General features: G+C 39.2%; 1 protein-coding gene, 1 long non-coding RNA gene and 1 pseudogene across 3 annotated transcripts; 2 read left to right on the top strand and 1 right to left on the bottom strand.

Moving 5' to 3' along the window:
- Positions 1-2,058: 2,058 nt before the first annotated feature.
- TMCO1 (transmembrane and coiled-coil domains 1) lies at positions 2,059-36,413 on the top strand. Its single transcript, XM_069479115.1, has 7 exons — positions 2,059-2,245; positions 2,664-2,741; positions 8,211-8,270; positions 13,701-13,747; positions 14,600-14,667; positions 20,823-20,967; positions 35,388-36,413. The coding sequence occupies exons 1-7, from the start codon at positions 2,176-2,178 to the stop codon at positions 35,484-35,486; spliced, it is 567 nt and encodes a 188-aa protein (XP_069335216.1). The 5' UTR covers positions 2,059-2,175; the 3' UTR covers positions 35,487-36,413.
- Positions 22,554-33,687, top strand: LOC138389138 (rab-like protein 3 pseudogene; annotated as a pseudogene).
- A 10,539-nt stretch (positions 36,414-46,952) lies between the features above and the next one.
- On the bottom strand, positions 46,953-54,995 carry LOC138390215 (uncharacterized). Of its 2 annotated transcripts, none has more exons than XR_011234535.1 (3): positions 54,964-54,995; positions 51,388-51,599; positions 46,953-47,272 (listed from the first exon to the last, which is right to left on the bottom strand). It is a non-coding gene; the product is annotated as an uncharacterized lncRNA (long non-coding RNA). The 2 variants fall into 2 exon arrangements; XR_011234534.1 differs by lacking the exon at positions 54,964-54,995 and adding an exon at positions 54,869-54,916.
- Positions 54,996-71,738: the final 16,743 nt, after the last annotated feature.

Raw genomic sequence — 71,738 nt, forward strand, 5'->3', positions numbered from 1 at the left:
AACTCTCCAGGAAGAACCAATCTTGTTCTCACCTGTGCTCCCATGACATTTTAAGAATACCTTTGTCATACCTTATTATAATGTATAATTTCCCTGGGGAAACTTGGAAGTCAGGAAAATTGTCTTAATCATTCTTTTGACCCTACAGTGAACGCTACTGTTTGTGACACTTAGTAGAAGCTCAGTGATGTCTGTTAAAAGGAGGCAGGGTCTCTCCTGCTAAGTCTAGGAGAGGGGACAAGAAATGCACATATAACTAAAAAATGTCAAAAGTAGTGCTATAGGAGAACTATTAATACAAATTAAATGCAGTGGAGTTTAAGATAAAAGAACCAATGATAGAAGGTATAAGTCAGCTGAGCACAGTGGCTCATGCCTGTAATCACACTACTCTGGGAGGCTGAGATAGGAGGATCACTTGAGCCCAGAAGTTTGAGGCCAGCCTAGGCAACATAGCCAGACCCTGCCTCTACAAAAAATTAAAAAAATCAATTGGGCATGGTGGTGCATGCCCATAGTTCTAGCTACTCAGGAGGCTGAGGCAGAAAGATCGTTTGAGCCCAGAAATTCAAACCTGCAGTGAGCTATGATCATGCCACTACGCTCCAGCCCAGGCAACAGAGCAAGACCCCATCTCTTTAAAAAAATAAAATAGTTCGTGACCAGCCTGAGCAAGAGTGAGACCCCGTCTCTACTAAAAATAGAAAGAAATTATATGGACAACTAAAAATATATATATACAAAAAATTAGCCGGGCATGGTGGCGCATGCCTGTAGTCCCAGCTACTCGGGAGGCTGAGGCAGTAGGATCGCTTGAGCCCAGGAGTTTGAGGTTGCTGTGAGCTAGACTGACGCCACGGCACTCACTCTAGCCCGGGCAACAGAGTGAGACTCTGTCTCAAAAAAAATAAAAAATAAAAAAAAAATAAAATAAAAGATCTGGCCATGTTTAACTTCCAAAAAAAAAAAAAAAAAAAGAGAAAAAAAAGAAAAAGTCAAGGGGAGACAGCTCAGCCAACTTTCATACACACACACACACACACACACACACACAATCTGAATACCTCTACGTAGCCTAAGACCGAGCTATTGAGGCAGTTTCTTTGACCTATTTTTAAACTTTTAAATTTTGATGAGTTACCAGCATTTGTAGGTTGAATTTTAACATAAAAATCAGGATTTCTGGAATTTATTGAAAAACGGAATGATCTCAAAAACTAGGTACTCATTCTCCCAGAGAAATTGGTTGGATCTGAGTATCAAATGCTCCTTTCAGGTGAAGTTTAACGCGCCCTTATCCATCATAGTACCTCCCACCATTTTCTTGGGCTCTGCTTGTATAATTTATATTTTCTCATCACTGTAGGCATCTGGCTTTATGACCCCTTCTCCAGACACACAACTCACTTCTCTATTACACACTCTGTAATTTCAAGCATCCGTGTCTTCGCCTTTCACTTTGCCTACAAAGTCCTTCGCTTTCTCCAAAAGCACGACTGCTCCTCCAAGCCACTGCTTCGGTTCCTTTCACTAGCTTTTCCTGACCACGCCTTCACCGTGTCACCGCGGCATTCGGGCCATATCTCTACTTACACCCTAATTACACGGTTTGTACCGGGTTCTCTCCTTCGCTCTGGCGTCAGCTCCTTGAAGCCGGCGGCCCACGACTAAGTTATTTTCGTGTCCCCAGCTCCATGTCCTCGGCCCGGCACCTAAACCCGGGCGTTCGGTTCGTGTTGGCGGAAGTCAGCCTTCTTACTTGACCGCAGACCTAAGCTGAACTCTCCGATATTACGGCCACAGACGCGGGGCTGGGGAGGAAACCCAGACGAGCCCCTCCAGCGGACCCCGGCCGGGGGAAGGCGCCCGCCGGCACCCCCGCAGGCAAACGCCGCCGGGCAGAGCTCGCCGCCACCGCCGCCGCGAGTCCCTCTCGCGAAATTTGGCCCGAGAACCAGCCCGTCAGCCCCAGAGACTCTGCGCGCGGCCACTCAGCTCTCCGGCCCGAGCCCTTCCGGTGCCGTGCCCCGGAAGCGGAAGTGCGATCTGTAGTCCGTCGGAGTCGGCGTGTTACTCGGTGGCCGCGGCATCTCGGGAAGTCGTTCTGGCTTCGCTTCTCCTGGCTCTAGAGCGCTTGCTCCCCGGCGGGTGGGAGCGCGGGGACGAAGGTGCGAGATGAGCACCATGTTCGCGGACACTCTGCTCATCGTGTTCATCTCTGTGTGCACGGCTCTGCTGGCCGAGGGTGAGCGCGCCTGTTTCTCAGACGTTTGATCGATGCCCGCGAAGTAGGGTCGCAGGGCCCCTCGCGCCCCCGGGGCAACGATCGCGAGACTTACTTGCTTGGGGGCCTTGTTTACTTCACTTCAGGAAATCGCTGGGCAACTCGTGAACGGAAGCGGGAGGGGGGGTGTGGAATTGATTGCTGAATTTTCTGTGGTCTAAGGTCGTTTTCATTCATTTGGGAATATGTGGAGACACCTTCACGTCGTGTTACAGTTATTTTGGCTGAAGCGTCAGTTGTATTAACATTTGAAAAAAGTTAACCACAGGTAAATACAAAGTAAGAAGTTGGATTTCTCCTTCTACAGTAACCACTATTGACAGTTTGTTGTTCTCTTTCCAGACTTTTCTCTGTTAGCATGTTGCTTTTAATGTTCTAGGTATAACCTGGGTCCTGGTTTACAGGACAGACAAATACAAGAGACTGAAGGCGGAAGTGGAAAAACAGAGTAAGAAATGTAAGTATGGCAACACGGGAGAAATAGTTGCAACACCTCAAGCTCATTGGGTGCAAGTTCACAGTAAATATTGCAGGAGCGCCACCTGATACAAAAACTTAGTAGGAATGCAAAGATGAATCCGACTTGAATTGAAGTCTATTTAGAAATAGAAGACTTTTATGCAAAATGTGTACTACCAGCTAGAGGGGAGTGAGGGACGTGCAGGTACACGTTATGGGCTGTGATGGTTCTAAAGAAGAGGTCCTGTTCAGTTGGGAGGGACCATGGAAGCTTTCATGATGCAGGTGGCCTTGCAGTCCCTTATGGGTAGTTAGAATTTGGATAGAGAATGAGTTGGGGAAAGGAAATTCCAGGTAAAAGAAATAGCATATGAACAAAAATACGTAAATTTTAACATGTAAGGTGGTTTGGAGAATGACAGATCCTTGTGACTGGTGCCACAGTAAGTGGTGTCTTCAGGGATAACCCAAGTTTCAGTGGGGTGAGGAAATTGAAGAAGTGTTTGAGGAAAAGATTAAAAACAAGTAGGGTTTGTTATCTTTGAAATAAAGGAGTATTTCCACAGGACACAGCTAAGGGTACAATGTGAATGGTTCCTTATAGGGCTGATTTAGCTTTCAATGTTCTTTTCTTCCTTTTAAGCATTAAATATAACTTTTGCTTCTTAGAATTCCTATAACTTTTTGTATTTTGTGACTTTTTATTATGTCTTCATAAGAGTTTGATGGGTTTTTTTTTGTGTTTTTTTTTTTTCTTAAATTATCTCACTTACTCCACACAGCAACCAGTTGTGGTGAGTTGTAAAAATATTACCTCCACATTATAGGAAAGGGGATTGAGACTTAGAAAGGTAAAGGCAATTTGCATCACAGAACAGAAAATTAGAGACCAAACTCAGGCTTTTGAAATTACAGTTTACTATTCCCTCACTTACTCAATGCTGATAATGCACGTCAACATATTTAAAACCGAACTCATTATCTTTACATTCACAAACATGATCCTCTTTCAGGATTTCCCTGTCTTGGTGACTGGCACCTCCATGCTTCCAGAGTACAAGCCAGAAACCTTACATTTTATGTATGTGGCTTCCAGGACACCATACTTTCTTGGTTTTGCTCTTATCTTACTGTTCTTCTGTTTGCAGTTTTGTTTCTTGACCTGCTATTGTTGGGAGGTGACACAAAATTTATTTTTTTAATTTACATTCACCTCTTTGGTGAGCTCATTTTTGTGCTGTATTTTCCAATGACCTCCAGGTTTATGTCTCCAGCCCTCTTTCCTTAGTGCAAGATTCATCTGTCCAACTATCAATTCGTCATCTCTGCCTGAATGATGAACAGACATCTCAATCCCAGAATATCCAAAATTAAACACTTACGTCTCACTTCTAAGCCTGCTTTATTTGTAGCCTTTATCTTGGTCAATGGCAAGTCTATCCTAGTTACTCAGGCCATAATCCTTGTGTAGTTATCTTTGACTCTTCTTGCAACCTATATCTAGTCTGTCTACAAATACTGTTGGGCTGCCTTCAAATATATCCAGAATCTGACCACTTTTCACTACTGCACTGTGGTCTAAGTGCCATGATCTTTTGTATAGATTATTGCAATGGTCTCCAACAACTGTTCCTTTCTCAAAATAATGGCCACAATAATTTTTTTAAAAGCCCATCAGATCATGTCCCTTCTTTGTAACCCTGTGATGGTATTTCTTTTCCATTCAGAGGAAAAACCAGTGTCTTTATAGTGGCCTGCAGAGCTTCCCTGTTACCACTGTGATATTCTTTCCTTCTGACTCTTGTCTACACTGGCTGCTTGCTGTTCCTCACACACCCTAGCCACACTCTTGTGCTGAGATCTTTCTAGTGGTTGTTCCATGTGCTTGGAAATGCTCTTCCCTGCAATATCTGCTTGGCTAATCCTCTTACCTTCTTCAAATCTTTGTTCAAATCTCACCTCCGAGTCTTAACTTGACCACCTTATTTAAAACTGCAACTTGTCCCCCTCCTCTACCACTACTATGCCTAATCTCCCTTCCCCTTCTCTATCTTTTTCCCATGGCTCTTATCACTTTCTAATATACTATATGATTTACTTATTTATCGTGTTGTTGCATATTGTTTATTTCTACCTGCTAGAGTAAAGCTCCACTAGGGCAGGGTTCTTTGTTTAAGGTATTCTCATACCTTAAATGCTTACGTGATATGGATTTGTCCTGTAGATTTTGTGCTGCATCGGTGTCTACAATATTGCATTGTCTTTAATTATTTGCATTGTGAAAATAAATAAAAAGTCTCTGTCACTTTACGCTTAAATTCAAAGTGTAATATAGTTGCCAGGCTATACTTCCATAGTTGTGATTTTGATGTAATTCTTTCATATGCTTGCATGGAAGATAAGTATGAGGTAGGTCAATAATTGGAATGACTCATGGCATTTCTTGTGGTCTTAAGTCCTCTACTTTGGATAATCTATCAAAAAGTAAACATGTATCATTTTCATTTATATCATCAATTGACATATTTGATTGTTTGCGATATGTTGAGTTTACCACAGTAAGTACAATATGAAATGAATGGGCATAGATTCTGTCTTATGGAATTTATAATCAAATAAATGCACAACTATTATATTTAACATGAGGGATATTTAAAAGGAAGAATATAAGGTAAATTCCCTCTTAGAACAGATGCCTTAATTGCAAATATATAATCCCTTTTGATACTTTGTATTCAGAATTTGGTATGGGTCCAGACAAAAGAAGTTTGTAGGGTTTTTGAAGAATATAAAAAAATTATCAATAGGTTTGAGTTAGAATTAGATGTAGATTTCTTTTCGTGTGCTGATCTGATCCTTGGCATTATTTGGCAAATACTGGTAATATCCAAAAAGCAGACCTACTGATGTGAGGCCATTGACAAAAGATATGTTTTCTTAAAGGTAGTGAATTGGTTGATTCAGATGGTCTCTGGGCTTATAGGGTTACCCTAAATATCAGTAGGTCTCCCTTCATTGTGTTACTGTTGTAATATAGACTAATAAGGTAATGGGAAAAATTAAAGTATAGTATATATAATTTGATTCTTGTAACAGAATTGTTTATTTGAGAGCATTTATTTTTTTATTTTTTTTATTTTTTTTTTTTTTGAGACAGAATCTCACTTTGTTGCCCAGGCTAGAGTGAGTGCTGTGGCATCAGCCTAGCTCACAGCAACCTCAGACTCCTGGGCTTAAGCAATCCTCCTGCCTCAGCTTCCCGAGTAGCTGGGACTACAGGCATGAGCCACCATGCCCAGCTAATTTTTTCTATATAGATTTTTAGTTGGCCATATAATTTCTTTCTATTTTTAGTAGAGACGGGGTCTCGCTCTTGAGAGCATTTATTAAGTATAAATTATTGTGAAGTATGAGATATTTCTGTTTACAGTGAAATAGGGTAAAGCTTTTAGAATGATTTTTCATCTGTTTGACAGAACTCTGGAATGCAGAATGCAGGAATACCAGGTCATGGACAAAAATGTATTTCATCGTAGACATCTTTTATTTTTGTCAACTCCGACACTTCCACTTCTTGTTATGGAGTAAGGTTCTGGTGAATAAAGAGCCACACACAAAGATATCTTTACGCCTTACGAAGTTTGAAAAACATTAGATTAATTTATCCCTAAGAAAGATTTGTCTAGTCTCAATCTGGTCTGTTGGAAGACTAGGTTAATGTTTATTATATCATTTTATGTTTCTATTCTCTGGCCTTCTTTTTTTTTCCCCCCTTGTTTTTATGCAGTCATGGTTAAATGCCAAGTAGTTGTGTTATAGTCCTTCTGGAGTGGGAAAGAAATACTTTTGTTTCTTTGTTCAATAGTAATGATAGGGAATAAAACATTTGATGTTTTCTGACCATTTTGTCTTTTAAAATGTTATTTCTATAACATCTTGTGGACTTTGACTAAATTTCCTTTTATGATCTCATACTAGTTCATTCTAAATCTCTCCGTCTATATGTTTTATCTTTATGTTATATAACTATATATATATATATATATATATTAGGTTCCCACCCCCACCCCCCCACATACCCACCCACCCCATACATATTTTATTTTGGTCAGCACTTTAAATTTTTTTGCAATATTGGAGTCAAATTGAATTTTACATGTCTTTGATAGAGCAGTACCAATTTTGCATTTATTTCTTAGAGGTAGGGTCTGGCTCTCTCAGTCAGGTTGGGGTGCAGTGGTGCACTCCAAGCTTACTACAGCCGTGAAAACCTGGGCTCAAATGATCCTGCTGCCTCACCAATTTGCTTTTAGAGTTCAGGAATAAGCAGTTTACTAACAGAAAGAGTTCTACCTGCTAATTCTCTTTAATGCAGCTTTTTTTTTTTTTTTTTTTTTAGACAGAGTCTCACTCTGTTGCTCTGAGTAGAGTGCTGTGGCATTAGCTTAGCTCACAACAAGCTCAAATTCCTGGGCTTTAGTGATCTCCTGCCTCAGCCTCGCTAGTAGCTGGGACTACAGGCACATGCCACGACACCTAGCTAATTTTTCTATTTTTAGTAGAGATGGGGTCTTGCTCTTGCTCAGGCTGGTCTCGAACTCCTGAGCTCAATCAAGTGATCCTCCCGCCTTGGCCTCCCAGAGTAATGCAGCTTTTAAGAATGATCCAGCCTAAACAGTACTGTTCACTATTAATGTACTAAGATAACATGGGGAACAGATAATGCAAATAACTAAGTAAAGGTAATTTTTGACATATCTCATCCTAGTTCATTCATAGGTGATTAAAGATAGTAAATATAAAATAATATATTACAACTATTCCTTTTTTAAAAGCTTACTGTTATTCTATCATCATATTAATTGAAATGCATCAAAAAATTCAGTTTTAGCTTTTTTGACCCTTGATTTTCATACACTGCATATGTCTGTATTGCCACCCTACTGTAATTGTCATGTGATTATCCCCGCCTCCCATTATTCTTTAGAAGGCAAGAATCGTATTTTCTCATCTACCTGGAATAGTGCCTGTTACTTAGGCAGCTAATAATTGAATGAATGAATGAATTTCTACTTTTATAGTAAGTACAAGAATGGATGGAGCTGCAATTAACCATAGGTAGCTGAGAGAGTAGAATTTGAAAACTGTGCTTTAATGCTAGCTAAGATAATCATCCTCACCTGATGTTCTGAAAATCATCTCAGTTTTGATTCTGATTGTGTCTTAATACAATCCTTTATGGGCATATTTGATTAATAATGCTGATAATTATTGTTTTATTCTTTAGAATATTGTGTCTACCTTTTACTGTCAGTAATTGTGTGAATGGGCCAGTCACAACCGTAATCAAAGTCAGTGTATAACTTTCTTGTAAGTTTCTTCCATTGGTTCAGCTATGATAAATTATCCTTTGTTTCTCTAGAATATTACATAGTTAATTTTTACTGTGTTACCCTGTTGTTTACAGTGGAAAAGAAGAAGGAAACAATAACAGAGTCAGCTGGTCGACAACAGAAAAAGAAAATAGGTAAGATGAGATATTAGTTTAAACAAAATTTGGATTTTCTTGGAAAAAATAAATTCTTAGATGAAAATATAATAAAGTCATTAATAGTGATAAGTCATGTTACTCATGTTTATATGATTTTATGATTTTTAAGGCACTTGCATACCTTGATTCTTAACTATTTTGTGAAGTAAATGGGACAAATTCAAGCAGTTGCTCTTTCTCTCCTAGTTTTGAAATTTGAGTTTTAGTAAAATGACAGTTGTGGCTTTTGAACTTGGCTGAGGGCTCCTGGCATAGGTTGTAAAAGTGTATTGTTTTTCATATCTGAGGTGATTATTGGCAGTGAATTCTGAGTTGCTTGTGTTTATTGTTTCCATGGCTTCCTTACTGAGAATTGACTAGTGATGGAAACCCACTAAGGGGTAGGAAATTTTCTGCTGAGTAATTTTTATCTACTCAGAAATAGCGGGTTTTGGTATTTTAGTGTAATTTAGAATTTAAGTAATTCTGTTTCCAAAAGTCAATTCATAAATTAATATACATGATTTGTGTCTATACTTTATGATGCTTTCTGATTCTGAAATCAGGAAAAAATTGTTGCCAAACAGTGTATTTGGTTCAGAAACTTTGTCTCTATACCTGGATCACTGCTCTTAGGGTCCCTGGGGAGAATTCTACCAGGCGGACTATGCCAATATCCTGTTCTGATTAACGTTTTTTCACGTAGTGTAGAGCTGCCAGACATTTTTCAGATGGCCTACTCATTGAATTCCATGGCAAGATCCTACGTATATCCACTCTGTCAGTGGCTCGATTAGGCATTGGAGAAACAAAGTAGAAAATTTGTAAATCTTTATAAATTCTGTTAAGGAAAGCAGTCAAGAAAATAAATGATTACTGTGTAGTATAGTAAGTACTTTTCATAGAGCTATATTTTAAGTGTTATAAAAATTAAAGAGAAGGGATATCCAAGTCAACCTAGGGGGTCAGGTTTTCTTGAAGATACAATACTTTAGCTGAATTTTAAAGCTTTAATATGAGTTAGCTAAATAAATATAAATATATTACACTATTTGTGTGTATTGAGCACTTCTGCAACACACTGTGGTAACTTTACACATTTTAAAATTCTCATAACCACGCATGTGGTAGGGAACAGTGTTACCTTATTTTTATAGATGAGAAAATTGAGACTTAAGTTAAATATCTTGCACTAGGTCTTTCAGTGGTATGATGGGATTTGAGTGTTAGAGAAGGGGTTTGAACCTGGTCATTTCTACCTTTAGACTCCACCTGTACATTTTAAAACCATGTACATTCTAGGCAGAAGATAGGCATATGCAAAAGCATGGAGGGCTAAAATAGCAAGGTATATGCCTGGAGCTACAAATTGTTTACTGTAACAAATAAAAGATATGTGTAAAGTACAGGCACATGAGGCTAGAGAAATAAACAGGGCCTACTTCGTAAAGGGCTTTATAAATTAAACTAAGGTAAAGAATTTAGTTTGTATCTAGAAGACTTTAGACAATCATTAAGGGATTTAAACAGAGGATTGACATCAGATTTTGTTTAAGGAAGACAACTCTGGTAATAGTTTGGAGAGGATAAGTTGGAAAGGAGATCATTTTGGAGGTAGGGAAATCGTGAGGCTTTTTAAGTATCCCAGGCATAAAAATGGTAAGAACCTGAACTTAGGCAGAGGCAGTGGGAATGGAGTAGATGGTACAAATTTAACAGGTTTAGAGAAGGTAGAAGCAACGGGACTCTGTGACTGTTTTTTTTTTTTTTTTTTCCCTTTTTAAGAGATGAAGTCTTCCTCTGTCACCCAGGCTGGAGTGCAGTGGCATGATCATAGCTCAATGAAGCCTTGAGCTCCTGGGCTCAAGTGATCCTCCTGCCTCAGCTTCCCAGGTAGCTAGGACTGCAGGTGCACACCACCACGCCTAATTTTTAAAAAAATTTTTTTGAGAGATGGGGTCTTGCTATGTTGTCCAGAGTAGTTTTGAGCTCTTGGCCTCAAGTGATCCTCCTGCCTTGACCTCCCAGAGTGCTGGGATTACAGGCATGAGCCACTGCTCCCAGCCCAGTGACGGTTTTAGATATAGGGCACGGAGAGAGGTATGAGTCTAGGAAGATGCCCAGATTTCTGATATGGATAGGAAGTATTGGAGGAATAGCAGATTGGGATGGGGAAGATAAAAAAGATGATTTCAGGTTTGAATATGTTGGATTTGAAGTGCCTGTGTGACAGGGTGGGAATGTTTGGTACACAGTTGTATATATGGTTTGGGAGCTGGCAGAGAGATAGGGCTACAAACAGATTTTAGAGCCATATGCTTATAAGTAGTAATTGAGTCCATAAGGTAAGTGAGATCATGCAGGGATAGAACGTAGGGCAAGAAGAGCAGAGGGCTGAGGGTGGAGAGTATCTTAAGGAAACAGAAATTTAAGGGGTAGCAGAAGTAGAGCTCTGAAAAAGTGTTATCAGATAAGTTGGAAAGGAGTAGTGTCACAGAAGTTGAGAGAATTTCAGGGAATAAGAAGGGTCTGAGGATACGTGTTAAATGTTTAAGAAATGGAGGTTATTAGTGATTTTAAGAATGATTTCATTGGCATGATGGGGGACAAAATCCAGATTGTGTAGATTAAGGAGATGATGTATAGTGAGGAAATGAAGACATTGAACATGGAGAACTCTTTCAAGTACCTTTGCTATAAAAAATAGGAAAGATATGAAAATGGAAGGCAGATTACCATCTGCCTTTAAATTGACAACACAAAGTATCGGAACTTAAATGATCTCAATATGGAATGCAGCCTTGAATTGTTTGCTTACCCAAAAAAGCTCATCAGAAGTTATAAGAAATAATATCTATGAAGAGTGGCTTAAAAGACAGCCTATCCATTCTCTAGACTTGTAAATCTTACTCTTAGATTATGCCAGACTATTAGAAATCTATAAACTTAAACTGCATTATTTTGAACTTCATAAAATTACTTTTACTCTATGACACCTTGACATTTACATTGTTAGGCATACTATGAAAAACCCAACCAGGTAGAATTTGTTGTAGTACTACTATGGAATATTTACGAGAACATTATCCACAACTTACACGATTGTCTTCTGATGACAAATTACGGAAATCGTTTCTACAGGTTTTCAATGTCAGGAAAAGCAGTGACTCTCATAAATAATTGATTTATTTTTTATCTTATGGACACTGTGCTTGGACTGAATTTTTTTTTTCCTTTGAATTGGCTACTAATAAGCCTAGAGTCAGATTTGCTATTCATGTCCAGCAACTTTATAGGACCAGTTAAATGTATTTTTATGTATTGATCCTATCTATAGTTTTGTTATCCAACCGTTATTTTTCCTTTGCTCGGATTCCCCACTTGAGCTTATTTACAAAAATATATGTAGTATTTGGGGAGTAAAGGGGTGCAAAGAGTGATGTTGCTGCACAGAAAGAAGGGAGTTTCCAGTAAGAGGGAAGTGACCAGCAATATTCAGTGTTTCAGAGAAGTGTTTCTTGTTTCAGATTTAATAAACCACTTCTGATTTGAAATTAGACATTTCATCTTTAATGACCTAATATAATTAATTGGCCTTGGTGTTTGATTGGATGAGAGAATAGAGTCAAGGATATTCCAGGATTTCTAGCATAGATGATTTTCTGTACTTTTTTTTTTTTATTTCTTTGTAATAATCCCTTTTCCCCACTTGTAGTCATCCCTTATCCCTGTCCTCAAACCTCCCCGCCCCCATTTAAAAAAGACTAGTTACATTGTGAGAGGACTGCTTAGGTATGAAAGGAGCTCCAGCCCCCAAGGTGGACTATAACTGCATTCCTTTTTATTTACTTTCTTCCATATGTCTTCAGCATCCCCACTCTCCCGCCTGTGTGCTCTCCTTCCAGGAAGAAGAAACTGGGTAGAAACAGTTCAGGGCAAGGAATCTTATGTTCGTCTGCCATTTACTGTTTAGAAACTTCAGTCTAGTCTGCAGGTTGATCTTTCTGTAGGCCTGTTCTTGTTCCTTTCTTTTACTTGCATGAGTTTTCCAGCTCTCAAGCCAGTTTGATGTAGCCTAATAGTATATTTTTTGTTTCAGAGGACAGTTTCCTGTTATTATTAATGTATTTTTACTTCATAATCTTTGTATGAGGATGGGAATTTTTGTTTTGTTTATCCTCAGTGCTCAGAAGAGTGCCTTGCGTATAGTTGATAATCATCTATAAGTATTTATAGAATGAATTATTCCTGGTGATAAAATACATGATCAAAGAAAGCAGTAGCATAGTGAATATAGACATCATTGGGTTGGGAGTCAGGCAACTTGGATTCCAGTCCTGGCTTTGCTGTAAAATACCTCTGTGGTCTCTGACGAGTTACTGTCCGTTTGCTGGGCCTCAGTTTTTTCATAGGTACAACGACAGGGTCCTTTATGTTGATGGCATTCAGTAAATACATAAAAATGTACAGCTGAGGCTTCTTTGGTAGTTTGGATTTTTTAGCAGTTTCTGTGTATATAACAATTTTGTTGATATATAGACCACAATTCCTAGCTTTATAAATGATTTAACTATAAGACTGTGCATAGTTTTGGATGGATTTGACTGTAGTATGAAAGAACCTGAATTCTAAAGTTATCAACTGGCTTATAATTTTTAGACTATATGCTCTTTCAGAGACATTGAAAAAGGGAATAAAATATAAGAGTGGCTATTTAATATTTGAGACACCTAAGTATAATCATTATGTTATACTTACGAATTAACCAATTGACAGTTTCCATAGATTTAATATAAGAGTGTATCTTGGCCGGGCGCGGTGGCTCACGCCTGTAATCCTAGCACTCTGGGAGGCTGAGGTGGGCGGATCGTTTGAGCTCAGGAGTTCGAGACCAGCCTGAGCAAGAGTGAGACCCCATCTCTACTAAAAATAGAAAGAAATTATATGGACAGCTAAAAATATATATAAAAAAAATTAGCCGGGCATGGTGGTGCATGCCTGTAGTCCCAGCTACTCGGGAGGCTGAGACAGGAGGATCCCTTGAGCTCAGGAGTTTGAGGTTGCTGTGAGCTAGACTGACGCCACGGCACTCACTCTAGCCTGGGCAACAGAGTGAGACTCTGTCTCAAAAAAAAAAAAAAAAAAGAGTGTATCTTAATGTACAGACTTAAGACTTTTAATATGAAAGGTAATTAAAAAAATTAAACTCTAAAGATTTTTATTTATTTAAATTGAAATATTTTGATGCTGTACTACATTTGAATTTTCTGTTAGTACAAAATATGCCATATTCCATATGTAATAATTACTTCATCTTATTAAATGATACTGAAACAGAGTGCTTTTTTAATTACCAATTAGTGACAGTTTAACAACTGCTTTGTGCTCAGCACTGTATGTATTAACCATGTCATTAATTCTTTTCAGAGAGGCAAGAAGAGAAACTGAAGAATAACAACAGAGACCTATCAATGGTAAGAATCTTAAATATAACTTCTTGCTAACCCACATGTTTTTAGCAAAAGATCCGGATTTGCATCAAGTGCATTGCATTTACTTTTCAGAAAGTTATCACCTATAAAGGCTATAGATAATGTCATGAGTGTTTCTGGACCAAATGGAAGTGAAAATATGCTACTGTTCTTAAACTTCATTTTAATAATATAAATAACTTTTAAAGGCTGTCTCGGAGGTCATAATTTGTCCTCTTCACACAGCTCTTACATAGTTTCCCTCTTATGTTTTCAAATGAGGTGGTTTATTTTCTTTTTCTTCCTTATGTTAGTGCTGCATCTTTGGTTTTATGGTGACTTATATAATCCCAGTGTAGGAGTTGGAACATTATAGTTGGCTTTTATTTTGTTCTTTAGGAGGCCTTTTGTTCTGAGTGTCAGGCATACCAGGAATTGTAAGGAAAAGTGATTTCATCACCTATTTACTCATTATTTATAAAGAATAGTCTTTGTTCAAGCATGTTTTCTTAAGGCATAGATAGGCTAATTATGTGGCTTGACTGGCTTTTCTACTTCTGTGTATTTAACACAGAACATGTGAAATGTGCAACAGTTTGTCTTCCACTTACTAAGAGACCTTTTACTTGTGCTTGTAACTCATTGGCCAGCATGGGGTCACATGGCCACCCCAACGTTATTCATCACGAGGTAGCAAGAAGAGGAATTGGAGATGGAGGGCAGGTTAGCCAACAAACAGCTTTTTGCTGAGGAGCGCTTTTTTAAAAAAATGATAGGAAACCAAAACTTTTGGGATATGCTTTAGAGGTGGGGTTTTCTTTAGTGTCAAATGACAATTTGTTGATCTCATTACAGGTTCGAATGAAATCCATGTTTGCGATTGGCTTTTGTTTTACTGCCCTAATGGGAATGTTCAATTCCATGTGAGTATCTTTTATGTGGTTTTGCCTAATAACTATTACTCTGTATTTGTATGTATGTTAACATGTACTTTTTTGGTAATATTTTATTTTGATATAATGTCAAACTTACAGAAGAGTTGCAAGAATAGTATATCCATTATCCAGATTCACAGTTGTTAGTTCTTTTCTTTTCTCTCTCTCTCTCTATATCATATGTATATTCATACATACATTACTTACTTTTCTTAATCATTTGAGAGTATGTTGTAGGCTTCTCGCCCCTTTACTCATAGTATGTATTTCCTAAGAACAAGGACAATTTTTCATTTATGTTCATGAGAACTTCTGGATTTTTTTTTTTTTTAACAAGGACATTTTTTAACATAACTTCAAGACAATTATCAAAATATAGGAAATTTAATTTTGATAAAATATAAATACACAATAACATTTTTATGCTCTTAATATTGAGGATGTTTTATGTACAAGACAAAAGTTTGGCATTATGAGGTCTCTAAAAAGAATTTAATGTGTTCCCTCTGTTTTTAAATTGCTGCTTCAAAGTGAATGTAGTCATATAAAGATGTTTTGACTCTTAAAATAGAGTCCTAACAACTATAATCTTGTTTAATGATAAGATAGGTTACTATTGTCTAAACTAGCATATAGCAGACCTCAGTAGTTATATAACTGCTTTTGACAGAAGTTAGGAAAATATCCAAAGAATGACAGTCACTTGTTAGCCTTTCAAAAGCTCCCCTGAATTATACCATATGTATTGGAATTTCCCTCACTCCTTCTTTTTCTTCCCTTCCTCTTAACTCTTTGTCCTCTGCTTCCTGTCTGTCTGTCTCTCCTTCTCCTTGCATCTTCTCCCCAAGCATATCCTTCCCTTCCTACCTATTAACTGTGTGCCTTGTGTCAGCACTGTGCTAGGTATTGGAATATAACAAGGAAGATGTGACTCCTCCTCTCAGTAGGTTAATTTTTCTTTAAGCAAACTTGTATATGCCTGTAAAGAATCAAAATTTTATAGGAAGAAAAAACAGATAAACAAATGAGTACATTGATGGGTACTATAATACTAGAAATATAGGTGAGGTACAGTAAGGGAGAAAGATGAGAGTGGTCATTTTTATCTGGATGAGAGACTAGAGAGGTTGTCCGAAATGATTTTAATACAGAATTTTCACTTAACTAACCCTTATTAGAATCATAGACCTTTAGAGCTGAAAGAGACCTTTGGAAGATTAAATAACTTGTGCAAGGTATCTAAAAGTCCTGTGATTTCTATCTTCATTCTAAATCCAGTGCTCTAACTCTGTCATGCTTTCTCTCATTTCTTGGGTACCTATCACCATGAATTACCAGGCAAACTGAACACTGAAAGGTTGGATAGTTAACTAGTAAGCCTCATTGGTACTACTCAAACTACTCAGGTACTCTTCTTAAATTTGTTACATTCTGTCCAGTATAGAGCTGGCTTAATATTCATTTATACTTTTTTTATTCAATGCTTAACTTCTTGTTTTTCTCATACTTCTGATTTGCCTAATAATATTTGTGTAGGTTAGTGTGTGTGTGTGTGTGTGTGTGTGTGTGTAGCTATTCTTATTGGCCTTGGCTTTACTGTGGATTACTGCAACAGATTTGAGTCCTCCTCAGCTTGAAGTTCAGCATGAAGTTTTATTCCTTAGTCCCGGGTACAGATGAATTCTAATGAAATAGCATGGGTAAGAAATAACTGTGACAGTTTTGACTGGTAGTAATGCTGCTTTGCATTCATGTGATTTCTTTCTTTTTTTTTTTTTTTTTTGAGACAGAGTCTCACTCTGTTGCCCAGCCTAGAGTGCCATGGCGTCAGCCTAGCTCACAGCAACCTCAAACTCCTGAACTCCTGGGCTCAAGCGATCCTCCTACCTCAGCCTCCCGAGTAGCTGGGACTACAGGCATGCGCCACCATGCCCGGCTAGTTTTTTCTATGTATGCTTTTTAGCTGTTTATATAATTTCTTTCTATTTTTAGTAGAGACAGAGTCTCGCTCTTGCTCAGGCTGGTCTCGAACTCCTGACCTGGAGCGATCCTCCCTCCTCGGCCTCCCAGAGTGCTAGGATTACAGGTGTGAGCCACCGTGCCTGGCCCATGTGATTTCTTTTTTCTTAATATTAGTTGTGAACATATTATGGTAAACAGTCTTTTAAATTTCCACTGACACACACTATTTCTGTGAAAGACTGCTTTATGGGAAGGGCATCTGCTTTAAAATATAAGTTTTTATCCTAATGCCATGTGTTTTCCCTAAGGTGGAACTTCCTTTATTACCTTTTTTCTCTAATTATTGAAGTAATATATTCTCATTAGAAAATTCTAATATACATAAATGCATAAAATATAAAGTAAAAAACCACTCTGCTTCCTTCAAATGTAGTATATATCCTTCAAGATTTGTACTTCTTTTTATATATAGACAGATATTTAGGTATTTGTATAGATAAATTTTTATACACAAGAATGATTGTTTTGTAACCTGCTATAATTTTTATATATACAAAAACCTGTGACAATTTTTAAAATACCATACGTATAGCTCTAACATACTCTTTTTGAAAAGAGTATGTTATAGTATTCCACTGAATGGATGTATCCTAATTTACCTAACTTTCTATTAATCTTCATACAGAATATTTTCAGGTAGTATCTATACAGGTGTATACTTATTATTTTCTTAGGGCATATCCTAGAAGTATTGCTTCAGTTAAATTTTGAGAAAAGTTGTTCTCTAGAAAGGTTTTATTAATTTATATTTTTAGATTCCCAACAGTACTTCTGAATCTTTCTCCATAATCAGACAATGTAGAATTACTTAGAATAAAAAGTGGAAGCGAACCCAAATCAGTTGAAAACTTAGGTCCATACAAAAACTGCATAGAGATGTTTATAGCAGTTTTATTAAAAATTGCCAGAACTTGGAGTTGGCCCTGGTGGCTCACACCTGTAATCCTAGCACTTTGGGAAGGCAAGGTGGGAGGATCACTTGAGGCCAGGAGTTCGAGACCAGCCTGAGCAGTGCACCTGTGGTCCCAGCTTGGGAGGCTGAGGCAGGAGGATTGTTGAGGCCAGGAGCTGGAGACTGCAGTGAGGTATAATCATGCTACTGTGTTCTAGCATGGGCAGCAGAGCAAGACCCTTGTCTCAGACAGACAGACTGAGGTTTTCAAAGCTATATGCTTCTTTCATACTTATTTTGTCAAAAATGCTGTGTGCAAAAACACGTGGAGAACGAAATCACTTTTTTTTTTTTTTATCAAAAGAGCCCTCAGGCCGGGCACGGTGGCTCACGCCTGTAATCCTAGCACTCTGGGAGGCCGAGGCGGGTGGATCGCTCGAGGTCGGGAGTTCGAGACCAGCCTGAGCAATGAGCGAGACCCCGTCTCTACTAAAAATAGAAAGAAATTATCTGGCCAACTAAAATATATATAGAAAAAATTAGCTGGGCATGGTGGCACATGCCTGTAGTCCCAGCTACTCGGGAGGCTGAGGCAGCAGGATCACTTGAACCCAGGAGTTTGAGGTTGCTGTGAGCTAGGCTGACGCCACGGCACTCACTCTAGCCCGAGCAACAGAGTGAGACTCTGTCTCAAAAAAAAAAAAAAAAAGAGCCCTCAAATTCATATTATTCTACATTTTTATTTTTATAGCATTGTGTTTTATTTTGTTTTGTTTTGTTTTTTGAGACAGAGTCTCACTCTTTTGCCTGGGCTAGAGTGCTGTGGCGTTAGTCTACCTCACAGCAACCTCAAATTCTTGGCTCAAGCAATCCTTCTGCCTCAGCCTCCCGAGTAGCTGGGACTACAGGCATGCACCACCATGCCCGGCTAATTTTTTCTATATAGTTTTAGTTGTCCGGCTAATTTCTTTCTATTTTTTTTTTTAGTAGAGATGGGGTCTTGCTCTTGCTCAGGCTGGTCTCAAACTCCTGAGTTCAAGCAATCCTCCTGCCATAGAAGCCATACAAGGCACTAGATATAGCTACTTACTTTTCTTTGGCTTTTCTTCCTGAATCATTTCTATAAAGCTGAAATAGTAGGATTTTGGAATTGGAAAAGATCTTAAAAGTCATTTAACAGTACAGAAATCCCATCAGTAATGTCTCTTGTGGATAATTTTTCATCCTTTTAAAAGTTATTTCTGACAATGAGGAGCTTGGTTTTTTTCTGAGATATGCTTTTATTGAGTAGTTTTTAGGGTTTGAAAATAATTCCTTTTACTGGCCAAAATGTGCCTTCTTGTACTTGTCCTCATGAGTAGTGGTCCTGCCCTCTAGAGTTGCAGAGAGTAAGTGTACTTAAAGAAATAATGTATCTCTTGAAACTCATTTCTCTCTTTGCACCTTCCCCGCTTCTCTCCCCAACTTTATTAGGCTAGACACCAGTTCATTTAGCTATTCCTTCTAGTCCCCTGAAAAACATTAGTTCATTAAAAATAAGAGTTCTTGAAAGTTTCTTTCATATTTTTGCTGGTTTACGGTCTCACGCATAGTAGATGTTCAGCTTCACACACTTTGACTAATTTATAGGACATAAAGGTTTTCAAATTGAAAATAACAATAAGGACTGCATGAGATGAATTTGTTGGGTGTGTATGTTAGCAATAAGAAGGATAACCATCATATCTGTTCCATTCCTTCATTTCACAGTTTAACTCTACAGAAGGATAATCAGAGTGGCACACCTAGAACAGCACACTGTATACAGCATGTGGTCAAAAAATAATGGGGTAATTGTATTTAGTACTTCTTGTGAGGGAATGGGAATATGTCCTCTTGGAAAAATTATTACTTTTGTTTTGCTTTTATGAGGTTAGTGGAAAAGAATGAAAATAATTACTTCAAGCAGATCTTTAAATATTTTTGTCAAATACAAGTAAAATCACCTCATGATTGAGCCCTTTCTCTGTTTAATATATACTAGGAAGGCAGCTGGAAGTATAGTATTAAGTAGTTAATCGTACATATAGAAGATATCAAATTTATTCTGTATTCTTTGGAGTACAGTTGTACGAGCCTTTTAGAACCACACAATAGTTGATCTAGATATTTAGGGTTTTTCCCCCCAAAGAAAAAGATATGTTACTACCTCTTTCTTCCCCAACAGAAACAGTCTAAAATACCAAGTGTTTTTCTAAAAGAGGATTTTCTAGCCAATTTATCTGGAATTAAAGACTATTGTGGTAATTTGACTGATACTGTCATTTTTTTGTTAATATAGTTTAAATAGGTATCACTATCCTTAATCACACTGATTTTTATAAGTTTCATTGTTGTCTCATTATACAGCTTATTAATATAAAAGCAGCTCATATCCCTAGCACCTTAACATAAATACTGATATGTATTTGCTTCTAGCTATTTTCCTGTGCTTTTCTCTTTTAGAAACACTTCTCTTTTCTATTTCAGAAAAAATAAAAGGAATTTCTTCCAAACTCTAAAAGCTATAATATTGTGTATCCAGTTTAGTAATCTACTTTTGTCATTCACCACTGTATGTTCTATAAACACCTGTTCAGACATGTTTATCCTGTTTCATGTGTGTGTCAGGTATCTTCGGGTCTTGGAAAAGATCTTATTGGTGTTATGGTTTAGAATAATGGTTCCCAAACTGTGGTCTGGGGATCTCTGGAAGTTTCTGAGACCCTTTCAGGAAGTCCTTGAAATCAAAACTATTTTTACAATAATTCCGAGATGTTACTTGCCTTTTTTACTCTCATTCTCTCATAAGTATTCAGTGGAGTTTTCCAGAGGCTTCACGATACATGATATTGCAACAGCCTGAAGACAGTTTCAATTTCTAATACAGATATCAATATCAGTAGCTATAACCCACACAAACAAAAAGTTTTTAAGGTCATCATAATTTGTTAGTACGTAAAGAATTCGTACTAACTCAATTCCAAAAGAATTGAGACCCACTAGTTTAGAAAAAGCTATATGGGGATAATCTAGGCCCTTTCTTACATCACTGTCCTTCAGGTTCATGTCTCTTTTTAGCATGTCACCTTTTCTTTGTTTTTCAGAGATCAAGAGACTTAAAGTTGCATTTCTGTCCCAGATTCTTCTCTGGAAGCAAGAAGCTTGTCAATCTTCCAAAAATAACAATTCTTTGTTTGTTCCCTTTTAGATTTGATGGTAGAGTGGTGGCAAAGCTTCCTTTCACCCCTCTTTCTTACATCCAAGGACTGTCTCATCGAAACCTGCTGGGAGATGACACCACAGACTGTTCCTTCATCTTTCTGTATATTCTCTGCACTATGTCAATTCGACAGGTGAGTAATCATATCTGCTATTTAATATGTATAGTCTTCCTTGCTCTCATGCCGTAAATTAGTTCTTAAACTTCTGTAATACTGGAAATGTTTTAGCTGTTGCTACTGAGTTCTTTCAGTTGCTCATTTTAGAATTCCAGTGTATTTCATCCTAAAGTTATTTTATGTACCCATAGGTCTAGGTTACTGATCCTTAGGGATGAGAAGTAGTGGTAAAAGCAAACATGGATTCCCCATCCCATTCTTAGAGCTCTCAGGTTCCTTCTTCATTACAGCTATTTGTATAAAGCTATAAAAAGTAAAGAGTGGGTTTGGTCTTCCCCATTATCATTTCTTCATTATACTCTAGCACTTTTGGCAGTTCAGGGGCACAGGTAAGTGTAATAATTTGGTGATTTTAGGTTATTCACAGTTAAGATAAAGTCTGTGTTACAGAATTTACATTTGGCCAACTTGATTAGACATTCATAGGGAAAACCAGTGAGAGATAAGAGGGAAGTAAAAGGGTTATGAGGGCCCCCTAGAAAATGAAGTGGCTTTTCAGATGGAACTTTAAAAGTGGAAGGAATAATGAAAGTCTCTGGCCCAAGAATTCTGTGTGTTTCAGGACATCTGAACATACTGCCATTCAGCAGGCATTATAGTGGAGAGGTTTGCACATGCATCAAATATAGGCATAATTCTTTCAATATTTGTTGCATAAGTGATTCTCTTAGAGTTGTCTTTATACCTCCCTTCTGAATACTGTCTATGGCAGTGGATTTTTGGTTGTCCGGCATGTGAGAATCAGTAGGAAATGGAATTATAGTTTGTGGATCACCAACGTCTTTGTGATTGTGTTAATATTTTTTCACAACTCATCTTTTATTGCATCCCCACAAATACAGCATTTTGGCCATTATGACTTTCTTTTTTCTTTTTTTTTTAACCATTTCAGTCTCTTGCATGTACTGACTTTCTTAACAGTTTCCATATTATGCTTACCCAGATGTACTTTTTGCTTATATTTTTCCTTCTCTCTGAATGCCTACCTCTTTTTCCTATTAAATGCAATCAAGTTTCAAGGCTTCCTGGAATGATTTTCTGATACTTACTGCATTATAAAGCATAGATATAAGAGGAGCAGGACCTAATACAGAAGAAGAATATCACAATAGTCTAGCAAAAATCCATTGTTATCAACTATAAGAGTGATGAGAGGGATGAAAAGGGAGGGGACAAGATTGAGAAATACATAAAAAAAAACTCAGCAGAACTTAGTGATTGACTCAATGTGAGGGAGAAAGGAGACACTAAGGTGACTCACAGGTTTCTGGTTGTGGTGACCAATGGGGGGTAATTTCACTAAGAAGTTGGGAATAGAAGAAAGAGGAGGAAGTTGGTTAGGAGACACCCTGAGTTTGAGGTGTTTATGGAGTAGCTAAGTGGCTATGTCTACCAAGAAGTTGTACTCCTGTGTAACTCTCTTTCTAATGGAGCTGTCTTAATCTGTTTTCTGTTGCTACAACAGAATACCACAAATTTGGTAATTTATAAAGAAAAGTTTTATATAGCTCATGTTTTTGGAGGCTGGGAATTCTAAGAGCATGGCGCTGGCATCTGGTGAGGGCCCTCTTGCTGCGTCATGACATGATGGGGGGCATCACATGGTGAGAGGACAAGAGCAAGAGAGCCAGAGAGAGCTCGCTCTTATAACAAAGCCACCTCTGTGGCAATGAACCTACTCCTGTGATAGTGACGTTAAGCCCTTCATGAGGGCAGAGGGATTAAGTTTCTAGCATATGAACTTTTGGGGTACACATTCAAATAGCAGGGGCTTATCCAAAGCCAAGGCAGTGACAACACAAGATATCTTTGTTGGTTTAGCAGAGGTCCTTTGATCTCTATAGAATATTGCTCTGTAATTTGATTGTTTTAGTCTGTGAAATTTTATTTAAAACTTTAAAATTTAAAAAGTCATTTAGATGTCCCATTCATGTTGCTGCTAAGAAGTCATCTTCTGAAACTGTAGAGTTTTGAAAATGAAATAAATGTTAAGGATTATCATTTAGGAAACTTAACTCCAGCTGGTGTTTATACTCCTTTTAGTTATTTCAGAAAGTATGATGAGTCGTACGAGTATATCTAGCAGTTGATTTTATCAGGAATGAAATGCTCATTACAGTGGGATTGACAAACTTTTTCTGTAAGGGTCTAGATAGTAAATATTTTAGGTTTTGTGACCCATAGAGTCTTTGTCACAACTCTAACTCCACCATTACAGTATAAAAGCAGCCATAGACAGTATATAAATGAATATGGCTGTGGTCCAGTAAAGCTTTGTACAGGCAGCAGTCTGGCCATGGTTTGCTAACCCCCGAGAAGCAAAGTGTGCAATATGTATTATTAATTTAAAATGGGAAAGTCTGCAGAACCTAGACTGGTACAACCTAGTGAAACAAATGCTTGTTGATTACAAAAATGGGGGTGGGAGATGCAGCAAAAAACAAAAAAATTGAATGTGTTTGTTTTCACCCAAGGAAAGTACTGTATACCAGTACTTTTTATTTCCACTTATCCAGTTCTATGCACTGATATTGAGAAAAGGATATATAAGCACTATAGTATTACATAGCTCATGTAAAACTGTTGTATTTGAAGGATTTATTCTTTCAATACAGTACAGTTATCTTCCCCAAGATAAAGGTTGAGTTTTAACTACTTGTTGCAGCACCCTGCTGCTGTAAAAGATTATGACTATGTTTACGTATGTGAGTTAATAAAATCCCTATAATATTAACCAGGATCTACTTCTTTTACTAAGTGTGTGCTACAGTGTAGTTAAACCAACCAGCACTAGTCCTTTTAAGACAATAATGTCCTTTTATTATGATGGAGGTACAATATGAGGTTGAATTAAAGGTATTCACCTGTTTCACATTTTTTTCCATTCTTAAGAATGGAACATTCCATCACGTTAGTAATAATTCCTTGATAGACTGGGCTGTCTATTCATTTATTGATTCAATAAAATTGGGTTGCATATATGTTTCAAGCATTGTGCTGGGAGCTTGCTGTATAGTTGTAAACAAAACTGACATAATGGTCCTTGTCCTTATGGAACTTTGGTTTTGTTTGAAAGATTAGTTTTCCACCTGTACCTTCACTTTTTGAAAATCATTATCAAATATGACGGTGTTGAAGTACATTTGTAATTATTTCTATTTACTAATCATTCAGTGTAGAAGAGATTAAGATTAAATTTAAACCTAAACTAAAGCAATTTTATGACATATTACTAATTCACGTAAGTATTTGTGAGTCTGGTTTTCATCTACTATGTATTTTTCCTAATTCTAGGATGTTACTGATTATATGAGTCACCATCGACTTAAGATCTTTCAAGGAAAAGCAGAAATAATACTATACTGATTATATAATAGATTTTAAGATGCATTCCTACTTCGGAAACCTTAAAATGGTGGGGAGAGAGGAGAAATAGGTTATAAGGTTGAAGAAATACAGTATCTGAAGATAAAACATGTAGGTTTGAGTCTTACTGCAGCTCACTGGCTGAGTGTTCTGGGGAGAGTCATACAACTTCTCTGAGTCTCAGTTTTTACAAAGGTGAAATGGGGTTTGGTGTACATCCTCACCATGTTTTGCTAATCAGATAATAATGATACAGAAATATTAGTAATTGTACTTAAAGTCAATACTTTTTAAAAAAAATCAACTCCCCCCTTTTGGAGTATTTTTAAAATTAGAATTTGTTTTCCAGCCCAAAATAGGATCAAGTTTCTTTTTATAGGTTAAAATATGGTAATATGTCATATCAACTGAAAATAAATCTAATATGCTTTTTCTGATTTTATCTTTCTTTTTTTTTTTTTTTTTTGAGACAGAGTCTCACTCTGTTGCCCGGGCTAGAGTGAGTGCCGTGGCGTCAGCCTAGCTCACAGCAACCTCAAACTCCTGGGCTTAAGCGATCCTACTGCCTCAGCCTCCCGAGTAGCTGGGACTACAGGCATGCGCCACCATGCCTGGCTAATTTTTTTTTTTTGTATATATATATTTTAGTTGTCCATATAATTTCTTTCTATTTTTAGTAGAGACGGGGTCTCACTCTTGCTCAGGCTGGTCTCGAACTCCTGACCTCGAGCGATCCACCCGCCTCGGCCTCCCAGAGTGCTAGGATTACAGGCGTGAGCCACCGCGCCCGGCCTGATTTTATCTTTCTTAACTTTTGTTTAGTTCCTTAATGTTTAGTGATTAGCTGCCTTGACCCTCACATCACAACTGTTTCCTTCGTGTGAATTTGTAGCAGCAGAAATGGTAGGTTTGCCAGCTTCCACCAGAGGTGTTCATTCAAGGTAGTGATAGCATTCAAGAGTAAACAGAAATTTCTTCAACTCCTAAAATTAAGAGACCTTTTTTTTTATTATGAGTCAATAATGGATTGAGTAAATTGCGATCTCCTCTATATAAAATGCTCAAACCTCAGCAAAATTCTAAGCAAAGTTACCGGGTAAACAGCTAAAGGAAAACTAATCTATTCTTATAAGTTTATATGATTATAAAAGTTATCCAGGTACAGTGGCTCACACCTATAATCCTAGCACTTTGGGAGGCTGAGGCGGGAGGATTGCTTGAGGTCAGGAGTTCGAGACCAGCCTGAGCAAGAGTGAGATCCTATCTCTACAGAAAGTAGAAAAATTAGCCGAGCAAGGTGGCTTGTGCCTATAGTCCCAGCTACTTGGGAGGATGAAGCAGAAGGATCACTTGAGCCCAGGAATTTGAGGTTGTAAGTGAGCTATGATGATGCCACTACACTCTAGTCTGGGCAACAGAGTGAGACCCTGTCTCCAAAAAAAAAAAATTTATGAACATAATTTTCTTTAAAAGCAACAAGGATTAGTGGTTCTGAGGAAAAGTGGAAGAATGAGTTTCTTTTTCCCTTTTTGTGACCCACATCTTAATATATAACTGTATGTTTGATTATAATCTAAAAAAACATCAGTGAGAGGTTTGTCATTGTCTGCTTCACCAAGTATGTGTGCTCAGGACAGTGATAAAAATAGTTTTACTTTTTCTCACACTTTTGGCTTCCTAGTGCAAAGAATTTTGGGAAATCTAAAAGAATTAAACTCGTAAAAGCAGAGAGTAGAATGGTAGTTGCAGGGAAACTGTTGTGGGGGTCGGGGAAATTGGAAGATGTTGTCAAAGGGTACAAAATAATACTGTGTTGTGTGCTTGAAATTTGCTAAGATGGTAGATCTTAAAGTGTTCTCACCACAAAAAATGTAATTATGTGAGGTGATGGATATGTTAATTAGCTTGATTGTGGCAGTCATTTCACAATGTATACATATATTAAAACATCACGTTGCATACCTTACATACATGCAATTTTAATTTGCCAATTATACCTCAGTAAACCTGGAAAAAAATAAAAATTAAAAAAATTTTAAAAGGTTTTTGATATGCCATATGTTTGTATAAAAACTGATTCTGTCAGTGTCAGCATATCTTAGAGTCAGCAAAGTGATAGAAAGACCAGATATCTGCCACCTCCTGTCCATCATCATCAATTCATGTCACATTATTTAAGGCACAGAACTTAATTTGTGAATACTAGTTGTCTCGGGCCGTCTTGTGCTGCTATGACAGAATACCCGAGCCTGGGCAATTTAGAACGGACAGAAATTTATTGGCTCACAGTTAGGGAGGCTGGGAAGTCCAAGATCGAGGGCTGGCATCTTGCAAGGGCCTTTTGCTGCATCCTCCCATGGCAGAAGGTGGAAGGATAAGAGAAGTTGGAAGAGAGAAAGAGGAGGGGCAAACCCCCACTCTTACAATAAACCCACTCCTGCAATAACTAACCCACTTCAGTGATAGCAGCAGTAATCCATTCGTTCTGCCCTTACGGCGTAATCACCTCTCACTGGACCTACCTCCCAGCACTGTTGCATGGGAGATCAAGTTTCTGACACGTGAACTTTGGGAAATACGTTCAAAGAATAGTACCAGTGTAGCTCATCTACAAGCAGGGTATTTTCATTTATAACTTCAAACTAGTTAGAGAATGCATGTGGTTCAGAAAATGATAGCTAACTACAAATTAAGAAGAACAGATTCAGGTGTCATATTAGTCTGATCTCTATGAATTAAGTGCCTGGGTTCAAGGCACTGATGATTGATTACCTGTCATTGTTGAAGATTGATTCCAGTCTTTATACTATGCCAGGAATTCTTCTCTGATGCTTAAAATAGATGGGTGAAAAGTGATGATCTCTACCCTGTGGAACTTACATTCTAGGTGGGAAAACATACCCATAAGTAATAGTGAAGTGGTTGATGTCCTTTGTGTTTGTATATATGTGTACAAATTGCTGTAAAAGGGGGAAAAACATGCAGTGGAAGCATAGTAGCCACAGGGATTATTCTGTGACACTAAGATTTTATACAAGAGGGCCATTGGAGTTGTGTCTTGAAGGATGAGTGGGGCTTTCCAGTGTTCTTGGCATAGGAAACACAGAGCCATGCAAGTGTGTAGTGGATGTAGGGACTGCTGAGTCTAGTGTTGCTGGTGGGATGTAACAGGACTGCCTTAGATGTCTGTGCCTCACAGCACACCGTTAAGTGATTTCTTTTTTCTTTTTTGTGTTGCTTGTAGTGTAAGTCTATTGGTGATGAATTTTCTTAATCTTCATTTATCTGAAAATATTTTATGCACATTCTTGAAGGATATTTTCACTGGATATGGAATCCTGGTTTGACTTTTTTGTTTGTTTTAATCCTTTAAGCATTTTAAATGCCTTTTTGCTGTCTTCTGGCCTCCATTGTCTCTAAGTTCTTCATATCTTTGTATCCCTGTGAGTAATGTGTCACCTTTTTCTAGCTACTTTCAGATTTTTTTCTTTAAGATTGCTTCTCAGAAATTTGACTATGATGTACTTAGGGTATTTTAAAAAACATACATCCCACTAAGGTTTATGGATTTCATTAAATTGGGGAAAATTTCAACCGGTATTTCTTCAACTATTTTCTGCTTTATTTTTTTGCTTTTGTTCTTCTGGAACTCCAATTGCTTATATCTTAGTGTTTTTTTGGTATTGCCCAACAGGACACTGAGGCTTTGTTCAATTTTTTAAAATCTTTTCCTCTGCGTTCTTTAGATAGGTTAATTCTATTCGTCTGTCTTCAAGTTCATAGACCCTTCTAATCTGTTAACCATAAGCCCATTTAATGGTTTTAAAACTTTAGATATATTTTTTAGCTTCAGAATTTTCACTTTTTTTGTATCCTTTTTATCTGCTGAGAGCTCCTGTTTCTTCATTTATTTTGAGCATATTTTCTTTTATGCCCATAGGCACTATTATTTAGCTGCTCTAAAACCCTTGTCTGCTAATTCCAACATTTGAAATTTGGACTCTGTTTCCTATTCTCTTAAATATGGGTCATGTTTTCCTGTTTCTTAATATGTTTAGTAATTTTGGATCATTTCCTAGACAATGTGTATGAATGATAGGTTGTGGAGACTCTGGATTCTTTCATTCTTTGGAAGAGTGTTGATATTTTTGTTTAAGCAGGCAGTCACTTGGCACTTGTCCTAGTCCATTAGGGCTGCTATAACAAAATACCATAAGCTGGACAGCTTATGAACAACAGGAATTTATTTCTGTCAGTTCCAGAGGTTGAGATGTCCAAAATCAAGGCATGGATAGATTCGGTGTCTGGTGAGGGTCTGTTTCCTGCCTGGTTCTCTGGGAGAACCTTCTCACTGCATCCGCACATGGTGGGAGCACAAGGCAGCTCTTTGGGGCCTCTTTTATAAGGGTACTAATTCCATTCGTGAGGGCAGAGCCCTAGTGACCTAATCACCTTCCAAAGGTCCCACCTTCTAATACCACTATCTTGATAGTTGGGATTCAACATGTGAATTTTGAGGGGGCAACACAAACATTCAGACCATAGTAGCACTCAGACTCCAAACTGTCTCCTTTGTGGTAATCAGCAGCTGAAAGATCAGTTGTTTTAGTCTCAGCTGGGCTGCTTGGAGGCTGCCTTACACATGCATAGTTTAAGACTCCAGCAGAGATCTGGGCAGAGTTTATATGCAAAATTTGGGGCTCCCTTTTTGTTGGCTCTTTATTTTCCAGGATTCTTTCTCTCAGTTTTCAGTTGCTATGGTTTTCCTGAACTCTGTTTTTTGGTTGTGCAAACCAACAAGACTACAGTTTCACTGAGTTTTAGACTCTCCACACAGTGCCAGCTGGGTCCTGCTCTCCGTTATTAGATTTTCAAAAGATAAAACATCTTGTCTTTCTGCACTAAACTAAAATTGAGAATATTCTCCTTGACTGATCCTCAAAGAAGGGACTAAAAGAGATCTAGGGACATTTTCATTGGAAACACTGGAAGAGAGAAATAGGGAAGGAGCGGGGAGGAGAAGGAAGAGAAAGAGATTGTTGCTTGGTCCTCTGGCCCCGGCAGAGAAAGACCTTCATTACAAAGGAATGGCCTTACTCTAGCGTGGATTTGATGTGCTCATCCTTCTTTTGGGATTTTGATTTCCACCTTGCAAATTAGTTTTGAGGTTCTGCAATGTGATTTGTAATAATGTAGATACTTTCTAGAATGTTAGAGCCAGAGGGAACTATGACTCTACTTGGAGGTGCTTGGTGAGGCTCAAAAAAAAGGATCCAGCAGGGAGCTTCAGGGCTTTAATTCTATTTTATTTGTTTTCTGTATTGAGCTTTTACATCACATTTTATTTTTAAAAAGGTTTTGTGACTTAAAGGGTCTGAAAACTATTGATCTAGTCAACCCTCTTTTTTTGAGGGTAATGAAATTGAGATTTGGTAAAGTAAAAAGATATTACCTATTGTTTGTCTAATTTAGCGGTATTAGAACCGCAAATTTTTGACTGCTAACCCGATAATATTTCAGCTATACCAAACATGTACTGTCAGTTTTTTCAGGAAATGTTTAATCTGTACATCATTTTCCCAATAGTCTATTCAGATATAATGTGAGGGTCCTGGGAATGTTGGAAGGGACCATTTGAAGTGATTGGATTTTACACACCGCTTTGTGGGCATAGTAAAGATTATGTTATGGGAACTAACGAGAAATTGTGATTAATTGTAAGCAAAGGCTGGTTACAAGATGCTGGAGAAAGAGTGAACTGAGGGTTGCCATAGCTGATTTTATTTTAGCTAAATGACTAAGGAATAAAATTTAGCGGAATGTGTTCATTGCCATTGAGCTCAGTCTTCCCAAAATATCCAGTTAGCAACCAACAACTTCCTTTTCTTGATCACTGGTACTTAACCTTTGCAAAGAAGGAGGGACGCAAATATTGTAGTGGTATTTCTCCGGATTTCCTGCCTGTAGAAGACATGATTGTGGGAAAATGTTTTTCCTTTGTTTTTTCCTTCTGACATACGCTTTTCAGCTGTTACCCTATTTATTACACAGGACTGGACAGAAATTCAAAATAATTGTTTTATAGTTTCCCAAAACCTGATCACATCACATCTTAACTGTATTTTGCATTTGTATTTTCTTCCATAACATCTTTATTATATATTAAAACTCCCATTTTTTAGCAAAATGCATTTTTTCTCAGCTAAACCTTGCTAATTAATAAGGCCTGAAATATTGACCTCAAGGAGGAGGATTGAGAGACTATAAGGAAAGCAGTCAGGTCAAGTTTAACGGATGAGGTTGCTGAAAGAGGTAAAGGAGATAATATATACAAAAGTGCCAGCTATACAACGTGGTGTTCATGAGTATTTATTGAATTACAGCCAGAAAGTTGTCTTCTTTTCCTTATCTGTATAGAAGGATAATAATAATGCCTGTTTCATTGAGTCGTTGTGAAGATTTAAATGAGAAATACGTGAAAAGTGCTTAGAACAGCGTCTAGCATAGTGTAAGTACTCAGTAACTGTTAACTGTTACTATCATTGTTATTCTTCTTTCAGCTTCATGTTATGACCTTCACTTTGAGATAGCACTCACAGAAATATTTTTCTTTATTTTAAATTATCCTGTTGGGCTATATTTCAAAAAGTTGGGGAAGTTGAGGTATGAGAAAAAGGTATACAACTATTATTTTGCTACATATTCTTAAATATTCTTTATATTCATTTTTATAGACTTTATCTTTTAGAACACTTTTAGATTCACAGCAAGGTTGAATGGAAGGTACAGAGATTTCTTGTATGTCCCCTACTCCCACATATGCGCAGCCTGCCCCACTATCGGCATTCCCTGCAGTGGGTGAACCTACATTAACACATCATTACTGCCCAGGTCCACAGTTTACATTAGGCTTCCTTCTTGGTGTTGTACATTCTTTGGAGTTTCTGCATAGTTGTGACATAGCATTTATATTTTATATGTAGGTATATAAATGGACAGACAGAGCATTCATTCATCTAACCATATAACATACATATTTTTCTATGGTGTATTCATACATAGTCTTCAAAATTGTGATTTTTTTTTTTTATAGGCCTGCTACATGATTTTTTACTCCTGAGGTAAAAATGTATTCCAGAGAGTTAGCTTAATAAAGGAAAACTGGTTGGACATAGTGGTTCCAGTCTGTAGTCCCAGCCACGCAGAAGGCTAAGGCAGCAGGCTCTCTTGAGCCCAGGAGTTTGAGACTAGAACATATAGAGATCCTGTCTCAAAAAAAAAAAAACCCCAACCATAGGTAATAAACATTCAAAAACAAAAAAGGGAGATTGTACTTTGCGTTATGTGTGTCAGTTCACTTGCTGACATAACTTTTCTCTGCTCCGACTTTCTCATCTCAAAAGCAGGGACAGGAAAAGGCCTTAACCCTGGGAAGACAGTGGCAAGATAGCATCCCTGGATTGGGTGAAGGTGTTGGTGTTAGGAGATTCAGGCGTTGGGAAGTTGTCACCAGTCCATCCTCCATGCCAAAATCAGGTGCTGGGAATTCATCAAGGGCTGGGGGCTGCTCGGTGGATGTCAGAGTGTTGTTTTAGGACACCACTTAGTAATAAGTCATCTCCAAACTTGTGTCGTTGGTCACTGGACGCTCTCAACAGGGGTTTGGTGCCAGCTGGAGTCTTGGTGACAAATGGGATTGCACAAATCCACAGTACTTAGTTGCAGGTTCTTCCGATGCTGTCGAGCTCAGCAGGTGTTTTGATAAGGTCACAGAGAAGAGATTTTTTTTAAGAGAAGGTAATCAGATTCCAGGCTTTCCTCACCAAAAAAGATTTGGGGGAGGAGCATTAAAGAGCCTTCATTATGACCTAATTACACTCATCCTTCGGAAGAGTGAGCAGTTTTTCACAGCTTTCCTCTTGCTGTGTCGATTATTAATGTCTTTTAACACAATTATCTTAAAATGCTACATTTCAGCCTCACCCTTTAATGGAACATGAAGGAAGTGACAACATGGGAGTCCAAACTTTGTCCCCGTTCTCTCTGTTCCTCGCTTTTCTTTCCCTATTTATGGATTATGTAAAAGCCCTGTGGAAATACGAGATGTTGTCAAAATGATACAGTAAATGAGCACGGATGGAAAAAAAAAAATAAAAGGACAACTAAGGATGGTTATTTGGTCCTTAGAACTATTTGCAGACTTTAAAGTGCATAGAAATGTAGAATGTTATTACCCCTGTGGAGATATTAGTGACCTCTGGTCTTTTTACCCAGGGCTTTTGCATCTTGAGACCATGAGTTAGTCTCCTACATTTGACCATCCTACATTTGTTTTAGTGGAAAAGATTTCACTGACGAGGAAGCAGGGGAAATGTTATCTAAGAAAAATGGTCAGAAGACCTAGGTTTCATTTGTGAGACTATAGGAATTTGCACAGTCTGGTTTAGAATTTCACTAAGGGATAAGATTGAATGCAGTAAATGCAGAGTGATTGCATTAAAATATAAATATTTGAGTAATATAAGATTGATACACTTAATTTAGTGTTCCCAAAGGGGGTTTATGGTAAGAACCACAAGGAAAACAAACTATAGAGCTGTCTGGATTTCCATGTACTTTGGTTATGGCTATTAAAGTGTCTCATTTGTAACATTTTTTATTGTTGCTGTTGGAGCTATTCCCATCTAGAGCAGTGGCTTACACTTAGTAGTCATTTTTATGTTTTGAGTTAGTAAATGAAACTGTCAGCAGTCTACTGGTTCAGTGTCTGATTTCTTCAAACTATTTTTTATTTATTTTCCTTTCAGTTGTCTTCTTTAAATCACAGTAAACTGTGATATAAAGGGCATCCAAGATTTTTACATTGGTTTTTATCTCTAAAATGATAAGGACTCATTTAATTGACCCCTATTTCTACAGAATAACTGAGCAAGGATCCCTTGTGTCTTTTGTCCAGACTGTATTACTGTATTTGTTAAGTGGACAAATGTGTTTATCAACAGCTAATTCTGTAAAGTCTTACTGTTTCAAATTTTAGTCTTTAATTTCCCATAATGTCTAGCTCAGTGCTAAATACATTATAGATGTTCAAGAAATACTTACTGATTAAATAAAAGAAATTAGAGACTGTTAACATATTTGGTCTTTTTATTGCTTTGTGCAATGGGTTTTTTAGAGATGGGCATGAAGGAGCTATTAATATTTTTATTATAAAAGCAATACAAACTCTAGCTTTACTAAGAAGTATGCTGATTTATGAGTGATTGATTTTTCTCTTAACCTGTTTTCAAATTTCTTCTTAAAGTGTAAGCTATAGTATTGTAGAATATATGTATTGAAATATTTTACAGTAAATATAATTTAGACGAGTTCTTAAAGTTGTATTCCTCATATTTAAACATTCCATTATATTCTGACAGCGTTACCTCAGAAATACACACAGTCCTGTCTGTAACAGGCCTCGTTCCTTACGATGAAGGATTGAGGGAATGTGTGTTTGCAGAGAAGCCTGGCCGTGGGTATTCTCACAGTGCATTATGGCCAGTGGGCGCTCAGTAAGTGTTGGATGAATGGCTCAGTGCGTGCAGACCTGCCTACCACAGGGTGAAACTTGTTCTGATCATCAGATCTTTAACATAGAAAGCACTGTATAAGTCTTATAAGAGAACCCACTAAACTAAGAATCAAAACACATTGGTTTAAATTCTCACTCTGCTCTTTGTTTTAGCTTTGTGATTTTGGACAAGCCATCATACCTTTCCAAGTTTTCATTTCCTCAAATATAAAACGAAGGAATTGGGCAAGAATAATCAGACGATCTCTAAGGTTTTTTCCATCTTCTAAAATGCTGTATAAACTTTTAACAGCTGGCCTTTACTTAACTTTCACACATTCAAAAATCCTCTTCCTTCCCTCTTTAAAGTATTAGTCCCTGTATCACCCCGGCCACTTACGAGTGCTCTGTAGTACGCCTGCACTTGTCCACTTTCACCAGTTGAGTCGTTACCTTAAGAGAGTCGGTTGTGTTTATCCCAGGCTTGTTTATGCTAGTTTTACTTGTTATTACACTTACGTAATTTAATTAAATGTTATATTAACCAATGAAATCTGAGCATAAATATAGTTGTTGGGGGGATGAAGAGAGGTGGGTTAATGGGTATAAAAATACAGTTAGAGGGAATAAGGTCTGATGTTCAGTATCACAATAGGGTGACTATAGTTAATAAGATTTATTGTACATTTGAAAGTAGCTAAAAGAGAAGATTTAGAACATTCCTAAGACCAAAAAAACGATAAATGTTTGAGGTGATGGATATCCCAGTTACCCTGATTTGATCATTATACATTGTGTGCATGTATCAAAATATCCCATGTATCCCATAAATACATACAACCATAAATATGTACAATTATGTATTAATTAAAAAGATTGTTTTTATGAGAACTAAATAAGTTTTGAAAAGCTGAATCAAGGTGAGTTTCTAAAAAAAATACTGTTGCATTAGATATGAGTGAAATACCTGAAAAACGGGGGGTGCTGAAGATGTAGGAGGATTCTGAACTCTGATTGCTTTGCAAGTCTCTGAGTTCTTTCACCACTTCAATGAAATTGAAACTAAAAAGCGTAGACAGTGTGGTAATGACCAAATGCAGCCAGAAGACCCATCCTCAAAGAAAGGGCCCTGCCACAAGAAATAGCTGATGAATGTACTTTATATGCTTCATGCTAAAAATAAAAGATTGTCTCTTTTTATGATTCTCCACTTAAAAAAAATCCTCTTCTTTGATTAGTAGACCAAGGTCCCCATCAGGTAAAGAGGACTTTTGCTGTTCTATGATCTTTCTTACATTGTAGGCCTTTTAAAAAAATATCGCAATGATAATCATACCATTGCAGGTCATGATGATACATTTAACTTGTATGAGTTCTCTTTGCCTAAGACCTACATAAAACATGTCCTCAGTGTGTCTCACATTAAAACCCAATTCTTACTATGTTTTCTTTACAGAACATTCAGAAGATTCTTGGCCTTGCCCCTTCACGAGCTGCCACCAAGCAGGCAGGTGGATTTCTTGGCCCTCCACCTCCTTCTGGGAAGTTCTCTTGAACTCAAGCAAGAACTCTTTAATTCCTGTTCTTTTCAGATACTCACATCAGACTGGCAACTATTTTGCAGCAAGAGCCATAGGCAGCCTTAGCACTTGGGCCACTTTCTAGTTTTGAGTTATTTCTAGGCCTTCTGAATATGATTAGAATGAAAATGGCACCCAACACATATAATAGTGCTTTTGGTCTTAGATGAATTTTTTTTAAATAAATGGGTTGGTTAGTTAAGTTCAGGTGATGTTTCTGTAATGAGAGACAAATGGCATCTTTCTTGTTTTACTTACATAAGTATTTTCCGTGGGGCCGACTCTCGAGGCCGTCGTGTGTACCGTGGAGGCTGGCTTTCTGTGAACATTTAGATAGCGAGAAGAAAAGTTTTGTTTGTGTAACTCTTAATTGGAACCATTGTGTTGTGTTCTTTCCAAGCCAAATGACTTGAGATCAATAAAGTGGCCAAATTTTTAGCTATTTTGTCTACAAGGAGAGATCTGTTTTGTTTTGTTTTGCCATATTGCTAGCTACAAGTTTTTAGTAATCTCAACATAAAGATAAGTATTGGCCAGGAAGGGCTAAAATAAAAGTTTTTTAATATACTATACTTTTTGCCATACTTGCCTCATATGCTCAAAATACAGAGTTGTCCTAGTACAGGAACTGGAAAGCGAGAGTGGAAAGGAAAGTAGTGACTCATGGGAGTTTAAAAATGAGGGTCCTCAGCAGTTCTCTTCATACCCTATTACAGGCTGTTGGATTCTGGTGAGGGCACTCTGAGACCTTCCTTGGAAGCAAGGGTTTAATTATATGTAGTTAATCTTGCAGAGCTTCCTTTTATCATAGTAACAATGGACTTCAGTTTCTGCCATGTTCCTCCGTAAGGGAGTAGAATGCTTATATCATGATCCTCTCCCATAATCCATGGAATTAGGAATCTTATGTGGAGTAATAACTCTATCAATAAATACATACATTCGTCAATAGTCTCCTTAGATGTGAGTATTCTAACAGTGAAAAAATAGGTATAATTTGCCAAGTAATAACTTAAGCCAACAGCAAACTTCTCATCAGCACCATAAAGTCCAGAAAACAGTGGAAAAATATCTTTAAAGTGCTGAGGAAAATAAGTATCAACTTAGAATTTTTTTTTTTAAGGCCACTCCAGCTTCAGATCAACTTAGAATTTTATGCACAGCTAAATCATAAGATTGGGGGGAGAAATTTCCAGACACACAAAACCAAGATAATTGAATTATTAAGGGATGTATTTCATAAACAAAAAGGACCCACCCAAAGGGAAGATATAGGATATAAGAAACAATGGTCAACACAGAAATTGATAAAATATATGGTTTTATGGATTATCTAATTGAAGGATTATCTCAGGACAACCCTATAAGGTAATCACTGTTCTTACCCTCATTTAACAGATGAGGAAACCAGGGCAGAGGAGGTAAAGTAACTTGCTCAACATCACAGAGCTGTTGAGTGGCTGAGTTAGGATTTGAACCCGAGCAGTGTAGAGCCAAATAAATAGTCCAGGCTGTCAAGCCCTGTGTTACAGCCTCCCCGTAGGTATGTGGTGATGGGCTTTTCGTCACCTTCCCTTATCTCTGCAGCTATAGTGTGTGAACTCTCTAAAGTTGGGCTTTATCTTTTTTTTTTTTTTTGATTGTCCTTTTCCACAAAGTAGTCAACATGAGTGGAAGCACAGCAGAAACTCAATAAAAGCAGATGAAAAGGAAAAATCCATATTTTGAAGTTACTTTCATCAGGATGATGTCCGATGCTGGATGGTGATGACATTTAATGGCCTTTTCTCCATAACTAGTCTAAGTAAAATAATAATTGAAAGAATAATGAGGAATCCTAGCACTCTGGGAGGCCAAAGCGGGAGGATCGCTTGAGGTCAGGAGTTTGAGACCAGCCTGAGCAAGAGTGAGACCTCGTCTCTACTAAAAACAGAAAAACTAGCCAGGTGTGGTGGTGCACACCTGTGGTCCCAGCTACTCAGGAGGCTGAGGCAGGAAGATCGCTTGAGCCCAGGAGTTTGAGGTTGCTGTGAGCTGGGCTGACACCACTACATTCTAGCCCTGGTGACAGAACGAGACTCTGTCTCAAAAAAAAATAATAATAATGATGAAGAAAATGATGCTCATGATAACAATGATGACAAATATGATGGAATATTTAAAATAAGGCATAAAAAGTGAAAGAAACACCTGCAAAATTTCTGTCATCACTGCTGTACGTGAGAATGTACAGCCCACTGTACCACTCCTACCCTGAGGCTTTGCAGCTGGTGCTTTCTAATCAGATTTCTTATGGACCAGGTTTTCATATACAGATTGTTTCCATGGTAAAGAGTAAATAAGGGAAGGTTAAAAAGGAGAGATAATATCTATTCACCCTATTCTTAAAAGCACAATGACAAGATGTATTAAAGGGAAAATAAAGCTATCACATCACAAGGATTAAATTCAAGGAGTTATTAAGGGCTACTGCAGTCTTATAATTACTTTTTTTAAAATGCTTTATCCCGAAAAAATTTCAAGACTAGTTGTTTGGATGACACTCTAGATCCAGAGCATCAGTGAATCATTGGAGATGATGTTTCAAGCCATGGAGGCCTCCAGACATCTCTCAAACACAGGTTGGCTATTTTCCCTATGTGACAGATAAGATAGATTATCCCCTTTCTAGGGAAAAAGTAATCAGCCATTATTAATATCTACATTAAGCTACTCAGGTTGCATTCATAATATGCTAAAGTAGTAACCTTTTAAAAATGGAAATAAACCTGAGTTTATTAACAGATTGCATTGCAAAAGCTAAGCTAGTTTGGAAATTAGAAAGCAGATGTGTGTAGGTATTCATATACCCTTGAACAGACTGTGGTCCCTCTCCTCCCAGGTAACTCATCCTCTTCCACGGGGTCAGTGACTTCAAATGACATCAGAGGAATGACAGAGCATCCAGATTCCCCATACATCCAAAGCAAAAGCATTTTGCCACATACTAGTGTATCGATTTTTTCCAAAATTTTTGTCACTTACTTTATGTATTTCAGTACTGCTCTTCAAGTACCATATACTTTTTCATTTTTTGGATTAATTCTGCTTAAGTTACAGTCTCTTGTTTTACTTTATTGTTATTTGAGTTTTTAAAAAAAACCTTTCTAAAATGGAAAAATCTCAAAAATATACTAAAATAAAAAAAAAGTATAAAGAATACCCAGGTACCCATCATCCAGCTTCAACGATTGTCAGCTCCTAGCCAATCTGGTGTCATCTGTACCCCCACCTGCTTCTCTTCTTTCTGTTACTATTTTGAAGCAAATCCCAGGCATCCTATCTTATTTGTAAATACTTCAGGGCCTATTTTAAAAATATGCATAAGCTGGGTCCAGTGGCAAATGCCTGTAGTCCCAGCTACTTGGGAGGCTGAGGCAAGAGAATCTCATGAACCCGGGAGTTCGAGTCTAACCTGGGCAACATAGTGAGACACCATCTCTACCAAAAAAAAAATTAAAAATTAGTAAATAAATTTCAAAAATGTGTAGTTATAATACCATTTTTATACCTAAGAAAATTGGCAGTAATTCCTTGATGTCATAAGTTGTCTATAGATGTCAAACTTTGTAACAGTTTTTTGGAATTAGGAGCCAAATAAGGTACCCATATTGCAATTGCTTGATATGCATCCTAAATCTCTTCTAAACTATTGTAGTGGTCCTCAAACTAGAGTGCATCAAAATCAACTTGTTAAAACCCATGCTGGGCCTCAGCCCAGCGTTCCTGATTCTGTATGTCTGAGGTCGAGCCTGAGAGCTTATGTCTCTAACAAATTCTCCGGTGATGCTGATGCTGCTGGTTTGGGGTCCCCTTACCTATTGGCTCCCTGCAATCTCTCTGTCTCCCCAGTTTATTTTTGAAAAAATTGTGTTGTTTGCCCTGCAAAGTTTTTCTTAGTTTGAATTTCATATGCCTGTTTTACATAGCAGCTTTTGATCCATTAATTAATGAGGTATTAAAAAGATGGTATTTTAATTCTAGTATTTCTTCATTTATTAGCTAAAATACCTCTATAGATAGAAACTTCCCTTCATCTACTGTTTGGGGAAAAGTGGTCAAGTTTTTTAGGAAAGGCAGAATAAATGCTTGATTCCCTTGTCTTCAAAATAATGAGTTGTTTACCAAGATCTCCAGTGGTGAACAGTTAATGTGTGTGTGTCATTAGCAATTTATGGATTTAAACATACTTGATGTATTTTTTTTCCTTTTTAAAAAAATTGTGATAGATTAGGGGGTACAAGTTGAATTCCATTGCACGTGTATATTGTATAGTGAAGTCTGGGTTTGTAGTGTACCCATCATCCAAGTAGTGTACATTGTGCCCTGCAGGTAATTTTTCATGCCTTGCCCCATTGATGTGATTTAATCTGCTGAAATTATTGCTCTTGTGGATGCTCAGATTGTCTCATTTTTGGCCAGTGACAGCCTCTTTAATTTGGCTCCTGAGTCCATTTGCATGACTCTAATTGTCACTGGTAGCATCCTTGCTAAGTGATATGACAAGATGTGCCAGGCTTATCTTGTGTATTTCCTGCTGGACTTGAAAGCAACAGTCTCTCCAAAGAGGCCTGGTTCCTTTTTGCTGGGAAATGGTGTTTGGAGATTGTAATCAGAGCACTAGGAATGTTCATTGAGATTAAGTCACTAGGTTTCTAGGCCTTTCTGTGGCCTAAGGTAATATTTATGATTGTTTTAATAGAAAAGACATCATGAATTTATACTGATACTCAGAGCTACGGAATTTTTACTTCATTTCTTTGGTCTGTGTCTCCTTTATCAAACCGTGCTAAAAATTCCAATTTTCAGCACTAAGAATAATAAGTAGAGTATCGTATAATTACTCATTAACATAATCCCACAATATACACCCAGAAGTCTCAGAATATCAATGTAAATATTACTACCAACAATATGATTACTTAAAATTGTTTTTTGGTTTTTTTGTGGGGGGCAGCAAGGATTATGTAAAATGCATCTCACTATGGGTTCACAGTCTTAATTACTGAGATTTCAAGTAATCTGGAATGGTTTCTTTGAGGTTATGCCAACAGCATATACAACTACATTTATTTGTTTGATTTGATTTTCAATTTTTAGAGATGACTCTTTAATTTTACTTTATAATTATATAATGTTTTGATGGGTTTCCAGGCTAGCTCACAGAGCATATTTAACCTACATACAGATGGGCACCTGATCACCCATTATCACTCTTCCTTTATGGGTATAACCCCATCATGTGTGGAAAGATGGGCAGGTACAGATTGTGAGCAGAAACATTTTTATCTAGTTTTAAGCCAGTAGTGGGGCTGACAGAACGCTACCTGCAGTGACATTGCCCCTTAGTGTTGGGGGCAGACTTGTTGGCTAAAGGGAGGAGACGTAGTGGGAAGAGAGTATCGTGTAGATGTCACCAACATTGACTCATTCAGATCCTCGTCACCATCCCCTTGATTTCCCTGCAATAGCCTCCCAGGTATTCTCCTTTATTCTGGTCTCTCCTGGCTCAAGTTCATCCTCTGTCCTGCCATGGCAATGATGTTTGTAAGATACAAATCTGATTGTGTTGCTTCTCTAAGGAAAATCGCTGCCAGTAGCCTTTAAGTAAATTTAAATTGGTGAACACACAAAATCATCCCAAGGTGGATCTCCAGTCTCTCCCCACTCCTATACCCCCTGCCTCTTAGGCTCTAATCAAGAAGATTTATTAAATAAATTCTGCATTTTCATGTTCTTTTTGGACTTTACCAGCATTGTTTTCTCTGCCTCGAATGTCCTTTCTCTTATTTGCCTGATTTCCTCCTGCTACCTTTCTGACTTAGTATCACCCCCTTATGAAAGTTTTCTGTGACCTTTACGTAGTTGTGTTAGATTTCCCCTTTCTGCATTTCTGTTTGAACTCTTCATATTTGAGACATGCATTTAAAAATGGGCAGTTAGGCTGGGCGCGGTGGCTCACGCCTGTAACCCTAGCACTCTGGGAGGCCGAGGCGGGAGGATCGCTGGAGGTCAGGAGTTCGAGACTGGCCTGAGCAAGAGTGAGACGCTGTCTCTACTAAAAATAGAAAGAAATGATTTGGACAGCTAAAAATATATATAGAAAAATTAGCTGGGCATGGTGGTGCATGCCTGTAGTCCCAGCTACTCGGGAGGCTGAGGCAGGAGGATTGCTTGAGCCCTGGAGTTTGAGGTTGCTGTGAGCTAGGCTGATGCCACGGCACTCTAGCCTGGGCAAGAGAGTGAGACTCTGTCTCAAAAAAAAAAAAAAAAAAAAGGGCAATTAACTTTCTAGGCCTCAATAGCCTCATCTGGAAAATGGAGTTAACCCAAAGCTCACTTATCCAATTTGCACTTATCTGAGATTTCAGATGGATCCTCCCAGTTCTCTCTGAAAAGCTTGCTGTCCGATGCCCACGTCACGCTGAATGCTTTCAACCGGGCTATGTACTTCAGCTCCCACCAGTGAATTGTAAAACATATTTTGCTTGTTACTTTAATTAAGTGAAATATGAATACAAAAAAAAGGCTTGCCTCTATGGAAACTAAGCTGAATGATTTGGAATGACTTAATAAAAAAGCAAGTTGCTAGAAAATAATTGCTGTTTACTTACCTGTGGGTGAAATAACTGAGACTAGAAAAGTAACAAAAAATTTAGAAAGATTCAGCACTCATATCTTTTCTTAGTGTTCTCGTTCATACTCTAAAGAAACCCAAAGTGGAAATCAGAGGAAATACATTTTAGGTTTGGTTTATGCAGAAAAATGCAATGGCACTCCACTTAATAAACTCACACTCAGGGAAAGAGCCTTGGCCCCACATCAAAAGTGAATAGGTATACATTTGCATGTTTTAGGTTAAAATAAACATGTCTAAAATATGTTTGTTTGTTTTTTTTTTTTTTTTGCAATCCCACCCTGTTATTGACTTTTTAGATTTACCTACAAATTACTGGTTCTGATCACATCAAACAAATAGGTTTTAACCTCATGGTGTTTTTGATGAATTATGTAAAGCAATTGATATTATACCTGGCATATTGAAAGCATTTACTCTTCAAACAGCAACCCTATGAGGGAGATAGGATATCTTTTTATTCTCATTTTACGAATGACAGATCAGGTTCAGAGATTTTAAGGGATTTAGCCAAGATCATGGCTAGTAAGTGACAGAACTGGGAAGAACCCAGATCCTTAGGTGTCAGGGTCCACGTTCTTTCTACTCACTATAGCGCCTGGTAAACATGACTCCATTGGGCCTACACTGTAAAACTGCTGAACTTGAATCTCATTCGACCAGTTCCTCTGTGTGCAAAATGTCTTCATATAAGATAAGTTGGGGTCTGCAAACAAAGAGTATCATTTAAATGATTATCACTGTCTCTATTCCTTTTTTTTTTTTTTTTTAAAGAGACAGGGATCTTGCTATGTTGCTCAGGCTGGTCTCGAACTCTTGGCTTCACACCATCTTCCTGCTTCAGCTTCTCTTGTAGCTGGGATTACAGTACACGCCACGGCGCCTGGCCTCTGTTCCATTTTTAAAAAAACTTTCTCACATTCCTGTCTCACTGTCTAAATAGTATATTTTAAAAGGACTTTTTGAATCTTAGAAGGAATGTAGAAATTTTTCAGCTATCACCAGATGGGTAAGGGAGAGGATAAACACTGCCTACTGAGAGATGGTATTTCAAATGGCCGTCTGCAGATGGAGGCTAAACACATTTTTAAATCTAGAAATTTATATTTGTATTCAAAGTTCAGCTGGCTGCTTAAGAAATCCTTGAATATAATCAAAGGCCTTTTTTTTTTTTTTACACAAAATTGATTTTTAGGCTTATAGCTATTTGATCTTAAACCGAGGTCACATTTAGAAAGTTAAAAAGTTTGAAACCTGCTTGATCTGGTGACAGATTGTTCCATTCTAGAGAAAATTTTACATTTTTAAGTAAAATGGGGCAATACTTTAGTGCAGTGGCTTTCAAACGTTCTTGACCACAACCCCAAGGTAAAGAATACGTTTTATTATTTTACTTCATTTTTCAAAAAGTTTGGTCATATTCCACTAATTTTACCACCTATTAATGGGTTGCAGCAGGTAGTTTGATTTTTTTCAAAAAACAAACTATTCTAGAGAAGGAGAGTAAGAGATCTCTTTGGCACTTGAATAATTAAGGAAATTTGACTAAAGTCAAGTTCGGAGCACTAGAGAACACTATTTAAATTAGATGTGGTGGATTTATAATGACTATATTATATTAATGGGTAGCTCAGTGAAAAAATAAAGAACAACCAATTCTCTAGAAAGGCAGCCAGGAGTGACTTCTTTTTTCAAATATTCTGGAGCATACTTTCTGGAAGACCAGAAAGTACAAAGAACCTGATGTTTGTATCAGGATACAATTGCATCCATTCACTCACCCGTTCAGCAAGCATGTTTACAGCACCACCTTAGTGCAGGACCCTGTGCTGGGGGCATTGTGGACACAGAGGTGAGTAGACATCTGTGTTCAATAATCTATCAACTAGTGGCTACTGTGAGAACATCAGTTTCTCATCTAATAAAACAGGAATTCCTGCAGTGACCTGCAAACTCATAAAATTGTTACAAAGATGAAGTGAGAATAATATAAGAATTCTTTATAGATAAGGGGACATTACTAAAAATAGTTGAACAGTGAAGTGTTAAAAAAATTTATGAAGATTTCACTCATATCCTTTCTATATACTCTAGGCGACCATTTGACAATTCATTTTTCTTTTTTCCCCCTTTAATCATCAATTTATAATGACCCTAGCTTGGAGTTAGATTATTTTTCTAAAAGTTATTTTCATCTGTCTGAAAGCTTTAGCTTTATCAAGTAAAATCTTGCTGATAAAGTGCCAGACTTGTGGATGAACAAATTTCATTTCCTTCTAGTCTTGGTTGTGCACCCCACGTTCACTGGATAATTTAAGGTACACTATTTAATTAAAAACCTTATCTTCTCCTCCAATAAAAAATAAATAATAAAACTCATTACCTGCTTATCTCAGTAGATAGGATTTATTGATGCAAAATAAGGATTAAAACACCCAGAAGACTTCAAATAACACGAAGTGCTCTTATGTCCACTCTCAGAAAAATGACATGACTCCTGATACAGAGATCATAATCTCTGTGACTCTGATATGATGCAATCCTTAAAAGTTCTAGCAATATGAGTATCACATCCCCATCATGGTTCTTCTCAGCCACGTCAGAGCAACGCGACGGCACCAGGCTCGGTGCAGGGGTTAATAACACATGGTCAGTATCCTCTATGAGCAGAGGGGACAGACATTAGTGACTGTGACGTATACTGCCACAGAGGTAGGTGCAGAGAAGACAATAATTGATTCTGTTCGGGAGGATTTTGGGTACTGTGTCAGTGAAAGTTAGTAAAACAAAACCCTAGCCTTCAAGGGGTTTAGAGTATAGATGGGATGGCATTTGAATGAACCAACGAAGTGTGGGAAATAGAGATGAACACTACGTGTTCTAGGAGTGTAGAGGAGAATATCTAACAGATCCAGGAAGGGTCCTGGAAGAGGTGACAACAGTGAAGTTCTGAAGGATTTAGGAGTTGGCTGGTGAAAAAGTTGGAGGAAAAACATTTGAGGCAGAAAGAAGAATGCACATAAAAGTAAAGAGGCAAGAAACAGTGGTTTAGGGTGGCTGGAACATTAGGGATACACGGGGAGGTGGCAGGTAGTGAGAACACTTTGTGATAGGCTAAAGCAGGGTCCCCAACCTACGGCGAGTTGTATAATTATTTCATCATATATTACAATGTAGTAATAATAATAGAAATAAAGTGCACAGTAAATGTAATGTGCTTGAATCAGCCTGAAACCATCCCCACCCCACCCCACCCCCAGTATGTGGAAAAATTGTCTTCCATGAAAACAGTCCCTGGTGCCAAAAAGGTTGGGGACTGCTGAGCTAAAGGATTTAGTTTCAGATCTCTGAGAAGCCATCAGCTACAAGCAGGGAAGTAGCACGATCAGATTTACACGTGAGACCCTGGTGGCAGGGTGGACATCGATTGGAAAAAGGCAAGCCTTTGGATAGGTCAGGAGGCCATTCAGCAAATGTTTATCCAGTGCCTGCTGTGTGCCAGGGGATACTGTGGTCCCCCAAAGTACACAATCTGGTGGGGGAAATAAATGTCAAACAAATAAATGTCAAACAAATAAATGAACACATAATTACAAAAAGTCTTACGAACTGCGTCAGATGTTGCGCTAAGAAAAAAATGGATGGCAAGTCCTGTGTGCTCAGGAACGTGCCCGGGGCCCATCAAGACCCTTCCTCTCAGACACCCTCCCTCCTCCATGTGAAAGTCAAGGGCTTTTATCAAGAAATATTCTAAGGCAAACAAAGTTCTCTAATGCTCAGGAACAGAAAAGTTTTTCTACTGATCAAGATTTTGGAGGTTTTCATGCTCCCACGAGCAACAGATGTATAATTTCTGTAATCATCATTCAATTTCTTTCTGTTTTCAACAGTGTCCATCCTCTCTCTTTTCCGTTTAAAAAATAGACACTAACCTTACGTAATTCAGATAATATTAACTTGCGACTTTCAACAACTACATTGAAATTTACTTGTTGCTATGTTTTCTTGAGCTAAGTACAATGTGAAACTTTCAGAGAAAAAATAGGAGTAGTAAATTTAGAGGATTTTTATGATAAAGGAATACTTTTGTCATTCAAGTTCGTAAAACATTATGACTTCATTACTTGGAGAGTCTTGAAGTATTAGAAACATACAAAAATGTCTCCAAACAAAAAAATGAGTATGATTTAATCATTCTGAATTTGCTCAGATTTGTTGTGCCTTAAAGGAGAAATTTTTCATAAATGCATAAGATAATATGTTGTACTAATTTATTAAAATGAGAAATACTAAACAGATAAAATTCTAATTCAAATATAACTTCACAAAATTACCAACTTCCATTCTAAAATGTATACATTTATTATTACATTGTTATAATATATTGTTATATGTTAAAAATATTTATACTTTATCTGAAAACACCTAATTAGTTATAATTCAGGAAGATATAAAATATGGGAGGATTACTGACATCACTGAGGAAATCCTTCCTCCTCCCATTACCCACCTGAGGCTTGAGCTCTTGCTGTTATTAAAGCTGAGAAACAGACACACAGCTGAGTCTTGGCGCTATTGTGTGTATGTGGACTGTGGTCCCTAAGACATGATTATGAAGAAGAGATGCTGTCAGTTCATCTCCCTTCAGGCTCATAATTGTCATGCCACCTGTCGAATCAGGACAACTGTGGCCCTGGAATTATTGGAAAGAGGAGCCACCAAAGGGTCTAATCCCTGGAAAATAATGGCGTAGCAATAGCTGGGTTCCAAACTTTATGATGTGTGAGCTCAGTTTCTTAGGTAGCGTTTCCCAGGTGGGCTGTCTGGTCTCAGTCCTTGTCAACAAAACAGAAGTCAAAAAATAACTCTAATTTCCAACTTTTTTTTATTATCATGTCAGCTTACCCAGTGTATCCTTGCGTACTCAACAGACATGTGGCGGCCTTCACACACACTACCCAGTGGGCCCTAGGTTTCAGAGACACAGTAGTCTATGCACCACTTTTTCAGGAAAGAAGAAAATGCCGTCTTCACCAGACCTATGGAAGTGAAAGTCTCTTTCTTCCAGAGGTCAAGTCAGAGAATCTGGCGTAGGAAGCAGAATGCAAATATCTTTTTACTGCTTTGACCCAACCAGTTTGGGAAGGTGAGTTTTGGAGGACAAAAATGAAACTCCCAGTGAAGGAGAACGGAGGGTTGGATTATGCAGTGTCCTTACTGAAATATCCCATTTCAACACGGGCATCCAAGCTCTCATGGTGGTGGCTTCTGCCACCCTGTCCCTCCGTTCCCTCTGTTGTTTGTATTCACACACTCAACATTAGAATGGGGTTAATAAAATGATTACAGCATCTGTAGCAGCTGACAATTTTATTTGCTTGTCTGACACCCATCCACCACACCTTTATTGTAACGAACTCTAACATTAAACTTAACCTTGATCATGACTGCCATGTTCATGGTACACTTCCTTATTCAAATATAATCTGATGGTAGAGTGGTAACTTTTCTCCCACTTAACCTATAGATATTGCCCTAAGCCACCAGATCTAAGCACGTTTGGTTTCAGCCTGCTGTACCCCCCATGTGCCATCTTTGATGCTGTAACAAATAATTTTCTACTTGGATACAGTCAAGACTACCTGATCCCCAGACTTCTATTGTCTTCCATTACAGTTCTGCCATCTCCAAACCAGTCCAATCTGTCATCAGCTGCCATTACTCTGACCTCATTGCTCTATCCAATAAGCATTCTTCGGTCTTGATTTCTTTGCCTTCTTGGAAGATTTTCAAGTTCTTATTTATAAATTATTTTTTCTATTCTCAAAAAGAAAAACTGTCCAGCAAGTACTGTACACCCAAGAAAACTATATATTAAAAAAAGGGTGATGGATACCCTAATTACTCTGATTTGATTAATTCACATTGCATGCCTGTATCAAAACATCACAACTATTATGTACCCATAATAAAATTTTTTTAAAAAAATTAAAAATAAAGGTGAAATAAAAACATTTCAGAGAAGTAAAAACTGAGAAAAATTGTTGCTAGCCGACGGACCTTATGAAAAATACTAAAAGAAGTTCTTCAGACTGAATAAAAATGAGCCCAGACAATAATTTGAATGTGTAAGAAAAATAACACTAATTAAGGTAATTACATAATTATAAGATAGAATAAGTGAATATTTATTTTCTTAACTGATTTTTAAAAGTAAAATGAGCTTTATAAATGTGTTTGTAACTGTATCCTTAGGACCGTAACAAATTGAAATTTAATGTGTTTGCCAATGACAGTGCAGAGGAGGTGGCTGGGAGAGAAGCCATATGGGGCTAAGGAAAGTTTTGTGGAAAATAATTTCAATCCACAAATGAAGAGAACCAAAAATGGAAAATAAGAAGTTTAACATCACAAAGTTACAAATATGTAATTGCTCTATTCCTTCTATCAGCTTATTTAAAACAATTAATTATATAAAGAAATAACTAAAAACATATTGTTGCGTTTATAACCAATAACAAATATAACATTCATAGCACAAAAGGGGAGAAAGGGAGAATAAAGCTATATAGGAGTAACACTTCTATCAGAAGAATATAGAGGTTCAATGTTGTTTCAATACATGTATCTATTGTGTAATAATCAAATCATGGTAATTAGCAGGTACAATTATTATACATCAATCAAAACTAAAACCAAAAAAAGAATGTAGAGAAAACTCATTATACAAATTAAAATAACACAGGGTAAATATTGACTTAATGCAAAAGAAAAGAATAAAGTCAAAATAAGAAACAAAAAAATAAGACATATAGAAAACAAAAAGTAAAACAGACGTAAATTCAAATATATACACCAACATTAAATATGAAATTATATGTGTGTGGGTATATATATTTATAACTCCACCCAACATCAGAATATATACTGTTTCCAAATGCACATGGAACATTTCTGTAGGATAGACCAGCTGCTGCCATTGGCAGAGGCATTAATGAAAACAGTATGGCTGTTCCTCAACTAAAATTAAAAATAGAACTGCCATATGATCCAGAAATCTCCCTTGTGGATATATATCCAAAGGAAATAAAATTACTATCTGGAAGAGACATCTGCATTCCCATGTTCATTTCAAAAAATAGCAAGTTATGGAAACAAGTGTACATTGGCGGATGGATAAAGAAAATGTGATCCACACGCACAATGTTAAGACAACTCGGCCTTTAAAAAGGGTATCCTGCCATTTGTATAACATGGATCTAAAAGGATAGACCTCGAAAACATTATGCTAAGTGAAATAAACCCAACACAGAAAGATAAATACCATATGATCTCAATTATATGTAAAAATTTTTTAAAAGTCAAATTCATATAAGTAAAATGTAGAATAGTGCTTGTCAGAGGCTGGGGTTAATGGAAATGAGGAGATGTTGGTCAAACAGTACAAACTTGCAGTTATCACATAAATTAAGTTCTGAAAATGGATATACAGCATGGTGACTATAGTTACCAATACTGTATTGTATATTTGCAATTTGTTAAGAGAGTAAATCTTAAGTATTCTCACCACTCACACACACAAAAGCTAACTATGTCAGGTGACGGATATGTTAATTAGCTTGATTGTACTAATTGTTTCATAGTATGCAAGTATATTAAAACATTAAGTTGTACACCTTGAATATGTACAATTTTGTCAGTTATACTGAGAAAAGCATGAAAACTAAAATAAGCAAAAAAATAGGTTGTGTTAAAAATAAATCTATGAAACTAGACTTATATCCTGAGGATTGGGAAGCTTTCATGGAACAAAAATAATTTTTAAAGCATTCATATATTTGACTAGTTTAAATACAAAATATTTTGTATTTCAAAAAGTTAAAAGATGGATGGCAGCCCATGGAGTGAGTATGCAAGAGCTAAGAAGGTAATATCCATGCAGCCAATTAGAATCTCCCCCAAAATGAAAATCAAAAAAATAGGAGGTATCCCATTAATTTATAAAAGGATGTGCAGGTAACAAGAACAAGAAAAATGAACACTTAAATTGAAATAAAATACCATTTTTCCCAACAGGGAGTAGAACTAGTTTTTGTTTTTCAAATATCCACGGTGTGCTCATGTAGGAACGCATGTATTTTAGATGGTTGTAAATTAACCTGACCAATCTATTGAAATGAAGATGTGGGGCCTGCTTCATGGGTGTGTGGCCAGAAAAATTTTACTGGGCCCCATGCTAAGAAGAGGGTCCTCATACGCGGGGCTTAATGTTCTGTGGCTGCTTTCTTAAAATTCTTTTTTTTTTTTTTTTGAGACAGAGTCTCTCTCTGTTGCCCAGGCTAGAGTGAGTGCCGTGGCGTCAGCCTAGCTCACAGCAACCTCAAACTCCTGAGCTCAAGCGATCCTCCTGCCTCAGCCTCCCGAGTAGCTGGGACTACAGGCATGCACCACCATGCCCGGCTAATTTTTTCTATATATATTTTTAGCTGTCCATATAATGTCTTTCTATTTTTAGTAGAGATGGGGTCTCGCTCTTGCTCAGGCTGGTCTCGAACTCCGGAGCTCAAACGATCCGCCCGCCTCGGCCTCCCAGAGAGCTAGGATTACAGGCGTGAGCCACCGCGCCCGGCCTTAAAATTCTTATTAAATTTAACTGGGCTTTGTAGCTGGTAAGTGAAGTCCAAAGGGACAATGTAGCAGGTTCTAGGACTTGGAGCCAGGGCTCATGCAGTTTGACCTCTCACCGCCTCACTGGGATGGGTCTTGGCCAGTGGCTCCTCTGTGACCTGGCCCTAAAAGGCCTTACCTTTCCCTCCCTTGTCCAGCGACCACTGCTGCCCTCATGTCTGGGGAAGGTTGGGTGTGGGGATTGTGTTTGGGGGTTTTATCTATGTGCACTCACAGTGGCATCATGGACCATGGTGGTTTCTCAACTAAGCCCAATCTAGATTCCCAGTATTTCCATAATTCAATGCTTTATCATTTGTAAGTATGTTCTGTATTTTCATTTTGTACTGGGCCCCCTAAATTATGCAGATAGCCCTGTGGATATGAAAAAATCAATTGTAAAAATTAGAGAAAAATGAACCAGCTTGAGACAGCATGTACCCAAATCAGAAAACAAACCAAAACATACGAAAACGAAATACCAAAAAACAAACTAAGCTGTCACCCCGAAAACAGAATCTGTGAGGTCTTACCTATGACAGAAAGGACAGTGGAGTTCAGCAGGAGCAGTCTTATCACGAGTGGTGTAGCTTCTGCTGGGTACCAGGGGCTCTTCTAGCGAGACTCTCTCGTTCCTTGGCTCCAACTCCACGATGAACATGCAGTTCTCTGTCTCCCAATCAGGGTGATCTGTTGCCCTAAACCATGAACACTGGGACCACAATAGATCCCATGAAGTATTTCGCTGGAAAAGTGTAGGAGCCATTAGCACCTGTCATATTTTTAGTACTTATAAGTTACCTGTAAGAATCTCAATACCTTTAGGTTCCCTAATAACCACCTAGATTTTGGACCTGCAGAGCAGAAGGCCACATTTCTCTGAAGACGGGTCTCATTAAACAAACTGTCTTTCTCTATGACACTAATATGTCAGCTACTATAGAGTCACCAAGAGACAAAGTAAGGCAATGTTCTTGATTGGGGTGAGAAATGTCACCCAAATGTTAAGAACTCAGTAACTATTTGTTGAATTCGTGAATATATAACTTTTACAAAGTTAAGATAATACTGCGTGTGAGTGTATATATGTATACATGTATATAAACACACATCATTTAATGCACATACTTTAACATCATACATATGAACATTTTCTCACCTAATTTAAATGTTTTAAAAATAGCACTATTTTATGTGGGGATTTACTTGACAACATGTCTATTCTCTCACTAGAACAGTATAATATTAAGTTCCCAAATATTAATATTTGCCACTTTGAACTGCAGTTCATAGTTTACTCGCCCACTTTTATATTTTGAGATTTATACTATTTACTGAGTCACTATTATTGACAAAATGAACCTGTCTATGTGTAACTCTCCATCCATCCACCTCTAAGTTTTCCCATGGGACTGATCCCAAAAGGTAGACGCCTGGGTGAAAAAGATGCTTGGTACAAAATACTAAAATATTTTAGAAAAAAGCATGTACAGTTTAACTTCCTACCAGCATTTCACTGTGTTTGTTTAGTGCCCGTGGTTATTAAAAGTCATGGAAGAGAAGGTGGAGAAAAGGTAATGGAATTGAGAGACTCATGAAAGTGAAAAAACAAAAGAACCACATGTTAGTTTGTCCATGAGCCCTTAGTGGAATACTTTACTGATACAGAACGTGAGGGGACATTTTTTTTTCTTGTCGGTTTTTGTTGTTGGAATTTTTGTTTGGTCTTATTTTTGTGGAGGAAGGCAGCATTGCATTTTTCAGCGGACAAGTTTCATGTAACCAGCTGAGAAGAGAAACTCATGAGATGCAGGAGTCCTGGGTGAAGACAGGACAAAACCCAGGAGAAACCTGAAACTCTGGGCAGGGGGAAGGTCAGGAACAGATACCAAGTCTTAACATGGGGTCATTTAAGATTTTGGATTTGAACCCACAAAAGGGACTAAAAGGAAGGGCAAAGGGGGCTAAAGAGAAACCAGGACGTCAGTGTTGACTTAAACCATGGAGGCGTTTCTATAGCTACTGAAAGTTATGGGGCAAGATGGAAACTAATGAGCAACACTTGCATGGAGCCAGAAAGTCATTGCTGACTGGAATGAGCTAAAGTTTAGTTCCCCCACCCCCAGGAAGAGAATGCCATAGAGCTAACCAAATCTTCTTGACACTCTCTTGTTAATTTAATCAAAGTATGAATGGGGTTTAATTGCTTTTCATAATAGTATTGCATTAATTATGTGCCCTGCATTGTGGATACAACTGTGAAAACACACTACCGGTTTTTTCTCACACTTAACATGGACCTAAAAATATTATATTTAAAACTCTTTCAAAGTCATACAAATATATTTTAAAAGAAACGTACAAGTATTGAGGCATCCAAAGTATTATATATTACAAATCTCTGTGGCAAAATTCACAGCAAGTGACATAATTAATATTAATTTTTTTCAGCAGTCCTAATAAAATGAGAATTAACACAGGTTACCTACGATAAATAGGCAATAACACAATGCTGGTTGGTTTTCCTAAGTAGTGTGGTATTAAAAGATGTGAGGTCCAAGGTTTTATACGTGACAGTTAACTTATTATAATAAACACACTCATGAAAATTATGAGAAAACAGATGAGTCAGATGAAATATGCTCCTAAAAAAGTAACTGAAACACTTAAGGAAAAAAATCTATAAAACAACCACACATAAACCACACACCTACACAAACACACAGACACATACACAGACACACACAGACACACACGCACACAGACACATGCACACACACACACACACCTACACAAACACACAGACACATGCACACACAGGCACACACAGACACACGCACACAGGCAGTTGCTGATACAGCAGGAATCCGCAACTTCCCAGGAACGACCCGCAGGTGCAGAGGGTCATACTGAGGTCTAGCCTCATGGGACAAGGGCAAGGTGACTTTGCACTATACCGAGACTCACGTCCCCGGCAGAGGGAGGGCTTCAGTCAGAGATCTACCATCGAGTCACAGCTGACGGGCTGCTCACCCGGGCCCTCCTCCTCCTCCGCTGCTAGGAACAGCAGAGGACCCCTGGGTGCAGGGGACCGAGCAGAGGACGGAGCGCCTGGCCTGGCCCCAGACGACTCCACCATAGGGACGCTCCACTACGCAGCAGTCGCTGGCACAGTGACAGCGACAGTCGCACGCACAGTTGTAAGTTTGGCCCGGGAGCCGGGCGACCCTATCAGAGGGCAGCTTTGCAGGCTGAGGAGGCTTTGGCCCCCAGCCTAGCGATCGCGGTGGGCCCAGCAGTCTGCCCGGCGGCGGCCGCAGAGGGCATGGGGGGCAAGACCCCACTGGCAGGGCTGCCTGCGAGGGTGTCAGGAGGCTCCGCCGGAGCCCGAACCGGGACCAAGACCGCGATCGAGGGACAGGCCTCCCTGTCCTGTTTCAGGACCCCTTTGAGCAGAGCTCTGGGTGGGTTCTCAGCTCCCAGCGGAGGGGGCCTCAGGGCCAGAGGGGAACATTCCGACCCCTGCTCCTGGGGTCTGAGCCGGCGCGAGACACTGGGGACAGGAGACCCTGGGGACAGGAGACGCTGGGGACAGGAGCAGCTGCCCACGGCCGCGGGCATGAACTCTGGGGAGCGGGGACGGGCCCGGCGGGGCACGGGGAGTTACCTGAGGCCCCGAGGGAAGGTGCCAGGAAAGAGTTCACCGACTTAGGTGTCCCCTGCCTGCATACGACCCGTGCCCACCAGGTAGTGGCCAGGTCTTAATCGCCAGGGGCTGCTGCCTGTCCCCACTGCTCTTCTGGTAGGCGGAAAGAGGGAGCCAGGCAAGTCCCAGGGACAGCAAGTGTGACCAGAGGGGAGCCTGGCTAAGACCTGACAGCCCAGCAGGGCACAGGGAGGGAGAGGGTTTTTTTGTAAGCGTGATCGGCCTGCTCCAAGACCCACTCTGAGGACAGGGCACTCTTTCCAGGGGCCTAGAGGTCCCCAAGAGAGCTGGGGGGAAGCAGAGCCTACCCAGGACCGCATGCACAGGCCCCGTTCTGGAGGCCCGGGCCAGACTGGGCATTCTTCCCATAAGAGAGAAGGGTCACCCCGGAAATTGCACTCACCCCGCACCAACGTCAGCGAACTTGAACCCTGCCACCAGCCCGCCTGCACCCAGTCCCTCCTCCTCCTCCTCCTCCCCCACCCTCTCAGTGCAAACAGTGGCAGGCAATGGCTCTGTCCCTGTCCCACACTTGCCCAGGAACAGGCCGAGCGTGTTTCCGATTTACCCTAGACTTGTGGAACAGACACTGGAGCAAAACTAGGGCCCTGCACGTCTGGGAAAAGGCAGAAATGACTTTGGGTGGGACACGAAGATTAAGGGGTACGGACAGCGAACCGGAGGAGGCCACTCAAGATAAAAATGTACTGCCCGAAGGGGCAACTGGGCACTTGGTTCCTGTGATTTTTCAACTTCTTTTATTGTGTGCCTTGCAGTTTGCTGCCCCCTGGTGCGGGGCTATTTCTTCCTGTCATCACCAAGTACTCGAGTGGCCTCAAGTCTTGACGGGACACCAAAAAAAAGTGATTTGGTGGTAAAGATTTCAAAAGTGGAATTTTCAGTTGTTTACCTTAGTCTTGAAATTTCTTCTTTGTTGTATGCGTTTGCTTTTTCTAGTTTTCTAACTTTTGTCTTTTCTGCGACTCAGGTTACTGCTCATATGCGTGTGCCACCTAGTGATGTAATTGGCCCTGGCTGCGGTTTAGGGAGGTGAAGTGCCCTGTGTTTGCTGTCAGGGAAGGGCAGCAGGGGGAGTGGATCACGCACGGAGATTTTAGCACGGGTGCTGTAATGGGGCAGCCGCAGCCATCGTGTTGGTGGGCATGAAGACACAGGCCTCACAAATGCACGGCAGGTATCGTTCCATTTTTGCATTCCTAGACTCTCCTGCTCCTTCTCAAGCCTTTCAACATTCTTCTGTGAAGAAAAACAACAAAACAACTTTAAAAGAGGTTTGTTTTCCCCTTGACAGGATGACAGACCTTAAAAATAGGAGAGTGAGAGCAGGTGGAGCCGGGAGGGCCTCTCTGGCATATCTTTAGGCCTCCTTGGCCCCTTCTGCTGGTCCCCTCACCCCTGTCTTCCCTGCTACCGCCCGTCCCCAGTCAGCCTGGCCCTTCCTCCTCCCTGGGTCACCTCCTTTGCTTTGTGTCTAATTCTTTCCAGTGTGTCGTCTGCAGCCCCATCCTTCTCTGAGACTTTACTACATCCTCCATTTTACCATAAACTACTCCTACCACTTTTACTAAAAACCTAATTTTCTTATCATGGAAACGTACAATGTAATTACCTAAATATATACAACAATACACGATGGTCCACAGCCCTCTTGAGCAGAGGCTGCTGTGTCCCTGTCCCTCCTATCTAGGGACTAAGAGGTGGAGTTGATGTGCCCTCAGCTCCCCATTGCCCCGTCCTCTTTCTCAAAAAGACCGTCTTCTTTTCAGGTTCATATCGTCAGTCTATAACATCTTATTTCCCTTCTTAAAAATAATGGTTTTAAAAAAGAAAGTAAGATACATACATGGCACAAATACAAATATTTAGAAAGTTATAATATGAAGAGCAAAAATCTATGCTTCTTCCCCCCCATACTGTCCTCCTGCCCCTTCCCTTACTTCCTACTCCAGAAGGTAACTGCTGTTCCTTTTTCTTTTCTTTTCTTTTTTTTTTTTTTTCCCCAAGTTGTCAATGCAAAGGAAGGTAACTGCTGTTAATAATTGGGTGTCTGTGACGGGTAAGTTTATGTGTCAACGTGGCTGGGGCATGGGACCCGGTTCTTTGGTCTAACACCAGTCTAGATGGTCTGTGTGGTTATTTTTTAGATGTAGACTTCAAGCCTACATTTATAATTAGCAGATTTTGAGTAAAACAGATCACCTTCCATAATGTGTGTGGGCCTTACCCAATCAACTGAAGGCCTTAAGAGCAAAGACGGAGGTTTCCCAGAGAAGAAGAATTTCTCGAGATTGCAACATAGAAAGCTTACCTTAGGTTCCAACTTGCTGCCCTGTGGAACTCAGACTCAAGACTGCAAACCTCAGTTTACCTGACTTTCCAGCCTACCAGCCTGCCCTACAAATTTCAGACTTGCCAAGCCCCACAATCTTGGGAGCCAGTTCCCCCTTTGATGCTTTTTCTCTGGAGAACTCTGACTAACAAAGTATCTGTGATGGAAATGGACTACTGTCTCTCAAAACCTGTTCTTCCCTCTCATAGTTAGTTTCCCTTGCAGTTCTGGTCACTGGTGTGGGAAGAGCAGTGACGTGAACCACCTCATGCCTGACGCATGAAGACTTGTTGTTTTTCATCTGTGGATGCCGGACAGGGTGATGCTCAGGGCAGCCTGGGGAGCCATGGGTTGAAGACACATCCTGGTCCTTCAGTGACTCTGTGGTGCAGAGTCCCCTCTTCCCTGCCCCAGAGCTCTTGAACATTTCATCTAGATGCTCCAGCACTGTTAGGTAAATTGTAAAGACATTTCTACTGTGCTAAAATTATTATGTTTTGAATCTGCTTAATAAACTAGCTTAACATACCCTGGCTAATATAGAAATCAAACACTTAAAATATAGGCATTTTTGCATCTGACATTGCTTAAAATTAAAATAAAATATAGGCATTGGCTTAGTAGGTTGCACGGCCAGAGGTGAGAAACTGATATCATTGGCTGAAAAGATGGTGCCTCTTCTTATGCCATGGCAAAATATTTGGTAAAACTGTTGCTGTGGTAACTTGAAAGGCAGACACAATTTTTATTATGTTGGTACTTCTAACAAAGGTAGTTGGAATGAATCGGGGTGTAAGTGTGAGCTGGTTGCTGCTGGCTATTTTTAGCTAGGTATTAAAAAAAAAATATGTGAGTTCAGATCAGAATCTCCTTGTTTGCAAGCAAAGGAAGGGAATAAAGAGTCCCAAAATTTGGGACCTTATAGGTTTGGAAAAGCCAACTGCTTCAGTATTATAATCGGGAGAGATAAGACTTGTGGCTCAGAGGCCTCTCATTAAGACATCTCAGTCAAAGATTTCATCACAATCTTGCCCAATTGTTTCAGATGATTTCAAGGCCAACTGCCACTAAATTAAGAAAAAAAGGCTTTGGGGCAGGGAAGCAAAGAGGTAAAAATAAGCTTAAGGACTCTGTTTAGAAAAGAACTCTGAGTTTGGCTACTGGCACATGGAACCGAATAGAGTAGACACAAATGGATTAAGTACCTTGTAAATTTTTTTTATTTTTATTTATTTATTTTTTGAGACAGAGTCTTGCTCTGTTGCCCGGGCTAGAGTGAGTGCCGTGGCGTCAGCCTAGCTCACAGCAACCTCAAACTCCTGGGCCTAAGCAATCCTACCGCCTCAGCCTCCTGAGTAGCTGGGACTACAGGCATGCACCACCATGCCCAGCTAATTTTTTCTGTATATATTTTTAGTTGGCCAGATAATTTCTTTTCTATTTTTAGTAGAGACGGGGTCTCGCTCTTGCTCAGGCTGGCCTCAAACTCCTGACCTTGAACGATCCACCCGCCTCGGCCTCCCAGAGTGCTAGGATTACAGGCATGAGCCACCGCGCCGGCCTGCCTTGTAAGTTCTTGAAGTAAGAGTATTGCTGAAGAAACCACAGGAAGTTTGGCCTAAAAGTCTGTTATAATAAGGAAAATCACGTGCTCCCAAAATTGTGGAAATCAGGCTGCAAAAGTTGAATAATCTTTGAAAAAGGCATGTTCCTCGGCACCTACTTTAGAATTCTCCTTTTTACAGATTTTTAGCATTTTGATTAGGATGTGTTTTGGTGTAGTTCTCTTAATGTTTCTTCTGCCTGAGGTTAATTAAACTTCTTGGATCAGTAAGTTTGTAGTTTCCATCAAATTTGGAAAATTTTGATCATCATTTCTTGAAATAGTTTTCCTTCCACCACCCAGTTGCCCTGTCTTCTGAGATATGTATGTTGGGTGTATGTTAGGTCACTCGATATTGCCCCACAACTCACTAAATTCACTGTTTTTTCCCCAATCTTTTTTATCTGCATTTTTTTTTAGACATTAATATATATTTATTTAGGATATTTTATAACATTATTTTACTTATCTATGTAACTGTATCTACATTTTTTTTTTATTTCATCTTGTTATGGGGGATACAGAATTGCAGGTTACATACGTTGCTCCTGTACCGCCTTTCCCCCCAAGTCAGAGCTCCAGGCCTGTCTGTTCCCCAGGTCGTGCACATTGCACCCATCATGAGGTATATATCCCTCCCTTCCCCACGCCCCCTTCCCGAGTCAGCACCTTCAAGTGTTACTGCTCCCCAAACGGTGCGCAATGCACTCATTGTGTAGGCATACCCCCATCCCCTCCCCTACCCCCCACCTCAGTCTGATATGCAATTGGTGTCGTTCCCAGATTTGTATTTAGGTGATGATCAGGGAAACCAATTTTCTGGTGAGTACATGTGATGCTTGTTTTTCCATTCTTGGGATATTTCACTTAATATAATGGGTTCCAATTCTCTTCAGGAGAACCATAGAGATGTCGTATCTTCATCATTCCTTATAGCTGAGTAATATTCCATGGTATACATATACCACAGCTTACTAATCCAATCATGTATTGATGGGCATTTGGGTTGTTTCCACATCTTTGCTATTGTGAATTGTGCTGCTATAAACGTTCGGGTACATGTGTCTTTGTTAAAGAATGACCTTTTTTCCTTTGGGGATATGCCCAATAATGGGATTGCTGGATCGAATGGCAGGTCTACTTGAATCTGTTTAAGATACCTCCATAATGCTTTCCATAGGGGTTGCACTAGTTTGCAGTCCCACCAGCAGTGTATTAGTGTTCTTGTCTCTCCGCACCCACGCCAACATGTGTTGTTTTGGGTTTTTTTGATAAAGGCCATTCTCATTGGCGTTAAGTGATATCTCATTGTGGTTTTGATTTGCATTTCTCTGATGATTAGGGATGTTGAGCATTTTTTCATATGTTTGTTAGCCATTCTTATATCTTCTTTCGAGAAGTTTCTATTCATGTCATTTGCCCACTTTTTGATAGGGTTGCTTGATTTTTTCTTGCTGATTTTCCTGAGTTCTAAATAGATTCTTGTTATGAGTCCTTTATCTGATGTGTAGTATGCAAAAATTTTTTCCTGGCCGGGCGCGGTGGCTCACGCCTGTAATCCTAGCACTCTGGGAGGCCGAGGTGGGCGGATCGTTTGAGCTCAGGAGTTCGAGACCAGCCTGAGCAAGAGCGAGACCCCATCTCTACTAAAAATAGAAAGAAATTATATGGACAGCTAAAAAAATATATATAGAAAAAAATTAGCCGGGCATGGTGGCGCATGCCTGTAGTCCCAGCTACTCGGGAGGCTGAGACAGGAGGATTGCTTGAGCTCAGGAGTCTGAGGTTGCTGTGAGCTAGGCAGATGCCACGGCACTCACTCTAGCCTGGGCAACAGAGTGAGACTCTGTCTCAAAAAAAAAAAAAAAAATTTTTTCCCATTCTGTAGGTGGTCTGTTTATTCTCTTGACTGTTTCTTTGGCTGTGCAGAAGCTTTTTAATTTAATCATGTCCCATTCATTTATTTTTGTTGCTGCTGTGATTGCCTTGGGGGTCTTCTTCATAAATTCTTTGCCTAGGCCAATGTCTGTAAGAGTCTTTCCTACATTTTCTTCTAGAATTCTGATTGTATCACGCCTAAGGTTTAAATATCTGCATGTTTTATCTTGTAGAGTTTCTACTTTTCTACTGCTATGTCTTCAAATCTACTCATCTTTTCTTCTGCAGTATCTTATCTGTTAATGCCATTCAGTGTATTTTTTATTTCAGATATTATGTTTTTCATCTCTAGAAGTTTGATATGGGTCTTTTATCTATCTTCCATTTTCCCACTCATCATGTTCATACTTTCCTTTACCTTCTTAAGCATATGAAGTATATTTATAAAACCTGTTTTAACATCTTTGTTTAAAAATTCTATCATCTGTTTCTGGATCTGTTTCTTTTGACGGGTTTTCCTCCTGATTATGGGTTTCTTTCCCGGCTTCTTTGCATGCCTGGTAATTTTTGACTGGCTCCTGGACATTGCGAATTTTGCTTTGTTAGGTGCTGGACTTTGTTGTATTACTTTAAATACTTTGTGAGTTTTTTTCTGAGACACAGATAAGTTACATAGAATTGGTTTGATTCTTCTACGGTTTGCTTTTAAGCTTAGTTATAGCAGGCCCAGAGCAGCCACTAGCCTAGGGCTAATTTGACCCCACTATTGGGGCAATACCGTTTTGAGGACCCTACATAATGCTCTATAACATCTTTCCACTCAGGATACTGGGAACCCAAAGTATTCCCAGTCTTATACGAGCACAAGGGATTTTTCTGCCTCCTTCTACCTACCCTGAGCAATTTCCGCATTGCTGAACACTGCAGATAAGTACTTAGCCTTCAAATTAAGGGGACTCTCTGCCAGTAGAATGGTGGTTTCCAGGAGCTGGGAGTGGCGGAAATGAGGAGATGTTGGTCACAGGGCACCAAGTTTCAGTTATACATCATGAATACATTCTGGATATCTAATGTATAGTATAGTGACCATAGTTAATAATGCTGTATTGTATGCTTGAAGTTTGCTGGAAGACTAGATCTTAAATGTTTTTACCATATACACAAAAAATGGTAACCATGTGAGGTGATGGATATGTTAATTAACTTAATGGTAATCATTTTATAATATATATGTATATCAAAACATCACATCGTACACCTTATATACCATTTTGTTTGTCAATTATACCTCAATAAAGCTGGGGGAAAATGGAGGGGAGGACTCTCAGCAGAGCTCCAAAGTTCTCTTTTTGTACAGCTCCCGCTTTGTGGTGCTGCCCACAAATTCTAGCTACCTCTGAATTATGTCTCCTCCGTTCAGGAAAACCACTGGGCTCTATTTGTATTCCCTCTCCTGCACTGTGGCCGAGAAACTCTTTGTAGGCAGAGAATTGAGAAACTTGAAGGACTCACTTTGTTTCCCTTCCCTCAGAGATAACTGTCCTATGCTGCTTGTTGTCCAAAGTCTGCAAATCATTGTTTCCTATGTTTTGTTCGGTTTTCTACTTGTTTAAGGGAAAGGAAGGTAAATCTAGTCCCAGTTATTTCATCGTGGTTAGAAGCAGGAATTTCAACGCCCACTTCAGATGAGGACGTGGAGAATAGTGGAAAAGAAAGTACCTCCCAGAAGACACCGGTAGGGACTTAACGTCTGGGTTTTCGCAGATCTTGACTCTCCTTCAGCCACCTACAAGTCAGTCCCCCGGATTTGCTGAGGACTTAATCACATAGCTTAATCTTTTCCTATCTTTTTTTTTTTTTTTTTTTGAGATGGTGTCTCACTCTATCGTCCAGGCTGGTGTGCACTGGCATTATCACAGCTCACTGCAGCCTCGAACTCCCGGGCTCAAGTGATCCTCCTGCCTCACCCTCCCGTCCAGCTGGTACTACAGGTGTGAGCCACTGCACCCAGCTCCTTTCTATCCTTTTTTTCTCCAATATTCAGGCATCTATAACATCCTCATATTGATCAAGCCAATAATAATCGCTGTTACTTATTGAGCCTACTGTGCCAGATATTTTGTTTATGTTATCTTTATACATTGCTCCTACCAATTAGTTATCATTTTCTCCTTTTTCAAAAAATAAGAAAACAGTGGCTGACAGAGGTAAGCAATTTGTTCAGATTCATTTGTTGTTAAAGGAGCCAACATTTAAAGAGCCAAGATTTAAAGGTAGCCATTGCTCATCGTATACCTTTTCAGGTAGCATTACAATTCCTAAGCATCCTTCCCTGCAGCAACCTTCCCTCCAGTTCACTCCAGCAATTCAGTCCCGTGAATTGATCTAATCACCACCTAAAACTCTGAAATAGTGAACACAGAAATCTCTTTGAACACACCCTGTTATCCTTCCAACTCTTCCATCTCTGTGTCCCCCACCACCAAACCTGTTCTTCCATATCCTAGAACCTCCACAACTTTAACTTTCCTCTATTCTTCTCTTTTTCTAGTTTTCTTTTCTCACAAAGTTATTACTCAATAGCACTCTCACAAGGAACTTTGGTTCCCTTGCTCCTCTTTACCTGCCCCATTCATCCTTAACCCTACTTGAATCCAAACACATGCTTGTTCCCCTCTTCGGAGAGTTCCATTTTATGACTCTCAGAACACTAATATTGCAAGATGCACCATACAAAAAGGATTTTATTGATATAGATGTTTGGGAAACAGAACTTACTATATCCTCCTCTTGGAAATCATAATGATGATTAGCATATTTAGAATTTAAATAAGTACTTCTGAGTGAAGATGGAGAAAAATCTATTCAATATTCAACTCAGAATTGAATTCTGCCCAACAATCTTTTTACTAATTCTTAGCCATGTTTCTTATTTCCCATACATGCTGTTCCCAAACTTTATCTCCCATCTGAAGCTTACAACCTTTTTCTTTTCTTCTCATTTTCAGCAGGTGATTTTCTTTCCTACCTCATAGAAAAAAACAGCTCTCTTTTAGCCATGTTCCTTCACTTCCAAACATACGTGTATCTATACCTGTATTTTACCTTTTCATTTTTTTGAGGAAAGAAAAACAACATCATTTCTCTTTACATCTCTACTCGTCCTCTTGACTCCACTCCTTGCCACATTTAGGACTTTGCGTCACTTGTTCCTTCCTTCTCTTCGGTTTGCAAGCTCTCCCTCTTCCTGTCTCTTTTTTTCTTCTGGAAATGGTATTGCACTTTTCTTCCTTCCACTGTAGTTTTTGAAAGTATAGTGGTATACTCATTGTATCCATTTCGCCTCTGGTTCATTCCATAACTTATTATAGTCTGGCTTCTTCTCACCATCAACTGAAATTGCTCTATTTAAAGAAGTCTAAAGATCCCTCGCTTGCTAACTTTAATGGTCTCTTCTCAATCTTACCCCTGATTCTAAAACAGCATTTCCTAAAGTGGGTTTAATGAATGTCACCTGGAAAAGTAGTGCTGAGCTCAAATAATTTCGGGAAACACTGGGTTGTATAACACTGAACAGATTTCTTTACTTCTGAATTTATTTAAGCTCTAAATATGCTAATAATCATTATGATTTCCAAGAGGAGGATACAGTATTAATATGTTCTGTTTCCCAAACTTATTGATCAACAGAATCTTTTTCGTATGGAGCATCTTGCAAAATTAGTGTTCTGAGAGGCATAATACGGGAAACAATGCTTAGTTGTTTTGAGTATGGTCCAATGATGTGAGCACCTGCATCAGAATCACTCTGGATGCTTGTTATTGATATAAAAGATCATAGCCATGTATTGGTATGTCAGAAGCTTTTCTATATGAAGCTAAATGAGAACAGCCTTTCAAGGCATATGGAGAAATTAACAGGTGAGGGCGTAAGAACAGTGAGACAAAGGGTGCCTGGGTCTTTGGCCAGGCACTGGCCTGACACTGTGGCCGCCACCATATTATCCCTGGACTGCTTAGCATGGACTGTTACATAATAGAGAAATAAATTTCTTTCTTGAATAAGCCACTGCTATTTTTGCCTTTGATAATGCTACTGATCTGAAACCTAATTAATTCAGAGATAAACAGAGAACCTACTTTCTGACTAATCATGGTGAGATGAATTTAAGTGATCCTTATTCTTTATCATAAAGCATGAATTTCTCTGTGGTGTTTTCCTACTATTCATGGTAAAAAGATAAGGAATCTCTTCTCAAAGGGCTTTACTGCAGTCTGGTTTACCCATCTGAAATGTAAGTCTGATTATCTGTTTGGAGATCAAGGTTTGGGAGATGTAGTCATTGAAGAAAATTATAACATGACCAGGTAAGAGATATTGATAATTCATAAAAATCACTTCAGATAGAACTGAACTTGAAGTGAATTATATTTAAAAAATATTTTCCATTAGAATTAATCTGTTCTCCAACATCATAAAAATTTCACTGCAATTTTATGTCTTTGGAATTTCAGTCTGGTTTCTTGTTTTTCTTCTACAGAGGAGTAGAGGAGGAATAGATGAATTCAAGATATATTTTAAGGGTAGAAATGTATTTGGTAGAACTTGATAATGGGTTGGATGTGGGGCATTTAGAAGTTGGCTAGGATGCAATTAAAAAAAAGTTCTGAATTGTGATTTATGTTAGGAATTGTCCAAAGCACTTTCATTGAACTTCTGATTTCTCTATTGTGTTTTCCTGCTATTCAGGAAAATAAATAAATAAATAAATAAATAAGTAGACTGGCTACACAACAGTTATTTATTAGGTTCTTACTCTGTGCCAGCCTATTTAGCTTTGCATACTCCTAACATCTCACTCAATGCCTGGCGCAGAACAGGTTCTCAAAAAAATAATGTTTATTGGGAAGGCTGATGAAAAACTGCCTACACATGAGACTTCCCAATAGCAACATTGTACACTAGAACATAATAGGCTATTACATTCAAAATTCCAAAAGAAAGTTATTTTCAACTTGGAATTCTATACTTACCTGTACCCACCCAGATCATCAATCATGTGTGAGGAGAGAATGAACATTTTTCAGTTAGGCAGTTTAAAAAAATTTACTTTCCTTGCATCCTGTCTCAGGAAGCTACTACTGGAAGATGTCTCTGTTAAAATGAGAGAGTATACCAAGAAAGAGGAAGACATGGATGACCGGAAACAGAAGACACCACAGAGTGAGGCAAGGCAAAGCTTACGGTGACAGCGAGGGCTTGGGCAGCTGGTGGAGAGAACAGTCAGTCCCGGGCAGATGTGGAGGCCGGAAGACTTCGATACAGGTGTCTCCAGGGGAGTAGACTTTAAAGAAGAGTTATTTTAACAAGCTCTGCACAGAATTCTCTTGCTCTCACCTTCTTGTCCTTAAGGATAAAGATGTCGCTCCTTTCACTTGGGAATTTCATCTTTTTCTTTTAAGAAACAGCACAAAAGTTAGGGAGATCTTTTTCTGTCTGCTGTTTTTCAAGTGCCTTTAACTGGTCAGTATGACAGAATGGCCTATTTTTTAACTCTGTTAAGCTCTGTGTCTTACTGTCTAACCTCTGGCAAATGACTCGGTCTTGTCAAACCTCAGTTTCCTCAATGTAAAATGGGGATAATAGCGCCTGCCTCATTGTCTTAGTTTTGTGCTGCTACAAACGAAGAGTTGAGACTGGGTAATTTATAAAGCACAGAAATTTATTTTCTTACAGTTCTGGAGGCTGGGACGTCCAAGATTAGGGCTCCAGCATCTGATCTGATGAAGACCTTCTTACTCTGCCCTCACAGGGCAGAAGGCAGGAGGCCAAAAAGGACATGAATTCCTCCTGTCAAGCCCTCTTATGATGGCGTTAATCCACTCATGAGGGTGAAGCCCTCTTGGCCTAAACATCTCCCCAAAGGCCCTGCCGCCTAGCAGTGTTGCAGGGGGGGATTAAGTTTCCGACACATGAATTTTGGAGAAGACACGTTCAGACCACAGCACTCATAGTGTCCTTCTGAGGACTAAATGAGATAATATAATGTAAAACATAATGTGGGTAGTGCTGTGTGAATGTGTCCCTCCCAAACTCATATGTTGAAACTTAGTCCCCGATGTGACAGTATCAAAGGGGGAGCCTTTAGGAGGTGATTACGTCATAGGGCGGAGCTCTCATGGATGGGAGTAGTGACCTTATGAAGCAAGTGTCAAGTCCGAGGGAGCTCCCTTGTCCCCTTCTGCCATGTGAGGACACAGCAAGATGGTGCCTTTGGGAAGCAGGGCAAGCCCTCATCAGATACCTATTGGGGCTCAGAAAGCGATACCCCAAAATGAAGGCCTCAGAAGCAACCTCGGAAGCAAACGTTTTTCCCTGATCTTCTCCTGCCCTTCTATCTCTCACCCCTCCTTCTCCCCTAGGCCAGCCACAGAAACTGAAACCCCTCTTCCCCAAGGTGGGTCATAGAAACCAGAACCCCTTTTCCCCAAAGCCAGCTCTAACACCCAAAAATATTATTCTAACTTACCCCTTCCTTTCTGTGTAAAAATTGGCCAGATAAAGAAGTTATCTGACCTATCTTGTTGGATTATAGGTCATAAGACCCCCATTCCACAGAGGACCCTGCCCCACACTCAGAAGGAACGAACCCTGCACAGAAAGGCCAAGAAAAATCTAGACAGACAGATCTTGCTGCGTTTCCCCACTAAGTCCATTAACATTAGAGCAATCGTATGTCTACACAGCTGTCCAAACTTTGTGAAAGCTAAACATAAAAATGTACAGTTTCCCCTGCATCTTTGCTCTTCATGATGAAGGCTCCCACGTCACATAAAACGATGATCAGATAAATTTATATGCCTTTCCTCCTATTAATCTACCTTTTGTCAGTTGATTTTCAGTGAACCATTAAAGGCAAAGGGGAAGCTTTCCCTTTGCCCCTACACACCAAATCCGATGGCACCGTGACCTTGGACTTCCCGGCATCTGGAACTGTAGGGAATTAATTTCTGTTGTTTATAAATTACTCAATCTAAGGAATTTTGTTATAGCAGCCCAAATGGACTAAGACAGTTAGTATCCAGTAGGTGTTAGCTATTAACATTGTTTCTGGGTGGTGAAATAATTATTTTCATTTTCTTTTAAAAAATCCCTGCTTTTAGTATTTTTATATAATGAGCGTGTGTTCCTTGTTTAATTTTTCTTTTTCTCTCTTTCCTTTTAAAGACGGGGTCTTGCTATGTTGCCCAGGCTGGTCTCAAATTCCTAGGCTCAAGCCATCCTCCGTACTTGGTATCCTGAGTAATTGGGATTACAGGTGTGAGCCACCATGCTCAGCTCCTTGTTTAATTTTTCAAACTACTAGGCCGGGTGCGGTGGCTCATGCCTGTAATCCTAGCACTCTGGGAGGCCCAGGAGGGTGGATCGCTTGAGGTCAGGAGTTCGAGACCAGCCTGAGCAAGAGCGAGACCCCATCTCTACTAAAAATAGAAAGAAATTATCTGGCCAACTAAAAATACATATAGAAAAAAAATTAGCCAGGCATGGTGGTGCATGCCTGTAGTCCCAGCTACTCAGGAGGCTGAGGCAGTAGGATCGCTTGAGCCCAGGAGTTTGAGGTTGCTGTGAGCTAGGCTGACGCCACGGCACTCTAGCCTGGGCAACAGAGTGAGACTCTGTCTCAAAAAAAAAAAAAAAAAAATTTCAAACTACTTATTTTGAATACCATAGACTCTTAAGAAGTTACAAAAAATAGTACATAGAGGTTCTTGTTTAAGTTTTTAAAATTTGTCTTTACATATTATATACATGCAAATATTAATAATCAAATTTCCACTAGGTTCTAGAAAAAACATTGACACAGGCTGGGCACGGAGGCTCACACCAGTAATCCTAGCATTCTGGAAGGCCGAGTCAGGAGGATCGATTGAGCTCAAGAGTTGGAGACCAGCCTGAGCAAGAGCAAGATCCTGTCTCTATTAAAAATAGAAAAAATTAGCCAGGATTTGTGGCGCACACCTATAGTCTCAGCTACTCAGGAGGCTGAGGCAGGAGGATGGCTTGAGCCCAGGAGTTTGAGGTTGCTGTGAGCTAGGCTGATGCCACGGCACTCCAGCCTGGGCAACAGAGTGAGACTCTTTCTCAACTCCCCTCCCCGCCCCCCAAAAAACCACCGACACAACCACTGATATAGCTTATACATTTAAAAGAGTTGGAATAATTCCTATATAACTCTGCTCTCTTAGATAACAGGTTCTGGGGGGGTAGGTGTGGGATAAAAACTTACCTGTTGGGTACAATGAACACTATTCTGGTGATGGGCACACAAAAAGCTCTGAGTTAAGCATTAGACGAGATACTCACATAACAAAAACACTTATACCTCCTTAATATTTAAAAATAATAAAACAAACAAACATGGAAAAAACAGGTTCTAATGTACTGTAAGGATAGTAGTCTTCAGTTTCCAGCTAATTATTAGCTCCAAGAACAAATTCCAAAGTCAATGGCCCTGAATTTCATTTGAAAAAACAGGAAGGCACTGCAAACTATGAACATTAGTATTATAGTGATTGCATAATGCTTTCCAATTTTTATACCACTTTCACATACTGAGTTTCATATTATCTGGAATTTGTAAATTAAACCTATTTTTGACAATATGACTATTATGTCCTGAAAAAACTGTTGAAAATGAAAAAGACTGGATTCTCCAAGCAGAGATACCTAACTAGCTTCAGGGGACATCCTTCTCAGGGTGGTGATTTCAAAGTCCAGGTTTGTAAAACCTCTGACTTGAATTACTGTTCATTTGTTTGTTCAGCAAATATTCCTTGAGGTCCTAATCCTAATGTCACGCTGCCTGGATCATGAAACCTGTTAGTTTTTTCAGTGAGAATATTATACTCTATATATGAAGAATGTGACGACACTCAGGCTTAAAATGGAATTCAATCTGTAAACCACTGTAAGAGAAAGGCCCTATTAAAATGGACTGGGACAGGATTTTGAATATTTTTTTCCTCTCTCTTTTTGTGTGGATGGTTTTCTGGCTCCTCACTGAAGGAATTATTAGAGTGAAAGACACATTGTTCAGGAAATAAAAATGTGTGTGTGTATTTTTAATATATAGTTCTAGGGGACAGACTAAGAGCTGGCTCCTCCCTAAAGATCTTTTCTTTTATTCTGGAGGTTGTATGCAAGAATCGAGTGCTACTCATGGTGGAACTAAGCCAGAGCTGGCCGCTGATGACGTGGGCAGAGGGAAGTGAAGGACCCTGGATCACAGAACCAGTTCCCAAGGACTCCCTCCTTTGGGAGGCCTGGAGATGGGGAGGGGAATGCAGTTGCCTCTCTTCCCTACCTACAGTTGTCTGTGAAAGGAAATACGGAGACGGACGGGGCTTTATTACACCCAAGCTTGACTGTAAGCAAATTGTGAGTTTATCCTTAGCTCTCCTCCCCCTTCTGGAATGATTCTATTCCTTCTCTACATCTTTCTACCCCCACGTCTGCCCTCCAGCACACATCCGTCTAACGGGCACTGCTTCTCTGCATTCCTTCCACACCCTGTGGACCTCTTTGTCTCTTTGAATTTTCATCCTGAACTTGTTGGTAAGGAAAACCCCCATCAGCCACCTGAGACCCCCACCCCTCACGGAAGACCCGCATCAGCATAATACTAACCTATTACCTGGCCCGTCATCATAATACTAACATTACCTGGCTGATCAACATAATACTAACCTATTGCCTAGCGCATCAACTAATCTATTACCTTAGCCACCCGAGACCCCACCCCTCGGACCACCCCAACTTAATAAAAGTGGGAAAAATACGGTAGACAGGGCTCAGAGTTTGGTGGCAATACCCCTCTGAGCCCGCCGGCGAATGGCGAATAAACCTTGATTCTCCAACTCTCCGTGTGCCGCTCAGTTTGTCCTCAGGACCACCCGCTGTAACACTTGCTGTAACAATTTGAGGACCAGTACCTACACATCTCAGTAGCATTGAAAGGGTTAACAAATTGGTATAGAGGGCAGGAAAAATTGACCAGAATAGTTTATATTTACCCTAAACCTGGAAACCACACGTCTTAATTGTTAGGTCAGGAAGAGAGAGGGAGGGAGAGAAAGAGAGACAGACAGAGACAGAGACACGGAGACGAAGTCTCATGTGTAGCAAAATGCTGTTTATTTTGGGCATCTGGGTGCAGATGGGCAGAGGCCAAACAGCATCCACCCTGAGGGAAGGGAAAGCCTTGAGTTTTATAGAGGGTTTCTTAGGGGGGAGTGAGTACCTGGGCCAGAACGGATGCTGCAATAATTTTTTTTTTTCAAACCACCAATTTCTGGGACCCCTAGGTCAGTCTCATACTGTAGAGATAAGGCAGGGGAGTAGTTCCGTCCTTATCAGGGGGGATGCTGGCTGCTTACAACCTGGTGGGACTCTGGGGCTACTGATTCACAAACCTTGGTTTTCCATTAACCGCATTCTGTCCCATACATACTTTTCAAGTTCCCACCTGGAACAAACCTAACACTAATAGTTTGCTGCTGTGCTGGTAGGTAAAGGAAAAAGCATTAAGACTGCAGTCCCTAGAAGAGAAACAAGCCCAGAGGAAATGTCCAAATTGCCAATTGATTTCTGTTTATCAAAGTCTCTACTGGAGATGCGCAGGAGTTTACTAAGAGCAGTGACAAGACTGCCCTTGTGTAAGATCCCTCAGCCCAGACCTGTGGGTGCCTCCAAGTGGCAGATGGGTCTCACAGAAGGCTCCCCCCTCCCCCGCCCCCGTGGTGGCTTTTGCTCCACGTATCCGTACGTTAGGCCTCGGTTTGTGTCACTATTCGCCATTCATAGCATTTATATTGCACTTTTAGAATTTAAAAAGCAGTTTCTCGTCACAATGCCGTCTATCTCCTTCCCGGTCCTTCCCCCGCGGCTCCGCCCCTTGGTTTTTACAGAAACCCTTTGAAAAGTATTATTATACAGATAAACGGTGGCTGCACAGCGAAGTAACCACCGAAGTAAACTTCTTGGCACTCCCATCCTCCGCCTTCCTCAGGCGGTAAGATTAAGAATGGGATCCTAGGATGATAACGTGCAACGATGGGCAGGAAAACGCTTGTAAAGTATCTTGCAAACATCCACCAGGAAGAAGGAAGCGCTTTCCCCCTCCCTCCGTCCCTCGGAGATGGCGGGGAGGAGGGGAGAGAGGACACTGCTCTGTGGCTCCGCCCGGCTAGGCGGAGGGCCTGACTTGGACCGCGGGGGGACCGAGTAACTGCCCCGGAGCCTCCTAGGCCTGGTTCCCGGAAGCCCCAACGTTGCTCTGAGGCTGCT

The sequence above is a fragment of the Eulemur rufifrons genome, chromosome 8 (assembly GCF_041146395.1).
Source record: "Eulemur rufifrons isolate Redbay chromosome 8, OSU_ERuf_1, whole genome shotgun sequence".
NCBI lineage: Eukaryota > Metazoa > Chordata > Mammalia > Primates > Lemuridae > Eulemur > Eulemur rufifrons.

Excerpts from the sequence above, each read along its gene's own strand:
- TMCO1 (XM_069479115.1), top strand. The coding sequence starts at position 2,176 with ATGAGCACCATGTTCGCGGACACTCTGCTCATCGTGTTCATCTCTGTG. Across the intron at positions 8,271-13,700 it reads ACAACAGAAAAAGAAAATAG|AGAGGCAAGAAGAGAAACTG; the intron begins GTAAGATGAGAT and ends AATTCTTTTCAG. Across the intron at positions 13,748-14,599 it reads ACAACAGAGACCTATCAATG|GTTCGAATGAAATCCATGTT; the intron begins GTAAGAATCTTA and ends ATCTCATTACAG.